The following is a 72089-nucleotide window of genomic DNA, read 5'->3' as shown; positions in this document are numbered from 1 at the left end:
ACGTCGTTGCGGCTGAACGAAAGTTGCTATGCGCTTGAAGCAATGTATAGGTGTGAAATATGTTTTTACAATCCAATTAGATCAAAGCCCACTTAGATATGTCCGTAAATAGTTATATAAATGAATCCCGGATTCGAGCCACTACCAGATTCAATTTTGTGATAATTTGATTGAATTTGTTATGTGAAATACTTACATATGTATATGTATGACCTCCAACACTTACACCAAATTCCACTCAAATAGGTGCATAAATAGATATTGCCCTATATACATTGATCCCCGGATTTGACTTTCTCAGCCCCGAAAAGTCTCAACAAGCATGCGATTTAGATGAAAACCGACCTTTTGATATGAGCCCCTCGCGAACCAATCATTACCTTACATTTGTATACCCTACACCACTACTGTGGTACAGGGTATTATAACTTAGTGCATTTGTTTGTAATACCCAAAAGCAAGAGAGATAGACAAAAGCAAGAGAGATAGACATTGATATGCATACCGATCAAGTCTGAATCACTTTCTGATTCGATTTAGCTTTGTCCGTCTGTCTGTCTGTCCATGTCCATGTTAATTTGTGTACAAACTATGGGACGCAATTTTCATTCGAGTGTCTTTAAATTTGGCAAATACATTTTTGTGGCGTAGAGACGAAGCGTATTGAAATACGCGAAATAATTGACCTATATTGCCAAAATTTTGCACAACGCGTTCCTCGATGTCTAAGAAGTTTGCTCGAAATCTGTTGAGATTTAGATATAGCTCCCATATTTATGTTCATCCGATTTTGAGAAATATTGCAATAAAGTACTCATTTGTCAACTGATTCTCTCAAAATTGAGCAGAAAGGATTTTCTTAATATTAATATTCTTGAATACTAACGACTTAATAACACTTACTATTTGTAACACCGCTACCCTTGTTAACAGGATTAGGGAGGAGGTTTTAGATGTGACTATATGTTCGAAAAATCTAATCGATGAGGTACAGGATTGGAGGGTCTCCACAGAATAATCTTTTTCTGACCATCGCTACATTAGGTTTAGAATTGCACGGGCAGCGCCGAATCCAATAAGCTTCTGTAATAAGTTTAAAACCAGCTGGACAAGGTTCAGAAGTCAACTCAGAAGAAGACTTGGTCAAGATAATTTAGAGGGTCCAAGCATAGAAGACATTGACGACAATATCAACAGGATTACGACTGCAATAGTAGGGTCTTTCGAAGATAGTTGCTCTCTTCGGAAAAAAAATCAGCCCAAGAAAATCCCTGGTTGACGCAGACTTTTTAAAAGAGCACGTCGTTAAAAAAGCGGAAGTTTATTTGAATGTGTATTACACATTGCTCAAGGAATACAATAAGATTATCGGAGCGGCAAAACGTGCTTCCTGGAAGCTTTACTGCGAAAGAAAAAACTCTCTTAAATACCCTTGTCTTAACTTACATGTTATTAGCGAGCATGAGAGTGAGAGCAGAGACAACGGAGGACATGTTGAGGTTTTTGATGAAAACCCATTTTCCACAGGATACAACGGGACTCACGGAGACACGGTATTCTTGGAATAATTATGTTGATCGAGGTTGATCATTACAGTATTTATGGTGAAGGAATCCTTGAGAAGCTTCCAAAAGTTTAAGTCACCCGGACTTGATGAAATATTTCCGGCGTTACTTCAGAAGTAAGCAGACTATCTGGCGCTCCACATTGCCAATATTTTTACAGCATACCTGGGACTTGCATATACTCCGAAAGCCTGGGAGAAGGTAGGTCAAAAATGACCTATTACGGATGCTGACTGAGGAGGGAATTGAATCCGTCTGCTATGCACACGATGTTATAATACTTCTGAGGGGTAAGGATCCGAACTAGCTGTGCAGAAGGGCCGAAAAGGTTTTGCAAATGGCATGTGACTTGGCTGGACCCAGGGGTCTCAATGTTGACCCAAGGAAAACTGAAATCTGCTTGTTCATGGGGAAGACGAAGGTGTTCCACTTTGAAGCACCACGCTTCCTCAATAGAACGATTTCGATATCAGACAAGGTCAAATACATTGGAGTGATCTTGTACAGGAAACTGAATTGGAAGTGTCACATTCAGGAGGTACTATGTAGACGAGTCGTAGACTCGAAATGGGGCCTGAATACGGGGATAATCCACTGGCTCTACAAGAGTGTGACTAGGCCAATTATTACTTACGCCTCAGTAGTTTGGTGGAATGCAATGAAAAAAAATGTGCAACATGAGGACCATACAAAAAGTTCTAGAACATATTGTCTTGGCATAGGCGGAGCGATGAAGACCACACCCACTAGCGCACTGGAGACTGTTCTAGATATCCGACAGATTTAGTGCGAGGCAGCCACTGCGGCTATGAGACTTAAGACGATGTGAGAATGGATTGAGGATGGAAGCAACTCATACAATCGCGGTATAATCAAGGCGACGATTGGAAACCTGGGAAAGAATGGAAGAGGTTTCCGATCGGATACCTGAAACGACACTTGACGTCGAGTGCTAGGCACTGCTGCCAGCGGTACAGTCTTGGATTGACGGAACCCTGGTATCGTCATCTGGAAGAACATGTACATTGGATACATCAAAGCTAGAGGACAGATTAGACATGGGGGTCTGCTTTGAGAACGCAGGGACTGAGATCTTTTTAAGACTGCCTGACCATAATACGGTCCTGCAGGCGGAGTTGCACGCGATCACGGAATTTGTGAGGCGGTGTGGTAACGCGAGAACGTCGAGTATGAACATCTTAACGGATAGTAAACAGGCCATAGGGGCAATAACAACCAGTACGGTCAACCAGATCACGAACAGTCTTGGAATGTAAGATGGAAATTTACGCCTCCTCTGAGTATGGAACGATCCGCATCGTTAGGGTGCCGGATTAAAACGGAGTAACTGGGAATGAGAAAACAGACGATTTGGCATTGAATGCTAGAGAACTGCAGTCAATAACCCAAAGCCTTTCGGGTCGACCCAGTCCATGTTAAGGGCATGGGCAACGAAATGCATGTAACCCTGTGGAACAGCGAAACGGTCAGTAGGACACCTCAAATCCTATGGGGAGATCCAGATCGTGCGAAGACGAGTCTATTACTGAAAGGAAGTGAGAAGGAGGTCAGTATTGCTTTTGGTATCACGACGGGACACATAGGACTCGAGCTTACTTAACTTATGTGAAATTGGTGCGGCAAGTAATAAGGCATATGGGGAAGATGATGTGACGTCGGAGCATTTCCTATGTCATTGCCCTGCTTTCGCGGCTAATAGATACCGGTACTTAGGTGGGGACACAACACAAGATATAAACTAAATTAGGGGCGCGGCATGAAAAACAATTAAGGATTTGATAAGTAGCACGTAATTCCTAACTTAGATTTTCTTTTTCGAGGTTACTTTTTTTTATTATTTAGAGGGCATAACAAGCCGATTACTGGCTTAGGTGTATGTCTATATATCCGCACCCTTTTTTCGACCTAACTGACATAACCTAATTTTACTAGTGAATTTCATAAAAATCGGTTCAGATGTCGATATAGCTGCCATATATATATATATCACCCGATTTTAACTTCTTGAGCCACTGCAAGCGCATTTATTGACCAATCTTGCTAAAATTGTACACGCTTTTCTCGCTGCCCACAACAATATCTAAGTTTGGTCAATATCGGTTCTGATTGAGATGTAGCTCCCATATACAAGGATGGTCTTTTATATTACGGGAATAGATAACAAAAACATATATTAATAATCGAAAATAGCTTTATTATTTTTTAAAATATTCCCCATTAAAATCTATACACTATGAAGCAATTGTCAAAGCACTTTGATTGAGGTATCTCCAAAACATGCATTATGGACGCATCAAACTCTTCTTCAGATGTCAAAAAACGTTGAACTCTTATTTTATTTTTTTACGTACGGGAATAAAAAAAGTCATTCGGTGCCAAGTCACTATAAGGCGGATGACTGATGTTTTGAGCGCTCAAAATTGTAGTTGTTTCGTATTTTTGGAGCATTTCTTTCGACCAATCGACGCGAGCCTTTTTTTGAACGATTGACAAATAGTGGGGGATCAAACGCGAACAAATCTTTTTGACGGTCAAATGTCCATGCAAAATTTAATGTATACTGATCCACTAATGCCTATGGTTGTTTCAATCAGGTTGTATCAGTTTGCGCACAGTATCAATGGTTTTTGGAACAATAACTGAATTTGGACGACATTCACGAAATTCTTGGAGTGAACTACGACCCCGGTTGAATTCAGCATACGATCAATAAACACTGGTCCTTGATGGAGCTTCATTGCCAAAGATTTAATTAAGTTCATCGATGCACAGTTGTTGAGTAAATCCACGTCGAATGTTGTAAAAAACAAGTAAAAAGGCGTTAAGTTCGGCCGGGCCGAACTTTGGATACCCACCACCTCGGATATATTAAACCACCATATGTAAACCACCTTTCGTCAAAATCCGGTGCAAAACTCATACCGTATGCCCCATAGCAGCTATATCAATATATATTCCGATTTGGACCAAATACTAATAAGTAAAAGTCATTGTTCAATTGTATATAACAAAATATTGGTATTTTTAGTAGATATATCCAAAAATAAACCGATCTGAACTATATATGACACGGATGCCGAAAAGCATAACATAAGTCAGTGTGTCAAATTTCAGTGCAATCGGATTAGCGCCTTTTATGGGGCCAAGACTTTAAATCGAGAGATCGGTCTATATGGCAGCTATATACAAATCTTGATCGATCTAGACTAAATTGCAGAAATATATAGAGGGGCTTAACTTAACTCTTTGTCCCAAATTTCGGCACCATCGGACAATAAATGCGCTTTTTATGGCCCCAAAATCTAAAACCGAGAGATCGGTCTATATGGCAGCTATATCCAAATCTGGACCGATCTGAGCCAAATTGACAGAGGATGTTGAAGGGCCTAACACTCACTGTCCCAAATTTCCGCAAAATTGGATAATAAATGTGGCTTTTATGGGCCTTAGACCCTAAATTGGAGGATCGGTCTATATGGCAGCTATATCCAAATCTTAACCGATCTGAGCCATATTGACGAAGGATGTCAAGAGGCCTAAGACAACGTACTGGCCCAAATTTCAGCAAAATCGAATAATAATAAATGTAGCTTTAATGGGCCTAAGACCCTAAATCGGAGGATCGGTCTATATGGCAGCTATATCCAAATCTTAACCGATCTGAGCCATACTGACGGAATATGTCAAAGGGTCTAAGACAACTCACTTTTCCAAATTTCAGCAAAATCGGATAATAAATGTAGCTTTAATGGGCCTAAGACCCTAAATCAGAGGATCGGTCTATACGGCAGCTATATCCAAATCTAGACCGATCTGAGCCATATTGACGGAGGATGTCGAAGGGCCTAACACAACACACTGCCCCAAATTTCAGCAAAATCGAATAATAAATGTAGCTTTTATGGGCCTACGACCTTAAATCATCTGATCGGTCTATATTGCAGCTATATCCAAATCTGAAACGATCTGAGCCATATTGACAGAGGATGTCGAAGGGCCTAAGACAACTCACTTTTCCAAATTTCAGCAAAATCGGATAATAAATGTGGCTTTTATGGGCCTAAGACCCTAAATCGGAGGATAGGTCTATATGGCAACTATATCCAAATCTGAACCGATCTGAGCCATATTAACAGAGGATGTCGAGGGGCCTAACACAACTCACTGGCCCAAATTTCAGCAAAATCGGATTATAAATGTACCTTTTATGGGGCTATGACCCTAAATCGGAGGATCGGTCTATATGGCAGCTATATCCAAATCTTGACCGATCCATATCTTGACTGAGCCATATTGACGGAGGATGTCGAAGGGCCTAACACAAACACTGTCCCAAATTTCAGCAAAATCGTATAATAAATGTGGCTTTTATTGGCCTAAGACCCTAAATCGGCGGATCGGTCTATATGGGGGCTATATCAAGATATAGTCCGATATAGCCCATCTTCGAACTTAACCTGCTTATGGACAAAAAAAAGAATCTATGCAAAGTTTCAGCTCAATATCTCTATTTTTGAAGACTGTAGCGTGATTTCTACAGACAGACGGACAGACGGACGGACATGTCTAGATCGTCTTAGATTTTTACGCTGATCAAGAATATATATACTTTATAGGGTCGGAAATGGATATTTCGATGTGTTGCAAACGGAATGACAAAATGAATATACCCCCATCCGTCGGTGGTGGGTATAATAATAGCACGAAAATGCTTGTGATTTAATTCCATTTTTTGGGCGAGATGAACTTTTCAAGTTACTGTAAACAACACAAATAGCGCTCGTATGTCAAAACGTTCTGAGTACGTATAACCTCAAAAATGTCAAGCTTTACGATGGAGCTGCCAGTTGGCAGAAAATCATATCCAACCAAGTCCTATCAAGCGAAATTTCTTTTGGTTATCGAAAACTTCTTTGTGATGCTTTGTGTCGTTCGGTGTAAATGAAAAGGCAACAGAACTATCCAAAGGTGGTTTTCTTTTTTGTTTTATGCACACAATGCAAGTCATAAATATTAACTGCATTTAGATAAGCAAGTTGTGAGACATCAAAGAACAAAGGAAAGGAAGCTAAATACATTGCAATGTTGACAACAAATGGCATAAACTCTCACACTTATCTCCAAATTCATATGATGCTGATCATCAACCCTATCAAATCTTCCCCTGTGACACCCTTCCTCTGGCTATGACTTCTTATGTGACATATCGAAGTGAGAGGACTCAGCCCTAAAATACTCTTCGTCTAAACAAGACATAAAAGCACTTTAACAGAATCGTCAACTGCATGGCGATTGTTATATACCTACAAGTATTCGAGGAGTGTTCACATTCACCCATGTCCACGCCAATAATACTGAACACCCGTCGATTGATGGAGTGAAGGACGGCGACTAAACAAATTGTATTAACTTGAGGCATATTTGATGTGCCACGGTAATGTGGCACGTCAACGCATTGTATGCAATTTCCGTTTGCATTTAGTATGTGTTATTTGGCCAGAGGCATTACCTTGTCGACTTAAGCAACGTCACAGCAACCATCATCGTCGTCGCCGACATAGCCATTACCACTGCTTCCAGTGAAGTTTCTAGCAAAAGTGTGAGCTATGGAATGACTTGTCTCGACTCATTCTGGCTAACGAAGAATGAGAAAAAAAAAAACAAAACGAATAATGGAATGAATTGGAATTGAATACACTGCTAAGCAAATAAATACTCCCATCCATCTCTATCTACTCATCATTCATTTAAAAAAGAAACCAATTTTTTTTGTCATTTTCATTTTCCACTTTGATAGCCAGCACAATCTGGAATACAATTGCTAGTTTTATAAACAGTGCAAAACAGTAAAAAGGCGTTAAGTTCTTTGGATACCCACCACCTCGGTTTATATATAAACAACCTTTCATCAAATTCCGGTGAAAATTGTATACCTTATGTCCCATAGCAGTTATATCGTTATATGTTCCGATTTGAACCAAATACTAATAAGTACAAGTCATTGTTCAGTTGTGTATAACAAAATATTGGTCTTTTTAGTAGCGATATCTAAAAATAAACCGTTCTGAACTATATACGACATGGATGTCGAAAAGCTTAACATAACTCACTGTGTCAAATTTCAGTTAAATCGGATTATAAATGCGCCGTTTTTGGGGCCAAGACTCTAAATCGTGATATCGGTCTATATGGCAGCTATATGCAAATCTTGATCAATCTAGACCAAATTGCAGAAATATATGGAGGGGCTTAACTTAACACTCTGTTCCAATTTTCGGCAACATCGGACAATAAATGTGCCTTCCGTGGGCCGAAAACATTAAATTGAGAGACCGGTCTACCTGGCAGCTATATCTAAATCTGGACCGGTCTGAGTGAAATTGAAGACGGATGTCGAAGGGCCTAACACAACTCACTGTCCCAAATTTCGGCGACATCGGACAATATATGCGCTTTTTATGGCCCCAAAACCTAAAACCGAGAGATCGGTCTATATGGCAGCTATATCCAAACCTGGATCGATCTGTGCCATATTGCAGAAGTATGTCAAGAGGGTTAACTTAACTTACTGTCCCAAATTTTGGCGATATCGGACAACAAATGCGCTTTTTATGGGCCCAAAACCTTAAATCGAGGGATCTGTCTATATGACAGCTAAAGGGTGATTTTTTTGAGGTTAGGATTTTCATGCATTAGTATTTGACAGATCACGTGGGATTTCAGACATGGTGTCAAAGAGAAAGATGCTCAGTATGCTTTGACATTTCATCATGAATAGACTTACTAACGAGCAACGCTTGCAAATCATTGAATTTTATTACCAAAATCAGTGTTCGGTTCGAAATGTGTTCATTCACCGTAACGTTGCGTCCAACAGCATCTTTGAAAAAATACGGTCCAATGATTCCACCAGCGTACAAACCACACCAAACAGTGCATTTTTCGGGATGCATGGGCAGTTCTTGAACGGCTTCTGGTTGCTCTTCACTCCAAATGCGGCAATTTTGCTTATTTACGTAGCCATTCAACCAGAAATGAGCCTCATCGCTGAACAAAATTTGTCGATAAAAAAGCGGATTTTCTGCCAACTTTTCTAGGGCCCATTCACTGAAAATGATTTGCAAGCGTTGCTCGTTAGTAAGTCTATTCATGATGAAATGTCAAAGCATACTGAGCATCTTTCTCTTTGACACCATGTCTGAAATCCCACGTGATCTGTCAAATACTAATGCATGAAAATCCTAACCTCAAAAAAATCAAATCTGATCCGATCAGGGACAAATTGAAGAAAGATGTCGAAGAGCATAAGGCAACTCACTGTCCCAAATTTCAGCAAAATCGGATAATAAATGTGGATTTTTTGGAGGATCGGTCTATATGGCAGCTATATCGAAATCTGGACCGATCTGGGCCAAATTGACGAAGGATGTCGAAGGGCCTAACACAACTCACTGGCCCAAATTTCAGCAAAATCGGGTAATAAATGTGGTTTTGATGGGCCTAAGACCCTAAATCGGAGGATCGGTCTGTATGGCACCTCTATCCAAATCTGGACCGATCTGGGCCAAATTGACGAAGAATGTCGAAGTGCCTAACACAACTCACTGTCCCAAATTTCAGCAAAATCACATAATAAATATGGCTTTTATGTGCCTAGACCCTAAAACGGCGGATCGGTCTATATGAGGGTCATATCAAGATATAGTCCGATATAGCCCATTTTAAAACTTATGTTTATGGACAAAAAAAGAATCTGTGCAAAGTTTCAGCTCAATATCTCTATATTTAAAGACTGTAGCGTGATTTCAACAGTCAGACGGACGGACATGTCTACATCGTCTTAGATTTTTACGCTGATCAAGAATATATATACTTTGTAGGGTCGGAAATGGATATTCCGATGTGTTGCAAACGGAATGACAAAATGAATATATCCCCATCCTTCGGTGGTGGGTATATAAAAAATGTTCGTGTGTGATCAATAATGCCGCTGCACATCATTAGTAGCAAGTAACTTTGTAGTTGTTGGACTTTAAGGGCTGGAAAATTCTATTTGCATTTTTTAAAGCATTAGCTGCTACATATATTTGGTTACTTTACACCACTGCAGTGGTACAGGGTATTAAAGCATTGTCAATTTGTTTGTAATGCCCAAAAAGAAAGATATATAGTCGAATCTGTAATATATACTATAACCACATTTTATTTGATCTGGTTTATACTCTGAACGCCTGTCAACTTCCACATATCCTACGCACGCTGTCACTTGTTGCATCCATTCTGCATAAGTGCGCCAAGTTTTATTTGACCCGTTTTGAAATGGCAAGCTATACTGATCTCCTTCCTCATAGTAAAAGACTTGTCTACTTACGATCCTAGTCCCCCCAGAGGATTTGCGTCGTCGTTGAAAAGGGACATTAAAAGAAATAACAAGTAAAATCGTGCTTAGTTCGGCCGGGTCGAATCTTATATACCCTCCACCATTGATCGCATTTGTCGAGTTCTATGCGCTGTATATCTTTTTAGACAAACATAGAATAATGAATAAGAACTGTTATGCCATTGCAGCTATATCAAGTTATAGTCCGATTCGGACCATAAATGAATGCTGAACATTGTAGAAGTCATTGTGTAATATTTCCGTTCATTCGGATAAAAATTGCGCCTTGTAGGCGCTCAAGAAGCAAAATCGGGAGATAGGTTTATATGGGAGCTGTATCAAGCTATTGATAGATTTAGACTATATTATATACGTATCTTAAAGGTCATGAGGGAAGCCGTTGTACACAATTTTAGCCAAATCGGATAAGTAATTCGCCCTCTAGAGGTTAAAGAAGTCAAGATCACAGATCGGTTTATATGGCAGCTCTATCAGGTTATGTACCGATTTGCGCCATAATTAGCACAGTTATTGAAAGTCTTAACAAAACACCTCATGCTAAATTTCAGCCAAATCGGGTAAGAATTGCGCGCACTTTTGGCTCAAGAAGTCTAGATCCAAGATCGGTTTATATGACAGCTATACCAGATTATGAACCGATTTGAATCATACAAAGCACAGTTGTTGAAAGTAATACCAAAACACTACGTGCAAAATTTTAGTCAAATCGGACGAGAATTGCGCCCTCTAGAGGCTTAAGAAGTCAAAACCTAAGATCGGTTTATATGACAGCTATATAGAAAGATGGACCGATTTAAACCATACTTAGCGTAGTTGTTGGAAGTGATACCACACCAGTACGTGCAAAATTTCAATAAAATCGGATAAGAATTGCGCACTCTAGAGGCTCAAGAAGTCAAGACCCAAGATCGGTTTATATGGCAGCTATATCAAAACATAGACCAATTTAGCCCATTTCCAATACCAACCAACCTACACTAATAAATAGTGTTAGTGCGAAATTTCAAGCGGATAGCTTTACTCCTTCGAAAGTTAGCGTGCTTTCGACAGACAGACAGATGGACGGACGGACGGACAGACGGGCGGACATGGCTAGATCGACTTAAAATGACATGACGATCAAGAATATATATACTTTATGGGGTCTTAGACGCATATTTCGAGGCGTTACAAACAGAATGACGAAATTAGTATACCCCCATCCTATGGTGGAGGGTATAATTAAGTCTCTAAAGGCTTAAAAATTCAAAGCCGGGGATCTGTTTATATGGGGACCACATATAATTCTGGACCTATCTGGGTGGGATTCGGAGGGTTTAAACGTACTTGACAAACAAAATTTCAGTCAAATTAGACAAATTGGACGTGTAGTGCCTTAACAAGTCAAATCGAAGGACCTTTTTATATGGGAGCTCTATCCCGATGCTCATGGCAGATGTAGATGTACCGTGTCATTTCTTCGAACCGTCACTGTAAAATATTCGTAGAACACATTTGCACATTAATTCGAACCCAGCAAGCTTAATTTTTGTACGTATAAATATGAACATTACTCATATAAGAAAAAACCAGTAAGAAGGGGCAAAAGTCGGGCGGTGCCGACTGTATAATACTTTACACCTACCCTATAAGTACAATAGCTCCCACATTGTACTTATAGGGTAGGTGTAAGGTATTATGAATCCAATTCTGAACCAAATTGGATGGACCTCGGCGGATGTTTCGTTTTAAATTTCGAGCAAATGTGTTCAAACTGTAATAACTACGGTTGTTAAATGACAACATTATTGCAAATTACCCAAAAACTGACGAACATATATATCGGAGCTATATGTTAATCTGAATCGATTTCGAGCAAACTTCTCAGATAATGTGGTAGGCGCCGAGGAAAGCGTTCAATCAAGATATAATCCGATATAGCCCATATTGGAGCTATGGACAAAAAAAAATCTGTGGCTCTAGTGGCATTTATCCAGTACAAAGTTCTGGATAAATTACCAGTGTAGGCTTACGTAGAACATCTGTCGTCAGGACTGCCATGATATGTTTTTTACAAATAAGTATTGTCACCCTCAGAAATCGTCTATAGTGAATGGTAAAATAAAATTAAAAGCTATTATTTATACAATAGCGTGCACAAATCTTAATAAATTTTATTTGACTGCTATACCCACACATGGTTTGCAAATTTTAGCTAAAAATTTTACAAATATTTGAATTTTTTCCTCGTATTGTTTTGACAGTTTGGCAAATGGCGTTACCATTTCATGGTTAACAAACAGACTTGCACTGGACTTGCGTTCTATTTTTGCACTTCATAGCTTATCTTTTCAGTACTAAAATTAAACACCTCAAATGTTCTTTTGTCTATTTTAATATGTAAAATCAAACAATTGGCCACAGAATTGTTTGAAGCATGCTGCTGGGCGTTCGTCGCCCACGCTCTTAACTCGGACTGAGTCGTCGTCAAAAGCTTTGGATTCACAAAGTTTATTGCTGGCAGTCCTCTGGCCCCTAAGGCCAATTCTTCAGCATGTTTGAATACTATGGGCTAAACATAAAGCAAGGCTGCTAAGGATAGTATTAACAAGTAAAAACATGCTAAGTTCGGCCGGGCAGAATCTTGGGAACCCACCACCATGGACTCAGCTAAAAATGTATGCAAAATAAATTTAGTTGCACTGCATAATTCTATTCTATATACCAAAATTCTGTCAAACCATTAAATCAAATAAAAGCTTGTAGGAACCGAACAAAGATTACAGCTTCTAGAAACCGGGCAGCCACATTGGGCAAAAATTGTGGCTTTCAGGGGCTCGAGAAGTCAAATCGAGAGATCGGTTCATATGCGAGCTCAGGGACGTATCCGGGATTTTATTGTGGGGAGGGCCCACACCCCACGTATTGTCAAAATCGAAAATTGTAAAAAATTTTCTGTTACTATGACATTGATAAAGATACCTCAAATTTGTTTTTGTAAATTGTCGTTACTTATGTGTGCAGGAATTGGCCCATCGGCGGTGACATGTGGTTAAAGTCAGAGCTTGTACGGCTTACCAACACACTATCTTCAGGCCGACCCTAATCTTTCAAAGGCTTCAAAATGTGCTTGGTTTTGCGAATATCTTAGTTTTATAGTGATAGCTTGACGAACCAGCTTCAGTATTTTGATAACATTTTTTCTGCTGCGCTTATTCTAACTTGAACTAGTTATATGATTTCAACAAGTTATTGTTTGTATCGTTCAATTGGTTTTAAATGACATTTATTTCCATAAAATGTTACGCAAGTAATTTTAAAAAATTAAGGAACAATAAATGTTAAATATTTCAAAAAATTAAGTTTTGACCAATTTTTACGACGAGCCATCAACTTTTTGCTTAAATGGTGCTGCTTAGTTCTCCTCCCATGTCATTAAAGGTTGTCTCATTTGTTTAACAACAACATCTCGTCATCAAGATGTAATTTCAAAATTAGTATTGTCCTCAACACAACCAAAGAAACTTGTCCTCGTTTGCGTACGTGTGCCACTTAAATGAGAGAAAGTGAAACTCAAACAAAGATAACGTGCAAAAAAATTGGGTAGTTTGCTGAGAATGTAAACACAGAAATAACATTTTAATACCGTCAAAATAGCCGGCTGTTATCCGCTGATCCCTGAGACCATCTTCATTAATCCACCTTTACCGATCGAAAAAAAGAGTTTGAAGGAAAAGATGTTCGATAAAAATTGCATCCGTATTGCCGTATATGGATATAATTTACATCATATCTGTATTAGTCCTAAAGTTTTCCTAATTTATTGGAGATAAAATTAGAGAAGGTGGTAGAACTAGCAGTTTCTTTTTTTCAACTCTTTTCTTTTACTCTATAAATAAAAGAAAGCTTAATTGATGTCAAATGATCTAGCGACAACCGTAAGTGAAATACAAAACTCGTTCTCATAGATAAAAGTCTGCCGGCTAATATTATTTTAACTCATTTCCTTATTTAAGGTGGGTATTAAGTTCCTTTTCCTAAGTAAAGTTTTCATTGTAAAAAGATTTTATTTTAAGAAAATCAATAATTTAAATTTAAAATTTTTTTAAAAAACATTTCACTGTGTCCAACTCTACGGTCAAAGCCTACAGAACTAATAAATTTCTACTAGAATCAGTGCTGCTTGCTATTGACTGATAGATTTCGATCCTACGAGCTCTGTATCAATTGCCTTAGCTACTGTATTGTGTGATTCGATTTCGATCGCTATGAGCTCCGTATCAATTGCCTTAAATACTGTATTGTGAAATTCCAAGAAAAAAAGAAACAGCTAATAAGCAGGATTGTCGAGGTTGGTTAATGTGGTAATTGTATCATAGATGCGTTTTCGCAATTAAATACGATTCAAATACAACATACCAACGCACGACCCTTGAAGCCATCACACCTAATATGGTTGAAAAGTCTTCTTACCAAAGACGAAACGCGTCCCATAGTGGTTGATGTGTGTTGCTATCTTTGGCTTTCCTTTTCCAATTACATCTCCGATCATTGAGCTCGTCTCGAAAGAGAAACAAACAAAGAAATGGTTTCATTTGAAATAATTATTTTAAAATGTAAATCTGGGTGACTCGGTCTTTAAAAACATTTTATTAACCTATTAAATACGAAAAGGTACAAAAATACCCAAGAATGGAGCTGTCTTAGAATAATTACAGCTAGAGCTAGGATAGAGGTATCATAAGGAAATTGGTATTGGTGTAAATTGAATGGTCAAAACTAGTTAAAAACAAGTAAAAGCGTGTTAAGTTCAGCCGGGCCGAATCTTATATACCCTCCACCATTGATCGCATTTGTCGAGTTCTATGCGCGGTATCTCTTTTTAGACAAACATAGAATATTGAATAAGAACTGTTATGCTATTGGAGCTATATCAAGTTATAGTCCGATCCGGACCATAAATGAATGCTGAACATTGTAGAAGTCATTGCGTAATATTTCAGTTCATTCGGATAAGAATTGCGCCTTGTAGGGGCTCAAGAAGCATAATCGGGAGATAGGTTTATATGGGAGCTGTGTCAAGCTTTTGATCGATTCAGACCCTATTAGACACATATGTTGAAGGTCATGAAAAAAGCCGTTGTACAAAATTTCTGCCAAATCGGATGAGAATTGCGCCCTCTAGAGGTTCAAGAACTCAAGATCCCAGATTGGTTTATATGGCAGCTTTATCAGGGTCTATATCGATTTACGCCATACTTAGCACAGTTATTGGAAGTCATAACAAAACACCTCATGCAATATTTCAGCCAAATCGGAAGAGAATTGCGATCTCAATTGGCTCAAAAAATTAAGATCCAAGATCGGTTTATATGACAGCTATACCAAATTATAAACCGATTTGCATCATACTTAGCACAGTTGTTGAAAGTAGTACCAAAACGCTGCGTGCAAAATTTCAGTTAAATCGGACGTGAATTGCGCCCTCTAGAAGCTCAAGAAGTCAAAATCCAAGATCGGTTTATATGGCAGCTATATCAAAATATGGACCGATTTAAACCATACTTATGGTAGTTGTTGTTGGAAGTGATATCAAAACACTACGTGCAAAATTTCAATAAAATCGGATAAGAATTGCGCCCTCTAGAAGCTCAAGAAGTCAAGATCCAAGATCGGTTTATATGTCAGCTATACCAGATTATGAACCCCTTTGAATCATATTTGGCACAGTTGTTGGATATCATAACAAAACACGTCGTGCTAAATTTCAGTCCAATCGGATAAGAATTGCGCACTCTAGAGGCTCAAGAAGTCAAGACACAAGATCAGTTTATGTGGCAGCTATATCAGGTTATAGACCGATATGGCCCGTTTACAATACCAACCGACCTACACTAATAGGAAGTATTTGTGCAAAATTTCAAGCGGCTAGCTTTACTCCTTCGGAAGTTAGCGTGCTTTCGACAGACAGACGGACGGACGGACGGACGGACATGGCTAGATCGACATAAAATGTCGCGACGATCAAGAATATATATACTTTATGGGGTCTGAGACGAATATTCTGAGTAGTTACAAACATAATGACGAAATTAGTATACCCCCCATCCTATGGTGGAGGGTATAACAAGTAAGAGCATGCTAAGTTCGGCCGGACCGAATCTTATATACCCTCCTCCATGGATCACATTTGTTGAGTTCTATGCGCGGTATCTCTTTGTAGGCAAACAAAGAATATTGAATACGAACTGAATATCAAGTTATAGTCCGATTCGGACCATAAATGAATGCTGAATATTGTAGAAGTCATTGTGTAATATTTCAGTTTATTTGGATAGGAATTACGCCAATTACGCTCAAGAAGCCAAATCGAGAGATAGTTTTATATGGGAGCTGTACCAAGCTACTGATCGATTCAGACCATATTAGACACGTATGAAGGTCATGAGAGAAGCCGTTGTACAAAATTTTAGCCAAATCGGATGAGCTCAAGAAGTCAAGTCCCCAGATCTGTTTATATGACAGCTATATCAATTTATAAACCGATTTGAACCATTCTTAATACAGTTTTTTGAAGTCATAACAAAACACGTCATACAACTTTCAGCCAAATCGGATAATAATTGTAGAGGGTTAAGAAGTCAAGACCCCAGATCGGTTTATATGGCAGCTAATCAGGTTATGGACTGATCTGGGGTGCAATTATTATCCGATTTAGCTGACATCTTGTACAATGGCTTTCTCATGACCTTTAACATGCGTGTCGAATATGGCATGAATCGGTTTATAGCCTTATACAGCTCACCTATAAAGCGATCTCCCTATTTTACTTCTTCAGCCCCAAAAATGCGCAATTCTTACTAGGTTTGTCTGACATTTTATACAATGACTTCTACTATGGTCTCCATTATTCAGTTCAATTATGGTCGGAAATGAACCATAACTTGATATTGTTCCAATAACATAGCAATTCCTTTTTTTATGCTTTGTTTGCCTAAAAAGAGATACCGTGGCAAGAGCTCGACAAATGCGATCCATGGTGGAGGGTATATAAGATTCGGCCCGGCCGAACTTAGCATGCTTTCACTTGTTGAAAAAGAAATTCGATATTTTTTTTGTTAAATAAGAAATACGTTGAACATATTTTTAATTGTACGAATTAAATTGTTATTAAATGGTATAAATTGTGTATTGACCAATATTATATTGCGCTTCCTACCACACATATAGGGTGGCTGATGAATATTGCTACAATGATGAATATTGCTACATTTTTTTTTCGGTGTATGGAATACATTTTTCTTTTATTCATGTTAAATTAAATTATTAAATTAATTATTAAATTATTATTAATTAAATTAATTAATTAATTAATTAAATTAATTATTAAATTATTATTATTAAATAGAAAAAAAGTTATTACATTTTTTTTTGGTAGCGGCTTTCATCAGCCACCCTATATGTTATGCGAAAAGAAGACACAAAGTGGCGTGGCTAGACAAAAGTAAAGAAAATAAAAATAGAAAGGAAATAAGAAGTATAGTTTTTATCGCTATATAAGATGTTTTGTTTTGTTATAATATTAAAGTTTAACAAATCTATTGTGAAAAATTTTGCGCTGAAATAGTATAATGCAGAAAAATGCCGTGTGTGAACAATTCGAATGGATGAATGCCAAACCCAACAATTTAGGGACATTGTAGAATGGTATTTATAAATACAAATTATTAATATTATCTTATTTTAATATTTCACTCTTCATATATAGATTATAAGGACTTGAGCGCTAAAAAAATATTGCGATTTATTTCAAATATGTATGTATATAAATCATATTGTTTATAATACTCTTTACAGACAGTGTCGCCGACAACGAAGAGAGGCTAAACAATTAAAAGCGTGCTAAGTTCGGCCGGGCCGAATCTTATATACCCTCCACCATGGATCGCATTTGTCGAGTTCTTTCCCGGCATCTCTTCTTAGGCAAAAAAGGATATAAGAAAAGAGTTGCTCTGCTATTAAAACGATATCAAGATATGGTCCGGTTCGGACCACAATTAAATTGTATGTTGGAGACCTGTGTAAAATTTCAGCCAATTCGTATAAGAATTGCGCCCATTGGGGCTCACGAAGTAAAATAGAGAGAACGATTTATATGGGATCTGTATCGGGCTATGGACCGATTCAGACCATAACAAACACGTTTGTTGATGGTCATGAGAGGATCCATCGTACAAAATTTCAGGCATATCGGATAATAATTGCGACCTCTAGGTGTCAAGAAGTCAAGATCCCACATCGGTTTATATGGCAGCTATATCAGGTTATGAACCGATTTGAACCTTATTTGACACAGTTGTTGAAAGTAAAAATAAAATACGTCATGCAAAATTTCAGCCAAATCGGATAGGAATTGCGCCCTCTAGAAGCTCAAGAAGTCAAATCCCCGGATCTGTTTATATGACAGCTATATCAGGTTATGAACCAATTTGAACCATATTTGGCACAGTTGTAACGAAATACTTCGTGCAAAAATTCATTCAAATCGGATAAGAATTGTGCCCTCTAGAGGCTCAAGAAATCAAGACCCAAGATCGGTTTATATGGCAGCTATATCAGGTTATAAACCGATTTAAACCATACTTGGCACAGTTGTTGGGTATCATAACAAAACACGTCGTGCGAAATTCCATTCCAATCGGATAAGAATTGCGCCCTCTAGAGGCTCAAGAAGACAAGACCCAAGATCGGTTTATATGGCAGCTATATCAGGTTATGGACCGATTTGAACTATACTTGTCTCAGTTTTTGGATATAATAACAAAACACGTCGTGCAAAATTTCATTTCAATCGCACTCTAGAGGCTCAAGAAGTCAAGACCCAAGATCGGTTTATATGGCAGCTATATGAGGTTATGAACCGATTTGAACCATACTTGGCACAGATGTTGAATATCATAGCAAAACACGTCGTGCAAAATTTCATTCCAATCGGATAAGAATTGCGCACTCTAGAGGCTCAAGAAGTCAAGACCCAAGATCGGTTTATATGGCAGCTATATCAAAACATGGACCGATATGGCCCATTTACAATACCAACCGACCTACACTAATAAGAAGTATTTGTGCAAAATTTCAAGCGGCTAGCTATACTCCTTCGGAAGTTAGCGTGCTTTCGACAGACAGACGGACGGACATGGCTAGATCGACATAAAATGTCGCGACGATCAAGAATATATATACTTTATGGGGTCTCAGACGAATATTTCGAGTAGTTACAAACAGAATGACGATATTAGTATACCCCCCCATCTTATGGTGGAGGATATAAAAAAGAATCGACCATATTTTTTAGAAGCCTGGGACCATTAGGAAAAGTTTTTTACTACCAAATTTCTCTGTGTGTGCTGTTTCATCGACAACAACGGAATTAGTGAAACATTCAGAAATATGACATATGTATGCGGCATATATAAAAAAGTGGCTGCAAAGCTTAATTTGAAATATCTGAATGTACAGCGGTCAAAAAAAGTATTCATCATTAGCAAAATTGATAATAAATTCACTTATTTTGGGTAATTGAAGAAAATTTAAAGTAAACAAATAATGCAGTTTTATGCAATAGTTTATTTTTCGTAATATGTTTTAAAATAAATTCAAAAAATAAATTTAATTAGCGCAAAAAATGCAATTTTATATAATAACACCAAAAACAGAACAAAAAAAGTATTCATCATTGATGTGCTATCATCAAAGTCAAATTCAAATATTATTTGGGAATCCCCCTTTTCTGTTTTATTTAGTAAAGGAGGCTTTGCCCTTGACAGCAAATATTTAATTTCATTGAAAATATAGTTTTTGTCAAAATGGGTCGTAAGCAAAACGAGGTTTCTGATGAGGTAAAAGTTTTGATAATAAAACACCACAGGAATGGTTTAACTCAAAAAACTATCAGTGAAATATTAAATAGACCACGATCTACTATACAATCCATCATCAGAAAGTGGACAGAAACGAAAACTGTTGACAATAAACCAAGATCTGGTCGACCAAAAGCACTTTCAGTTGGAGATGTGCGTTGGCTAGTGCGGCAAGTTCAGAAAACTCCGAAGACAAATGCGACCATTCTTCGTAAAAACACTATGGAATATTTAGGGAAGGAAGTTACTACACAAACAATTCGAAATACACTCAAAAGGCATAGTTACAGAGGAAGAACTGCACGTAAGAAGCCCTTTATAAATAAAATAAACCGAGTGAAAAGGCTAAACTTCGCAAAAATGTATGTAAAACAGCCCGAATCATTTTGGAAAACAGTCATTTTTGCAGACGAGAGCAAGTTTAATCTTTTTGGGTGCGATGGAAAGGTCATAGTGTACAGAAAACCAAATACAGAGCTTGAAGAACGAAACACAGTTGCTACTGTAAAACATGGTGGAGGTGGTTTAATGGTTTGGGGGTGTATGGCGGCTTCAGGAGCGGGAAATCTTGAAATTATTAATGGAGTAATGGATCATAAGTATTACATTGACATTTTAAAGAGGAATTTAAAAGATAGTGCTGTAAAACTTGGGCTTGGTAATAACTTTCAATATTATCAAGATAATGACCCCAAACATTCTGCTTTAAATACCAAGATGTGGATGCTGTATAACTGCCCCAAAGTCATTAAAACTCCTCCTCAAAGTCCCGACTTGAACCCAATTGAACATCTTTGGGAACATCTCGAACGCAAATTGAGAACGCGCAATTTTTCGAGCAAGAGTCAAATGCAACAGGTGATAATGGAGGAATGGACTAATATAGACCAAAATATAACCGCTAAATTAGTCCAATCGATGTCAAACCGTTTAAAAGAAGTTATAAGACGCGGTGGTCGAATAACAAAGTATTAATTTTTTTAAATTATGTTATTTATTTTTTTGTTTTTTTGCAATGATGAATACTTTTTTTGTTTAATTTTTTGTGTTCAGCTGTAAAATGGCCCTTTTTGTTCCAATAAATACTATTTTTTTCTTTAAAAACTATGAAATTGTGTACATATATATCACACAAGCACTACTGCATCATTAGTTTATTATGTTTTTATTTCAATTGTCTTTTGTAGACTTATTAAAAAAAAAACATTGAATGATGAATACTTTTTTTGACCGCTATACATAAATTTCGAGCAGCATACCTCCTCAATACCGAAAAACATTAGAGTATGTTACGAGTGCATATCGAATACAAACAAAGCCGGGCCATTCATTCATGATTCGTATCTTTTATATTCTCTAGTAGTCAGCCACTCATTCCTGTTAACCAGCCTCAAAGCCATCAATCCAGCACGTCAAATATCCACCCATCAATCCACTCCAAGCAACAAACAGCCATCTTACTTGCAACACGGTAGGCCAATAACGAACACAACCTGACAACAGTTAGATGCCACAGTCAATATAATGCATGGGACCACCATACACTCCCACAGTTGCATGCATTTGTACAGCAGCGTTACCTTAGACTGGAAGTAGTAATTAAGCAGAGTTCCATTAAGGCCTGCTGTATGACGACAGATAAGCATTAACTATGTTTACGCTGGTCGCTAAGGCGTTCTTTGGCAATTTCTTGAAATCATGGTATTTCGAAGTCAAATAGAGAAATCCGTTTATATTGAAGAAATATGTAGACCTATCACAGCCCATTCATAATCCCAACTGATCTGGATCAATAAGAAGTATTTATGCATAACATAGGCAGACGGATGATACATTTTTAAGTCGAAAACCGTTCTTCCATTTATTTCATGCAGATGACCAATAAACCCAGCAAAAACTAGGTAAACGCATATCAATACCCACTGGAATACCAGTAATCAAAATCGTATTACTCGTTGGAATACCTAAGATTAAACAAGTTAGGACGGGCTAAGATCGGGCGAAGCCAATCTATTGATACCCTACACCACATTAGGTGCAGACTAATTCGTCGAAATTAAAATTTTGCTTAAATTTAAATGTAGAATTTGAGCAGTAATCCGTACGTATTGTAGGAGTCATAGAGGAAATAGTTGTGCAAAATTTTGACAAGATTGTATTTATGATAAATGCTTTTGCAAAGGTCCTAAAAGTGATAATCGAGAGATACATTTATATGGGAGCTATATCTAAATCTGAACAGATTTTTGTGAAATTCTCCAGTGATCTGAAATGCCATAAGAGAAATCCTCGTTCCATTAGGAGCGGTTAATATATGATTATAATATTGCAGTATTAGTCAAAATCGGATGAAAATATTTATGGGAGCTTTATCTTAATCTGAACCGATTTCAACCCAAATCGGTTTGAAAGCTATAAAAGAAGACATTTTGCAAAAGTTAGAATAAATCTGTTTAGAAATATACGGACAAAGGCTCTTAAAGTGAAAATCGGGTGAAACAGATATATGGGAGCTACATCCAAATCTAATCCGATTTCTGTGAAATTCATAAACAACGCTGGGAGTTATAATGGAAACATTTTTGCAAAATATTGTGAGAATCGGTTGACAAATAACCAAATTATTGCAATATTAGTTCTAATCGGATGAACATATATATGAGAGCTATATCTAAATCTGAACAGATTTTTGTGAAATTCTCCAGTGATCTGAAATGCCATAAGAGAAACCCTTGTTCTATTAGGAGCGGTTAACATGAAAATGAAAATGAAAATATTTATGGGAGCTTTATCTTAATCTGAACCGATTTCAACCCAAATCGGTTTGAAAGCTATAAAAGAAGACATTTTGCAAAAGTTAGAATAAATCTGTTTAGAAATATACGGGCAAAGGCTTTTAAAGTGAAAATCGGGTGAAACAGATATATGGGAGCTACATCCAAATCTAATCCGATTTCTGTGAAATTCATAAACAACGCTGGGAGTTATAAGGGAAACATTTTTGCAAAATATTGTGAGAATCGGTTGACAAATAACCAAATTATTGCAATATTAGTTCTAATCGGATGAACATATATATGAGAGCTATATCCAAATCTGAACCGATTTCGATCAAAATCCGAAAGTTTGGTGTTAGTTGAAGAAGAAAGCGTTATGTAAAATTTTGGGAAGATCGGTTTATAAATGCGGTTGCAAAGACTCCGATTTTTCTCCAATTTCAATAGGCTTCGTCTCTGGATCAAAACAGAATTCGAAGACAGACGGACATAACTAAATCGAATCAGGAAGTGATTTTGAGTCGATCGGTATACTTATCAATGGGTCTATCTTTCTTCCTTCTGGTGGGTACAAACAAATTCACAAGTAGTGGTGTAGAATATAACAAGTAAGATCGTGCTAAGTTCGGCAGGGCCGAATCTTATGTACCCTCCACCATGGATTGCATTTGTCGAGTTCCTTGCACGGTATCTCTCTTAATGCAAACAAAGAATAATGGATAAGAATTGTTATGCTATTGGAGCTATATAAAGTTATAGTCCGATTCGTACCATACGTGGATTGAATGTTGAGGACCATAGCAGAAGTCATTGGGTAATATCAGGCTATAGGGCTATCAGGCTATAGATCGATTCAGAGCATATTGGGCACATATGTTGAAGGTCATGGGAGAAGCCTTTGTACAAAATTTCTGCAAAATCGGATGAGAATTGCGCTCTAAGATCGGATTACATGGCAGCTATATTAGGATATGCACCGATTTAAACCATACTTAGCACCGTTGTTGAAACAAAATACTTCATGTAAAATTTCAGCGAAATCGGATAAAAATTGCGCCCGGTTTATATGGCAGAAAAGAACTTTGTTAGAACTTAACGGTTGGTATTGTAAATGGGCCATATCGGTCCATGTTTTGATATAGCTGCCATATAAACCGATCTTGGGTCTTGACTTCTTGAGCCTCTAAAGTGCGCAATTCTTATCCGATTGGAATGAAATTTTGCACGACGTGTTTTGTTATGCTATCCAACAACTGTGCCAAGTATAGTTCAAATCGGTCCATAACCTGATATAGCTGCCATATAAACCGATCTTGGGTCTTGACTTCTTGAGCCTCTAGAGTGCGCAATTCTTATCCGATTGGAATGAAATTTTGCACGACGTGTTTTGTTATGATATCCAACAACTGTGCCAAGTATAGTTCAAATCGGTCCATAACCTGATATAGCTGCCATATAAACCGATCTTGGGTCTTGACTTCTTGAGCCTCTAGAGTGCGCAATTCTTATCCGATTGGAATGAAATTTTGCACGACATGTTTTGTTATGATATCCAACAACTGTGCCAAGTATGGTTCAAATCGGTTTATAACCTGATATAGCTGCCATATAAACCGATCTTGGGTCTTGATTTCTTGAGCCTCTAGAGTGCGCAATTCTTATCCGATTGGAATGAAATTTTGCACGACGTGTTTTGTTATGATATCCAACAACTGTGCCAAGTATGGTTCAAATCGGTTAATAACCTGATATAGCTGCCATATAAACCGATCTTGGGTCTTGAGTTCTTGAGCCTCTAGAGGGCACAATTCTTATCCGATTTGAATGAGTTTTTGCACGAAGTGTTACGTCATGATATCCAACAACTGTGCCATGTATGGTTGAAATCGGTCCATAACCTGATATAGCTGTCATATAAACAGATCTGGGGATTTGACTTCTTGAACCTCTAGAGGTCTCAATTATTTTCCGATTTGCCTGAAATTATGTACTACGGATCCTCTCATGACCATCAACATACGTGTTTATTATGACCTGAATCGGTCTATAGCCTGATACAGCTTCCATATAAATCGATCTCTTTATTTTACTTCTTGAGCCACCAAAGGGCGCAATTCTTATTCGAATTGGCTGACATTTTACACAGGTCTCCAACATGTAATAATATAATAATCGCAGAGCAAATCTTTTCTTATGCAAAGAAAGAATGCAATTACAGAGTCACAAGCTGTGAAAAAATTTGTCAACGCCGACTATATGAAAAATCCGCAATTACTTTTTGGGCAACCAAATATATGCAAAAATGCAAACATTCCATAAGGAATAGGTGCAAACTTTTCACATATCAATGAGTGTTGTCTGATTCAAGTTTAAGTTCAATGATGAGGGGACTCCTTTTTATAACCGAGCCCGAACGATTAATGCGATAACATTTAAAAATTTCACTGAATTCCAATTGAGACGAGTTGATGGGAATTGAAATGGTTTATATTAGAAAATTATTGCATAAACTTTTGCTACATTTGAAGTTTCTATTATTGCTCCCATGGGCCCTTTAAGTTGATATCCTGAAATTTCAGGGATTAGTATATGAACATACGTATATGCATTGTGTGTTAAATTGTTATGGTGTGTATGAGTTGTGCCGACACCCCATGGCACCAAACATATGACACACTACGTGGCACTATTGCCGCACTCTGCACATGAATATGAAGCCAATAAATGTTCGTCTCAAAGGCACAAACTTAGATATTCTTGGTTGCACTTAAACAACACCCATTCCCAGTCAATCAATTGTGATAGATTGTGACTGCACTTTGCACCGTCATTATTCTTATTCATCCCTTTAACCTCCTCGACAATTTCGATTGCCAACCAAGGGCTTTGACAGCAAGTCATTGTTGCATTTCATGACGTGGTTTTGCATTAGAAATCAGATTTAACTCATACTTGTCGGTGCATTCGAATCGTGTTCACACTCTATTCACACATTATGAATTTACTGGCACATCGATAAAATTCTTATAATACATAATTCTCCAGATATGAGAGGAATTTATTTAATGATACACTCTGAGAAATTTCTCAAAATTCTATACAAAATTGAATTTTAAAGAAATTAAAAAATATAATAATTTGTTAAGTTTTACATAACAAAGTTGGAAAAATTTCATGTAGAATTTTCAACCAAACTTAACACCTACATACATGTGTCGTTTATATTTTGCAATAAAATAGCTCAATATATGCTTAAATTGTAATATTAAATATACAATAGGACTCAAATGAAAGGCATTCGGAAGTAGACTACGAGTTTGACATAAAAAATTAGGTCCGTTTTGGGGGCGACCCCCAAGCCCCACTCCACTTCTATTAAAGAATATAACATGGTTTTATTATTAAGAACTGTCGCCACCGCACCAAATATTGGGTTGCCCAAAAAGTAATTGTCGGTAATATAGTAGTAATATAGTCGGCGTTGACAAATTTTTTCAACGGCTTGTGACTCTGTAATTGCATTCTTTCTTCTGTCAGTTATCAGCTGCTACTTTTAGCTTGCTTTAGTAAAAAAGTGCGCGAAATTTTGTTTACATTTGTTTGTTTGGCGTCAATTTTAATATGGGTACCACATGTATTGAAAGAAATTCATTTAACAAACCGAATCAACGCTTGTGATATGCACCTTAAACGCAATGAATTCGATCCGTTTTTAAATCGAATCATAACTGGAGATAAAAAATGGATTGTTTACAACAACGTTAGTCGAAAACGATAATGTTCCAAGCATGGTGAACCAGCTCAAACCACTTCAAAGGCTGATATCCACCAAAAGAAGGTTATGCTGCCTGTTTGGTGGGATTGGAAGGGTGTGGTATATTTTGAGCTGCTTCCAAGGAACCAAACGATTAATTCGGATGTTTACTGTCAACAATTGGACAAATTGAATACAGCCATCAAGGAGAAGCGACCAGAATTGGTCAATCGTAAAGGTGTCATATTCCACCAGGACAACGCTAGACCGCACACATCTTTGATCACTCGCCAAAAACTGAGTGAGCTTGGCTGGGATCTTTTGATGCATCCACCATATAGCCCTGACCTTGCTATACCATTTATTTCGATCTTTGCAGAACTCCTTAAATGGTAAAACTTTCGGCAATGATGAGGCTATTAAATCGCACTTGGTTCAGTTTTTTGCAGATAAAGGCCAGAAGTTCTATTAGCGTGGAATACTAAATTTGCCAGGAAGTTGGCAAAAGGTTATCGAACAAAATGGCAATTATATACTTGATTAAAAATCATTCTAAGTTTTATTAAAAATGCATTTACTTTCTTTTAAAAAATCCGCAATTACTCTTTGGGGAACCCAATGTATAGACGAGCAAATTAGTTCTTCAGCACAGAAAATCGTTTAATATGACAATTTGCTTTAATTTAAAAAAAAAAAAAAAAAACTAAATGATGACTATCTAATAGGTAGTCATATAATCACTTATAGACAACTACCACATGATAATCAATGTTATAGGCGTCATTCGACTCCAAGCGAGGAGCACTAACATTTAAATTAATGCCATCTATTTGCTGTTTACAATTGGATCAACTGTTTGGAGATGCCAACATGAACAGAGAGAGGGCAGAGTGGTTAAATTGTTCATGAAGCATTTATCTTTGTTATGGCAGCCTATCGGTCCTAATAATAAGGAAACATATAACATAATAATTTCGTTGCGGTTGTATCCGGTAGTATTTTTTCACTTTCCCACCCTAAGACGAGGCCTTACAATAAGTGTTTCGGGTAGTCTTAGTACCTATCTATGCCATAGATAAAACCAGTAAGGAAGGGCAAAAGTCGGGCGGTGCCGACTGTATAATACTCTACACCTACCCTATAAGCACAATGTGGAACCTATATCGAATTCTATCGAATTCTGAACCAGGAAATATGTTCAAACTGTAAAAACTACGTTTGACAAAAGACAACATTATGACAAATTACCAAAAATCTGACGAACGTTTGGGGCTATATCTAATTCTGAAGATTAGTCAATAGATGCGCTTGCAGTGGCTCTTAAAGTGAAAATTGGGCGATATATATATATATATATATATATATATATATATATAAATAAATAAATAAATAAATATATATATATATATATATATATATATAAATATATATATATATATATATATATATATATATATATATATATATATATCGCCCGATTTTCACTTTAAGAGCCACTATATATATATATATATATATATATATATATACAAAACAAAACTTTTATCAAAACACTGAAGCTGATTCTCCTAAACTATCACTATTAATAAAAGATATTCGCATAGACAACCACATTTTGAAGGTTTTAAGAGATTAGGATCGGCCTATAAATATTGTGTTGGCAAGCAATACAAAATTCCGCTCTGACCAAATGTCACCGGCAAAGATCCCTGGAGATCGCCTGTCGCGGCAACATCATGCAAATATACTGAAACAGCCCTTCACGACCTAGGCAATTACATTGAGGGTTCTCTCGCTGTCAAGGAATATAAAATGGTAGCATTTCTTGACATTGAATGTGCTTTCAATAATGTAAAACCGACGTCAATCATTAAGGACTTGGAGTTTCTAGACATCAACTCTACCGTAAGACAGTTTATTAATATTGTAAATTACTTACTTACTTGCGGCAGGCTTGAGATCTGTGGATCTAAAAAGATGGGTTAGCAGAGGAACTCCTTAAGGGGATGTACTGTCTCCTCTACTTTGGAATATAGCCATTAACAATATGATATTGTCTCTGGAAGAAAGAATTGTAACAGTGGTCGCGTATGCTGATGACGTGGCAATCGCGGATAAGAGAAAATTTCTCAGCTCCCTAAAGATATACTACGTGCAACAGTGAAGTGGGCTACCGAGAGTGGTCTTGGCCTAAATCCTTGCAAGCCAGAAGTTGTTAACTTCAGCAGGAGATACAAGTTGCCTACAATGGCACCTGTCACCTTGGGAGAAGAGAATGTTCCATTTACAAAAAGTGCAAAATACCTGGGCGTTTTGATAGACAGACTTCAAATCGAACATTTTGGAAAAGGCAAGAAAAGCAACTCTTGCCCTATACACCTGCAAGAGAGCCATTGGTAAAAGTTGGGGGTTCAGACCGCGTGTCATGGATTGGGTATATACTGCAGTTGGGTATACAGTATACGATGTTCTAGGCAGTGTGGATTACAACCTACCTGATCCGCTTTTTGATAAAAAGTGCTGTACCACTATCCCAGATAGAACCGATTGTAACTTCGATGTCCCTGGTAACAGAAGTGACATATACTTCAATATGGATGGTTCCAAACTAAACGACCAAGTGTGCTTTGGGGTGTACTCTTAAGATCTAGAACTGGTCTTATCGAAAACGTTATCCGACCACTGCAGTGTGTATCAAGCGGAGATCCTTGCAATTAAACAAGTGGTGGAATGAAAATTTAATGTTTTGCGTATGTTTAATCGGTTATATACACAAAAAATAAAACGTTTGGAAAATCTTTGCAACAAACAAATCTGTTTTATTTGGGAGGCAGAATTAAAATAGATACTGTCTAACATTTTGGTTGTAAATTTGCTAATTTATGATGTAAAAGCCACTACCTTAAAAATCTTCTTCTGTGGTAAAGGATGGCAAAGAAAGGAGGCCACCGTAGCGCAGAGGTTGAATTGTCCGTTGAATTGTCTGTCTGTGTTCTTTTTCTGCGTTTAAGGGAGGCCACCGTAAAAAAGAGGTTACCATTTTCGCATATAACGACGAACTTAAAAACTTCCCCCAGGGATATGTCGCCCTGCGGCACGCCGTTCGGACACGGCTTTAAAAAGGACGTCCCTTCCCATTGAGCTTGAACTCGAATCGGACAGCACTCATTAAAATGTGAGAAGTTTGCCCCCGTTCCTTAGGGTAATAGTTTGCTTAGTTTATCTTTTGTGTCTCTTTCATTTGGCGGAGAGTTTGATGGCGTGCGTGTACAGAGGCGTATGCTCAAACGTCTCATTTTTGTTTTCTTAATTGAGTTATGGTCGGGCAGTCAGCAATCAGTATTGGTATCACTACTGTGCACAGTTGCCAGATTTTTTTGAGAGAGATACCCAAAACTCCAAACAAAATTTCCCAAAAAATCCCCAATTAAAATGTTTTTCTCCTATATAGAAAAAGATTTACTGATAAAGTTTTTTTAATGAAAAAATTAGTTTTATGCCCACAACCAAAGGATTGATACATTTCAATTTTGTCATTGCAAGTTATATAAATAAAACACTTTGTGCAAAATTGGAGCCGATAACAATTGCGGCTTACAAGGGCTCAAGATATCATGTCGGGAGATAGTTTTATTCGGTTTATATGGGAGATATATCAGGTTAGAAATCGATATGGACCATACTTGATATGATTGTTAGAAAAACACTATGCGCATTTTAACCCAGTCGGATAAATATTGCAGCTTCTAGGGGATCAGAGGTCAAGTTAAAAGACCACAGTATAGGGGATCTATATCGAAATCTGAACAGATATGGCCCACAAATGGTCCAACATTTCAATAAAATAGCTTCTTTTGGAGGCCACCGTACCGCTGAGGTTAGCATGTCCGCCTATGACACTGAACGCATGGGTTCGAATCCTGGCGAGACCATAAACAGTGGTTTCCCCTCCTAATGCTGGCAACATTTGTGAGGTACTATGCCATGTAAAACTTCTTTCCAAAGAGGTATCGCACTGCGGCACGCCGTTCGGACTCGGCTTAAAATTTGAATCGGACAGCACTCATTGATATGTTAGAAGTTTGCCCCTGTTCCTTAGTGGAATGTTCATAGGCAAACTTGTTTATATTTGTAGCTTCTTTCGTTCGACCCTTTAGTGATTTGGACAGACGGTAGGATGGATCCACATATCTAAACCAGCTTAGAATTTCAATACATCAAGAATGTATATATTGTACTTTATGGGGTCGCACATCAATATTATTTCGAGGTGTTACGAACGGAATTAATACATTGGTATACCTTCCATCCTATAGTGGTGGGTATAATAAAATGAGTTTTCTTAGTATTGAGGATGTCGTGACCTTAGCCGAATTAAAATTATTGTTGCCTCCTAGTAGACCAAAGCTTATGACTATTATGTGAGAGGTGTTCTGAAGTAAATCCAATGTATGTGAACTTGTTTTCTATTGAATCAAACCTAATCCAGGCAGGGGGTACGCACGGATACGAATACCAATACGATGGGTCCGTCGACAGCGGATGAGCCAAAAGAAATGGCCAACGGTGGCGCTCGCAGATTTTCAGAAGATTTAACATCAAGCAAATCCGGGCTAGAGTGTCGCTGGTAGCCCCAGCACTAGGTACCGATGCTTTGGGCCAATACACCATCCATATAAAATGCTTACAAAGGCATCAACAAGAAATAATGGAACTGAAAACCCCCGATGACGACCTAGAAAGTCTTAGAACTCTCTCTGAAGAATCGAGACTTTACCAAGTCCAGATTGAGATGTCAAACTACAACCTAAACATCCTCGGAACATCGGTTTATATGGAAGCTATATCTAAATTTGAACCGATATGGCCCTTTTGCAATCTTCAATGACCTACTTCAATAGTAAGTATCTGTGAAAAATTTCAAGCGGCTAGCTTTATGCGTTCGAATACAAGGCAATATTGACGGAGAAGCTGCAAATTAACACCCATACATTGACAGACATAACAGCAGCATGTACGGAGATGGACACCTATCGTAGGCATTCCCGAAAACCATGGATAAGCAACGAAACTATGGAGAAAATAAAACACCGAAAACGTCTACTCAACGCTCTGCTACGGACATAATCAAGTGTAACTAAAATTGCGGCCAGGACGGAATATCGCGCTTCCGCCTCGCTGGTCAAGCGCCTAGTTCGTAGAGATAAGCGAATATATTTTACTATGCTGGGAGAGCAAGCAGAAAATGCGGCTATAATTGGAAACATACGTAGTGTTTTCCGAAACAATAAAACAAATGAGCGGCAATAATATAAGGCCAACGTCGATAGTTAAAGATTAGGTTGGATCGGAATTAACATCACCCGAACAGCAGTTAGACCGATGTCGCGGTTTCTTCAGCTCCGATGGACCAGCAACAGAGGACGCAAGCTCCGACTCTCATAATCCACCTGTGTGCTGAAAACCACTCAGGGATATATCCACTGGTCTCACTCAAAATCGGCAAATCAGCCGGCCCTGACAATATACCTGCTGAACTATTGCGGTATGGGGCACATTCCAAGCGATCACCCCAATAATCAGAGGGGCCTGGGATACAAACGCAGTCCCCTCGGAATGAAAAAAAGGGATCATGGCCACAATCCCAAAGAAGGGCGACCTCACCCAATGTAAAAACTGAAGGGGGATAACATTGTTAAACGCAATAAATAAAGTGATAGAAGTATTCTTCTGCAGCGTATTTCGCCTGCGCCTTGAGGAAGGAATGGTCAGGTTTTCGGCCAAAACATCCTTGTGCTCCCTGCACATAACCATTGAACAGTCTGCAGAAATTAATACACACCTATATCTATTATTCACCAACTTCGTGCGTGCGTATGTCGCAGTTTCGAGAACATAAAGTGGAACACGCTGTTGACTAAGGGCATCCCTGAAAAGATCGTGATACTAATTAAGGAGCTGTATAGGAATGCTGAAGTTTTAGTCCGCTTAAATGGAAAATAGAGCCGACCTTTCGGGATCGATAAAGGAGTGAAGCAGGGTTGTGTCCTATCACCGAAGCTATTTTTATACCCTCCACCATAGAATGGGGGGTACACTAATTTCGTCATTCTGTTTGTAACTCCTCGAAATATTCGTCTGAGACCCCATAAAGTATGTATATTCTTGATCGTCATGTCATTCTAAGTCGATCTATCCATGTCCGTCCGACTATCCGTCCTTCCGTCTGTCTGTCGAAATCACGCTAACTTTCGAAGGAGTAAAGCTAGGCGATTGAAAGTTTGCACAATTACTTCTTATTAGTGTAGGTCGGTTGAGATTGTAAATAGGCCATATTGGTCATTGTTTTGATATGAATTTCATATAAAACAATCTTGGATCTTGACTTCTTCGTGTTTGGTCATGACTTCCAACAACTGTGCCAAATGTGGTTCAAATCGGTCAATTACCTGATAAAGCTGCCATATAAACCGATCTGGGATCTTGATTTCTTGAGCATCTAGAGGCTGCAATTATTATCCGATTTGGCTGACATTTTCTACAACGGCTTTACCCATGGCCTTCAAAACATTTTTTTAATAAGGACTGAATCGGTCTATAGCCTCATACAGCTCCCCTATAATCCGATCTCCCTATATCAGTTCTTGAGCCCCTAAAGGCCGCAATTCTTTTTCGATTTAACTGAAATTTTACACAACGACTTTTACTATGGTCCCAAACATTTAATTCAATTATGGTCCGAGTCGTCTTTGTTTGTCTAAAAAGAGATACCGGGAAAAGAACTCGACAAATGCGATGGTGGAGGGTGTATAAGATTCGGCCCGGCAGAACATAGCACGCGTTTACTTGTAAATTTAATGGAGACGTCGATTACGCGGATGACATATGCCTCTTTGCGCATCGCTTTGGGCATTCAAAGGCGAAATTGGAACGATTGAATGAAAATGCTGCCAAAGTAGGCTTGAGGATTAACATAGCAAAGACCATATTAATTAGGATTGGAACATCAAATCTGACACCACTCATTATAAACGACCATGTCATTGAATACGTTGACAACTTTTTCTACCTTGGCAGTAAAATAACAAAGGACGGAGGATCGGACATACGCGTACGTGTCAACAAGGGTAGAAGCACCTTGCTTAAACTCAACATAGTTTGCAGATGCAGTGACATCTCACATAATATAAAAGTCAGAACCTTCAACAGTAGTGTGAAATCAACTTGAAGCTTGACACAAAATCCAAGTATTTATAAATCGCTGCCTGCGACAAATACTTCGAATTTTCTGGCCAAATCGTTGAAATACGATGAGGAATTGCAACTAAGAACAAACACTTCCCCTGTCGATGTAGAAATCGAAAGGAGAAAATTTACTTGTTTGGGTCATATACTACGCCGACCGCGCGATGGCATAGCGAGAAATATCCTAGACTGGAACCCGCAGGAACAGCGAACCCGCAAGAACACCCGAAAAACAAATGGGTTCGCTGCACGAAAAATTCAAAATAAATTTAGTTGTAGGGCATACTTTTATTCTACATAAGAAACTTCTGTCAAACCAGCAAAAGTTAAAGCTTCTAGGAACCGTACAAGAATGACCGAGAGACCGGTTTACATAACAGCTATATCAGGTTATAGACTGGTTTTGGCCGTATTTGGCACATTCGGACAAAAATTGCGGCTTGTAAGGTCTCAAGAAGTCAATTCGGGAGATCGGTTTATATGGGAGCTATATCAGGTTTTAGACCGATTCTGACCGTACATAACAACATAACAAAACACTAAGTGCAAAATTTCAGCCAAAAAATTGCAACTTCCTGGGGCTCAAGAAATCAAATCGAGGGATCGGTTTATATGGGAGCTATATCTAAATCTAAACCGATATGGCCCATTTCCAATTCCCAACGACTTACATCAATATTCAGTATCTGTGTAAAATTTCAAGTTTTACGAGTACGACTAGTTACGCGTTCGACCTATATTGTGATTTCGACAGACGGACGGACGAACATGGCTAGATCGACTCAGAACTTCGAGACGATCAAGAATATATATATACTTTACGGGGACTTAGACGAATATGTCGAGGTGTTACAAACGGAATGACTAGATTGATATACCACCATCCTATAGTGATGGGTATAAAAATGAATATGTGTTTGCTTGTTTGTTTGTATGTTCGTTACGAATTGTTACGATTGTTTCCCGTTTTATTTTTTTGTTTGTTTCTTCGTTTGTTTGAGGGTTTGTAAATGTGATTGTTCCGTAAAGGCTCAAAAAAGGCTGAACCGATTTTCTTGATATTTCCACAGACTGTGGGAAGTAGTCTGGAAGGAGCAATAGTGTACATAATTTTTTGATATCGGAAAGGGAACCGACCCTCCTCCTTACCCCAAAAGTACCACTCAAAAATAAAAGTTTACCGATCGGGACAAGATGGGACTTAAACGAAAGGTATTCGGGAGTAAAATACAACGATAATAACGAAAGTTGGGTCGAAGTACCTAGGGAGCCGCCCCGACCCCAAAACCCCTTCAAATAGGACGATAATGGCAATATGGGACTCAACTGAAAGTAGATAACGAATAGATCACGATAATGGTATGCAAGCAGCAATAGGCTATATAATTTGTTGATATCGGAAGAGTGCGTATCAAACAACCAGGTGGCCACCCCATCCCCAAAAAGAAATATGGTTTAGTCACCAAGAGGTGTTGCACCAATAGTGTAGTGATGATCATCACAAAATATACTCTAAAGTCATCGCCAGGTTTCGAACCTAGATGCTCAGCGGTACAGATAGTCATGTACACATCTGCGCAAAGTCTATGTATATAGATAGGCAAATATAAAAGTTCTACACTAAAAGATGAATATTTAATATGTTGCCATATAGTCCTTTAAAGACAACTAGCACATGATGATCAATGTTGTAGACGTTAAGCCACTCCATGTGCCCTCTATTGGCTGTTTGCAATTGGATCTAAATGGAAACGCCAACACAAACAAAGAGAGGGCATAGTGGTCAAAATTAATGACACCTATCGGTCCTCTGAATAAATAAAAACAAAATATAGGAATTTGATTACAATTGTTTCCGGTTTTTATACCCTCCACCATAAGATGGGGGGTATACTAATTTCGTCATTCTGTTTGTAACTACTCGAAATATTCGTCTGAGACCCCATAAAGTATATATATTCTTGATCGTCGTGAAATTTTATGTCGATCTAGCCATGTCCGTCCGTCTGTCCGTCCGTCCGTCCGTCCGTCCGTCCGTCTGTCTGTCGAAAGCACGCTAACTTCCGAAGGAGTAAAGCTAGGCGCTTGAAATTTTGCACAAATACTTCTTATTAGTGTAGGTCGGTTGGTATTGTAAATGGGCCATATCGGTCCATGTTTTGATATAGCTGCCATATAAACCGATCTTGGGTCTTGACTTCTTGAGCCTCTAGAGTGCGCAATTCTTATCCGATTGGAATGAAATTTTGCACGACGTGTTTTGCTATGATATTCAACATCTGTGCCAAGTATGGTTCAAATCGGTTCATAACCTCATATAGCTGCCATATAAACCGATCTTGGGTCTTGACTTCTTGAGCCTCTAGAGTGCGATTGAAATGAAATTTTGCACGACGTGTTTTGTTATTATATCCAAAAACTGAGACAAGTATAGTTCAAATCGGTCCATAACCTGATATAGCTGCCATATAAACCGATCTTGGGTCTTGACTTCTTGAGCCGCTAGAGGGCGCAATTCTTATCCGATTTGAATGAATTTTGGCACGTCGTGTTTTGTTATGATATCCAACAACTGTGTCAAGTATGGTTTAAATCGGTCCATAACCTGATATAGCTGTCATATAAACCGATCTTGGGTCTTGACTTCTTGAGCTTCTAGAGGGCACAATTATTATCCGATTTACCTGAAATTTTGTACGACGGATTCTCTCATGACCACTAACATACGTGTTTATTATGGTCTGAATCGGTATATAGCCCGATACAGCTCCCCTATAATCCGATCTCCCTATATCAGTTCTTGAGCCCCTAAAGGCCGCAATTCTTTTTCGATTTAACTGAAATTTTACACAACGACTTTTACTATGGTCCCAAACATTTAATTCAATTATGGTCCGAGTCGTCTTTGTTTGTCTAAAAAGAGATACCGGGAAAAGAACTCGACAAATGCGATGGTGGAGGGTGTATAAGATTCGGCCCGGCAGAACATAGCACGCGTTTACTTGTAAATTTAATGGAGACGTCGCTTACGCGGATGACATATGCCTCCTTGCGCATCGCTATGGGCATATAAAGGCGAAATTGGAACGATTGAATGAAAATGCTGCCAAAGTAGGCCTGAGGATTAACATAGCAAAGACCAAATTAATTAGGATTGGAACATCAAATCTGAAACCAATCATTATAAACGACCATGTCATTGACGGAGGATCGTACATACGCGTACATGTCTAAAGGGCTAGAAGCGCCTTGCTTAAACTCAACATAGTTTGCAGATGCTGTGACATCTCACATAATATAAAAGTCAGAACCTTCAACAGTAGTGTGAAATCAACTTGAAGCTTGACACAAAATCCAAGTATTTATAAATCGCTGCCTGCGACAAATACTTCGAATTTTCTGGTTAAATCGTTGAAATACGATGAGGAATTGCAACTAAGAACAAACACTTCCCCTGTCGATGTAGAAATCGAAAGGAGAAAATTTACTTGTTTGGGTCATATACTACGCCGGCCGCGCGATGGCATAGCGAGAAATATCCTAGACTGGAACCCGCAGGAACAGCGAACCCGCAAGAACACCCGAAAAACAAATGGGTTCCCTGCACGAAAAATTCAAAATAAATTTAGTTGTAGGGCATACTTTTATTCTACATAAGAAACTTCTGTCAAACCAGCAAAAGATAAAGCTTCTGGGAACCGAACAAGAATGACTGAGAGACCGGTTTACATAGCAGCTATATCAGGTTATAGACTGGTTTTGGCCGTATTTGGCACATTCGGACAAAAATTGCGGCTTGTAAGGTCTCAAGAAGTCAAATCGGGAGATCGGTTTATATGGGAGCTATATCAGGTTATAGACCGATTCTGACCGTACATAACAACATAACAAAACACTAAGTGCAAAATTTCAGCCAAAAAATTGCAACTTCCTGGGGTTCAAGAAATCAAATCGAGGGATCGGTTTATATGGGAGCTATATCTAAATCTGAACCGATATGGCCCATTTCCAATTCCCAACGACTTACATCAATATTCAGTATCTGTGTAAAATTTCAAGTTTTACGAGTACGACTAGTTACGCGTTCGACCTATATTGTGATTTCGACAGACGGACGGACGGACGAACATGGCTAGATCGACTCAGAACTTCGAGACGATCAAGAATATATATATACTTTACGGGGACTTAGACGAATATGTCGAGGTGTTACAAACGGAATGACTAGATTGATATACCACCATCCTATAGTGATGGGTATAAAAATGAATATGTGTTTGCTTGTTTGTTTGTATGTTCGTTACGAATTGTTACGATTGTTTCCCGTTTTATTATACCCTCCACCATAAGATGGGGGGTATACTAATTTCGTCATTCTGTTTGTAACTACTCGAAATATTCGTCTGAGACCCCATAAAGTATATATATTCTTGATCGTCGTAAAATTTTATGTCGATCTAGCCATATCCGTCCGTCTGTCCGTCCGTCCGTCCGTCCGTCCGTCCGTCTGTCTGTCGAAAGCACGCTAACTTCCGAAGGAGTAAAGCTAGGCGCTTGAAATTTTGCACAAATACTTTTTATTAGTGTAGGTCGGTTGGTATTGTAAATGGGCCATATCGGTCCATGTTTCGATATAGCTGCCATATAAACCGATCTTGGGTCTTGACTTCTTGAGCCTCTAGAGTGCGCAATTCTTATCCGATTGGGATGAAATTTTGCACGACGTGTTTTGTTATGACATCCAACAACTGTGCCAAGTATGGTTCAAATCGGTCCATAACCTGATATAGCTGCCATATAAACCGATCTTGGGTCTTGACTTCTTGAGCCTCTAGAGTGCGCAATTCTTATCCGATTGGAATGAAATTTTGCACGACGTGTTTTGTTATGACATCCAACAACTGTGTCAAGTATGGTTCAAATCGGTCCATAACCTGATATAGCTGTCATATAAACCGATCTTGGGTCTTGACTTCTTGAGCCTCTAGAGGGCGCAATTCTTATCCAATTTGAATGAATTTTGGCACGTAGTATTTTGTTATGATATCCAACAACTGTGCCAAATATGGTTCAAATCGGTTCATAACCTGATATAGCTGCCATATAAACCGATCTGGGATCTTGACTTCTTGAGCCTCTAGAGGTCGCAATTATTATCCGATTTGCCTGAAATTTTGTACGACGGATGACTGAATCGGTTTATAGCCCATATAAATCGATCTCTCTATTTTACTTCTTGAGCACACAAAGGGTGCAATTCTTATTCGAATTGGCTGACATTTTACACAGGTCTCCAACATATAATTTAATTGTGGTCCAAACCGGACCATATCTTGATATCGCTCTAATAGCAGAGCAAATCTTTTCTTATATCCTTTTTTTGCCTAAGAAGAGATGCCGGGAAAAGAACTCGACATATGCGATCCATGGTGGAGGGTATATAAGATTCGGCCCGGCCGAACTTATCACGCTTTTACTTGTTTTTTTGTTTGTTTCTTCGTTTGTTTGAGGTTTTGTAAATGTGATTGTTCCGTAAAGGCTCAAAAAAGGCTGAACCGATTTTCTTGATATTTCCACAGATTGTGGGAAGTAGTCTGGAAGGAACAATAGTGTACATAATTTTTTGATGTCGGAAAGGGAACCGACCCTCCTCCTTACCCCAAAAGTACCACTCAAAAATAAAAGTTGACCGATCGGGACAAGATGGGACTTAAACGAAAGGTATTCGGGAGTAAAATACAACGATAATAACGAAAGTTGGGTCGAAGTACCTAGGGAGCCGCCCCGACCCCAAAACCCCTTCAAATAGGCATATTGGACGATAATGACAATGTGGGACTCAACTGAAAGTAGATAACGAATAGATCACGATAATGGTATGGAAGCAGCAATAGGCTATATAATTTGTTGATATCGGAAGAGTGCGTATCAAACAACCAGGTGGCCACCCCATCCCCAAAAAGAAATATGGTTTAGTCACCAAGAGGTGTTGCACCAATAGTGTGGTGATGATCATCACAAAATATACTCTAAGGTCATCGCCAGGTTTCGAACCTAGATGCTCACCGGTACACATAGTCATGTACACATCTGCGCAAAGTGTATGTATATAGATAGGCAAATATAAAAGTAAAATATGAATATTTAATATGTTGCCATATAGTCCTTTAAAGACAACTAGCACATGATGATCAATGTTGTAGACGTTAAGCCACTCCATGTGTCCTCTATTGGCTGTTTGCAATTGGATCTAAATGGAAACGCCAACACAAACAAAGAGAGGGCATAGTGGTCAAAATTAATGACACCTATCGGTCCTCTGAATAAATAAAAACAAAATATAGGAATTTGATTACAATTGTTTCCGGTTTTATTTTTTTGATTTTTCAACCCAGGGATGAGTCTTACCAAAAATTGTTTAAAGTAAGTTAATATCCTTTCTTTGCCATAGATAGAACCAAAAGTTCAGCCGTGATGAATTTTATATACCCTCCACCATGGATAGCATTTGTCGAGTTCTTTGCATGGTATCTCTTTTTAGTCAAACAAAAAATAATGAATAACAACTTTTATGCTATTGGAGCTATATCAAGTTATAGTCCGATTCAGACCATAAATGGGTTGAATGCTGAACATTGTAGAAGTTATTGCGCAACATTTCAGTCCATTCGGATAAGAATAGAGTCTTGTAGGGGCTCAAGAACCAACACCGGGAGATATGGGAGTTGTATCAAGCTATAGACCGATTCAGACCAAATTGGAGAAGTACGTTGGAAGGTCATGGGAGAAGCCGTTGTACAAAATTTCTGCCAAATCGGATGAGAATTGCGCCCTCTAAAGGCTCAAGAAGTCAAGATCCCAGATCGGTTTATATAGCAGCTATATCAGGTTTTGAACCAATTTGAACCATACTAAGCACAGTTGTTGGAAGTGATACCATAACGTAAAAATTGCATTCAAATCGGATAAGAATTGTGCCCTCTAAAAGCTGAAGAAATTAAGACCAAATATCGGTTTATATGGCAGCTATATCAGATTATGTTTCGATTTGCTCCATACTGAGCACAGTTGTTGGAAGTCATTACAAAACACCTCATGCAAAATTTCAGTCAAATCGGTTAAGAATTGCATCCTCTAGGAGCTCAAGAAATCAAGACCCAAGATCGGTTTATATGGCAGCTATATCAAAACATGGACCGATATGGCCCATTTACAATCCCTACTGACCAACACTAATAAAAAGTATATGTGCAAAATTTCAAGCGCCTAGCTTTACTCCTCAAAGTTAGCGTGCTTTCGACAGACAGACGGACGGACATGGCTAGATCGACTTAAAATGTCATGACGATCAAGAATATATATACTCTATGGGGTCTTAGACGCACATTTCGCGGAGTTACAAACGGAATGATGAAATTAGTATACCCCCATTCTATGGTGTAGGGTTGGGGGTATACTAACCTAGTCATTCCGTTTGTAACGCCTCGAAATAGTGATCTGCGACCCCAGTGTATATATTCTGAATCATCTCGACATTCTGATTCGATCTAGCCATGTCTGTCCGTCTGTCGAAATCACAATAGGGTAGAACGCGTAAAGCCATCTTCTTGAAATTTTGTACAGTTACTTAGTATTGATATAGGCCGTTGGGGATTTCAAATGGACCATATCGGTTCAGATTTAGATATGGCTCCTATATAAACCAATATCCCGATTTGACTTCTTGAGCCCCTGTAAGCCGCAATTTTCATCCTATTTGGCTGAAACTTTTTGTGGTGTTCTGTTTTGACTTGCCACAATTGTGTCTAGTACAGTCCAAATCGATTTTTAACCTGATATGGCTTACATATAAACCGATCTCTGGATTTGATTTTTTGAGCTCCTGGAAGCCACAAATGTGCCAAGTACGGTCCAAATCGGTTTATAACTTGGTATGTCTGCCATATAAACAGATCTCCCTATTTGACTTATTGAGTTTCTTCAAGCAGCATTTTTTTTCCGATTTGGCAGAAATTCAGCATGTGGTGTTCCATATAAACGGATCTCCCGATTTGACTTATTAAACCCTTACTAGCCGCAATTTTTGTCCGATTTCGCTGAAATTTTGCATGTGGTGTTCTGTGAAGTATGGTATTTAGCATAAAGTTATGTCCTACAACTAAGTTTAGTTTGAATAAATTTTTAGCAGATTCCATGGTGGTGGGTTCCAAAGATTCGGCCAGGCCGAACTTAGCACGCTTTTACTTGTTTGATATCATCTAATGCTGGGGACATTTGTGAGTTACTATGCCATGTAAAAACTTCTCCCCAAAGAGGTAACGCACTGCGGTACGCCGTTCGGACGCGGTGGTAAAAAGGAGGCCCCTTATGATTGATTTTAAAACTTGAATCGGACAGCACTCATGGATATGTGAGAAGTTTGCCCCTGTTCTTTAATGGAATGTTCATGTGCAAATTTGCAATTTGTTGGGTGGGATCTTCTTCTTTACCCTAACTTTCAAAAACACCAGATGTAGGAGAAGGGTAGGCCGATGTAAGCGAAATTTTGTTTATTGTACATGCTTACAGTAACCTAAAACTAAAAAATTGGTATCAAAATATGGTGCATAGTGTAGCCGCCCACCCCCAAAACCTGGCAAACGGATTTGCGGACCAATCTCTACAATATCGGTATCAAATTAAAGCTATTGGAGAGTAGAAAACGAATCTGATATCCAATTGCGGGACTTAGCTTGTCGAGGGTCACCCCACCCCACAAAAAACCCCTCAAATCAGACGTACTTACCGACCATGGCAATATGGATCTTGAATGAAAAGTCTTTGGGTGTACTGGGGGTCCACCACTCCCCCAAACAGAACTTTTACTGACCCTTGCAGTGTGGAGTTTAAATAAGAGGCATTTGAGTGTAGAAAAATCTACAGGAAAATTGGAATACATTTGTAACTGATATTAGGCAGAAATTTCCAAATGACATCCCTGAATCTGACATATTTATCGATCATAGCAATATCTTACTCAAAGAAAAGGTATTTGGGAGAAGAACACGAATCTAATTTTAAAATGTGGGACCAAGTGTTTGGGGAGATACCCCAGCCTCCAAAACACCCCTAAACCTGACATATATATCGACCATACCAATATCTCACTCAAAGAAAAGGTATTAGGGAGTATAACACGAATCTGATATCAAAATCATACAGGTGTTTGGGGGCCGCCCCTCTACCCAAAGAGGATAAATTAATCGACCAAAGCAATATGGGGCTTCAATGAAAGTTTAGTGGGAGTAGAGCACAAATCTGATATCAACATTCGGGAAAGTGTCTATGGGAAAAAGTGTCATCCTACCTCCATAACACACCCAAGTAAGACATATTTGCTGACTATTGCAATATGGGGCTTCAATAAATGGTATCTTAGAGTAGAACACGAATCTGATGTATACATTCAGGTCCAAGTCACTCAGTCGTCGCCTCTTCCCCCAACGTTACATTATTGCCGACTATGGAAATATGGGGCTCAAATGAAAGATATTTGGAAGTAGAGAACGAATACCCACCCCATAACAAGCACAATTTGGGGCTCAAAGATAGTGGAGCACGATGTTGATAGTTCTTAGGATCCACCCTCCAAACGAGATATTTTTGATGACTATTGCAAAAAAGGGCTCAAATAAAAGGTATTTGTGATTAGAAACGAATTTGATATCCAATTTTGAGGCCAAGTGTTTAGCCCCCTTAAAACAATGTCAATTTGGTGTTCAACTTACTTAATTGAAACTAGAGTACGATGCTGATATTTTTTCTGGGTTAAGTGTTTGGGAAACTACCCCACCCCCCCAAACCCCCCTTAATCGGACTTATTTACCGACCATGGCGATATGGGGCTCAAATGAAAGGTATAGGAGAGTAGGGCACGTAATTGATAAACATTTTTGGAACCAAGTTTCTGGGGCTCCACCCCTTCCGAAAAACAAACAGGAACTATTTACTGGCCATGGCAATATGGGGCTCAAAATAAGGTATTTGGGAGTAGAATATGAATATGATATCCAAATGATGGACCAAATATTTGGGGCTCCACCCCTTCCGAAAAACAAACAGGAACTATTTACTGGCCATGGCAATATGGGGCTCAAAATAAGGTATTTGGGAGTAGAATATGAATATGATATCCAAATGATGGACCAAATATTTGGGAACCGCCCTGCCCAAAACACCCCCCAAAGAAGAAAAGTTTACCAACCATGGCAATATGGTGCTCAAATGAAGGGTATTTAAGATTAGAAAACGATTTCGATACTCAATTTTGAGGCCAAGTGTTTGGGGGTCCAATACCCAATACACTCCTAAATCGGACATACATATTTATCGACCAAGGCAATTTGGCGCTCAAATGAATGGTTTGAGGGAGTAAATTGCAAATTTTGCCCATGAACATTCCACTAAGGAACAGGGGCAAACTTCTCACATATCAATGAGTGCAGTTTGATTTAAGTTTTAAGCTCAATGATAAGGGGCTTCCTTTTTATAGCCGAGTCCGAAAGTCGTGCCGCAAGGCGAATCTTCTTTGGAAGTGGTATAGTACCTCACAAATGTTGTCAGCATTTGTTCAGCATAGGAGGGGAAAACCACCGCTGAAATTTTTTCTCGCCAGGATTCGAACCGGCGTTCAGTGTCATCATAGGCGGACATGCTAACTGCTGAGCTCCGGTTTTTGGAAGTAGAGCACGAAATTGATACCACATTCGTGACGACATTTCGGGGATCCACACCTACCCCTAAACCCACCACCCAGAGGCCCTTCTCCCTCACAAAATCTCCATGATTATAAAGTCTTTAAGAATGGAGTACATTTAACATCCAAACATAAATTACCCTAAATCCTCGGAGCGAATTCATAGGTCAAAAAATCATATGGGATTCACATTAAGGTATATTTTATTATACTGTAAGTCAAACGACATATATATACCATTTCCGTAGCATGGTATTTCAATAAAAGCTCTTGTCGAAAATAAATATTCAAAGGATAATTTTTTTCCATATATTGTAAAAGAAGACATAGCGGAGCGGGCCCTGTTCAGCTAGTTTATTCTATTTGTCGATATTTTGCATTTTCAAGATATGACATATCCAAAATACGATTTTCATATATAAAATATCACAACATTATGTATTTCCAAAACAGAAAGGACTCTAATTTGAATTAAGACACGAAACTTGGCACGAAGAATTTTCTTATGACTCTCGATATTACTGGTAAATTTCATAGAAATCGGTTCAGATTTGGATATAGCTCCCATATATATGTTCGTCCGATTTCCAGTAATACAGCAGCAAAATGGTAATTTGTTGACCGATTCTCTTGAAATTTGTTGGGAAGGATTTTCTTCTGACTCTCAATATTACTGGTGAATTTGATAAAAATCAGTTCAGATTTGGATAAAGCTCGCATATATATTTTCGTCCGATTTGGAGTAATATAGCAATAAAATGGTCATTTGCCAACCGATTCTCTCGAAACATAGCGGGAAGGAAACATAGCGGAAGATATATATATATATATATATATATATATATATATATATATATATATATATATATATATATATATATATATATATATATATATATATATATATATATATATATATATATATATATATATATATATATATATATATATATATATATATATATATATATATAGATATAGATATAGATATATATATATATATATATATATATCGCCCGATTTTCACTCCTAGACCAACGCAAGCGCATTATGACCAATCTTTGTACAACGGTTTCCTCGACGAATTCTACGATATCCATAAAGTTTGGTCGGTTCAGATTTAGTCAGATTTTGGGTAATTTGATGTCTTTTGTCAACCGTAGTTATTACATTTTGAACATATTTGCTTTGCTCGAAACTTGATACAGGAATTTTATAATCTATCTGGATACAACAAATTTGTTTCAGAATTATCCCACAAATCATACAATTTTTTTTCCTCTTTGGTTGCAATCAATGTAAAACTGCTGGTGTTTGTTGTTTACACTAAAAGCCAAATATAAGCTTATTCAGGCCTGAATTAAACATGCCAAGCTTTATGAAATGCTCTCAAAATTAGCGACATGGAGATAGTTGTTGTTTTTGTGTTTGGCGCACATACATGTGGCCTTTTTTTATGAGGCTACACTCTGAAGTGCTGTGTTGCATTGCCCCTAAGTGCCAGTTTTGATGCGCAATATCGCATGCACCTAGGCTTTGGGTGTTTGCGGAGTTGATTTTCTTTATTTCTTCTATGTCAAACAAGTCAGTAGGCGATAAGTTCGGCCGGGTCGAACTTTGGATACCCACCACCTCGACTATATATATAAACCACCTTTCATCAAAATTCGGTGAACATTTCATACCATATGTCCCACATCAGTTATATCAAAATATGTTCCGATTTGGACCAAATACTAATAAGTACAGTAGCTATATCTAAAAATAAACCGATCTTAACTATATACGAAACGGATGACGAAAAGCCTAACATAAGTCACTGTGCCAAATTTCAGTGAAATCGGATTATAAATGCGTCTTTTATGGGGCCAAGACTTTAAATCGAGATATCGGTCTACATGGCAGTTATATCCAAATCTGGACCGATTTGGCCAAGTTCAAGAAAATAAGAGCCTAACACAACGCACTGTCCCAAATTTCGGCGAAATCGGACAATAAATGCCCCTTTTATGGCCCCAAAACCTAAACCTAGATAGCGGTCTATATGCCAGCTATATCCAAATCTGGACCGATCAGTGCGATATTGCAGAAATATGTCAAGGGGCTTAACTTAACATACTGTTAAGTTAATAATAAATGAGCTTTTTATGGGCCCAAAACCTTAAATAGAGAAATCGGTCTATATTGCAGCTATATCGAAATCTGGACCGATCTGGGCCAAATTGACGAAGAAAGTCAAAGGGCTTAACACAACTCACGGTCCCAAATTTCAGCAAAATCGGATAATAAATGTGCCTTTTATGGGCCTTACACCATAAATTGGAGGATCGGTCTATATGGCAGCTATATCCAAATCTGGATCAATCTGGGCCAAATTGACGAAGGATGTCGATGGGCCTAACACAATTCACTGTCCCGAATTTCATCAAATTCGGATAATAAATGTGGCTTTTGTGGGCCTATAACCCTAAGTCGGAGAATCGGTCTATATAGCAGCTATATCCAAATCTGAACCGATCTGGGCCAAATTAACGAAGAAAGTCAAAGAGCCTAACACAACTCACTGTCCCAAATTTCAGCAAAATCGGATAATAAATGCTCCTTTTATGGGCCTAAGACCCCAAATCGTAGATCGGTCTATGTGGGGGCCATATCAAGATATAGTCCGATATAGTCCATCTTCGAACTTAACCTGCTTATGGACAAAAAAAGAATCTTTGCAAAATTTCAGCTCAATATCTCTATTTTAAAAGACTGTAACGTGATTTCAACAGACAGACGGACGGACATGGCTAGATCGTCTTAGATTTTTACGCTGATCAAGAATATATTTTGTGTATAGGGTCGGAAATGGATATTTCGATGTGTTGCAAACGGAATGACAAAATAAATATACCCCCATCCTTCGGTGGTGGGTATAAAAAGTCATGTGGTAATGGCTTAAAAACATACCACGTCATGTTGAGAGTAGCAGATTAAGTGCGATTTCTTGGTGTGGCATTGTGCGATGAAGCAGTTGAATGAGCCTAATCTGAATTTCAATCTTTGATTCGTTATAAGCAATTACAAATTCGAAATGTCTGTTATTAGATGCTATAAAGGAAATTGATATTTAACGATACGAGTTTCTGAGTGCATAGCAGATGCCTGGCCAACCAATACATCAACGAACGTTGAGAGATAGTTGCCATATATTTACGATAAGATTGCAATGTTTTATGATAGGAAAACGTTGCGACACACTCACGAAAGAGAGTCTAATCTGATTAAATCGTATAGCTGCCACCGTTGAACGATTGATGTTATTTTAAATATGTACTATCCATATATTAACATCCGCGAGGCAATTAAGTTTAAAAGGATGGCGATTTTCCAATTACCGTCCTCATAAAAACAGAGTCTGACACTGTTTTACACAATTTTGAAATAAGGAAAACATGTTCATGATCAAATGCCGGCCACTTTTGCAATACCCCCAAAAACATTTAAATCAGTTCAGAAAATATGAGACTCATATGAAAGTCATTTGGCGAACATGAAATTACGAATTTGATATTCAATGAATAGGGGCAATAATACAGAGAAATTTTGGCTCCAGTATTTGGGTCCATTTTTATGCAGAATGGCACTTTAATGAAAACTTGTGAAGAATAGGTTGTAGGTTAGGCCTGTTTTGCGCTCTAAATATTTTAATACCGTGCTACTTACAGAATCCTTAATTGTTCTCCATACCACTCCCGCAAGTTGGTTCATGTCTGGTATTGTATCCCCACCCAAGTGTCGCTGCCTATTAGCTGCGAAAGCCGGGCAATGGGAAATGCTCCAATGTCTCATCATATTCTCATATGCTTTCGCTTGTCGCACGTATTCTGCATAAGTGAGCACGTAGTAAGGAGGTCCACCTATACGAATTATGAGCTGCGAGTATAGAGGGGACATCTTAAAGCGGCGCTTTGCGTAGCGGAATGTATTGATAGCGTCAAAAAGTTCGTTGGAAGTATTCACACTACCTGGGGCGCAAAGTTCGACCTTGTGAGAAATAAGGACATCCCACAGCTCACAAAGGCGACGGCCTTCATCAAGGATGTGGGCTAAAGGCATAGCGTACTACGGGGCTATGGCCGTATATTTCAAGATTGGAAAGACTATGATAGGTGAATATCCTCATATTGAGCCATCTGGCAGTAGAGTGGCAGGACGCACAATATCGGCTAACGGACAGGGGGCCAATGACGAGACAATCTCCGACTCTCTCAAAAGTGGGAATAGTAGGATAAGTAAAGATCCTAAAACGAAAACATCAGGCAGTGCAGGGGCGAGAGATCCAACGCAGCCTTTCGAACAGGGACCCGACGACGGAACCATCAATGGCTTTCTCGAGATTACGAAGATTAGGACGGCTAAAGAGCCTAATGCTGAAACATCAGGCAGTGCAGTGACAGAAAACTCAATGCCGCCTAAGGGTTGGTATTCTATTCTGCTTTCGGAATAGTAGCGGAAATTCTTAATTGGCCTTTGAGCGGAATTCGACAGCATTCATAGGATTTGTTCCTTACCAAAACACGTTTTCTTTATCTGAACTCAACTTAATTATGTTTTTCACAAATTAATTAAGAAAAACAAACCATTGAAATCAATAAAACCTACATAAATGATGCCGGAAATGGTTTCAAGTGTTGCCGCTTTGATTTGCTTTTGCCATTTCTCTCATTAAAAGCAGAGTACTACTTTTACTACCATTTACTCAAGATTGGGAAGACTAGGAAAGGCAAATATCCTAATATTAGAACATCAGGTAGTACAGCGACTGCGAAATCAATGCTGCCTAAAGAACAGGGAGCAGACGATGAGACCATCACCCACTCCCAAGAAGCCCACCTAATGGAGGACCAATGATTGAGGTCATCCAGATTAAACTCCACCGGAGCGAGACAGCTACTCACGGTGCGTTGGAGAAAATCGGTAAGGGCAAGATTCATTTTACCTTAATTCAGTAGCCATGGCCGACCCGGAACAAAGTTTCTGGATTGAACCATATCATCTACAAATTATTCCGTCCCAACACCGGTACTCGGCAGAGGATCTGCGTTATTTGTCATATTAATTTAAATTATATTGTATATCTTCCCCAGAGTTGTCAACGTAGGACGCAACAGTGATGAGACAAGGAGACGGTGGAGCAAACCTGGCATCACTTTATCTGCCTATCGATTCCCCGACACCGCCACCTGGCGCACAACCCTCCTAAAGACGCCCTCCACCAAACGGCTGTATACACCAATCATGACAATATGGGGTTAAATTAAGGGCATAAGGTTGGGTACTGCGAATCTGATACCTTTATTCTGCTCATATATCTAGCGGATCACCTCAATCCAAAACAGTTGATCAAAATGATCTTACAGGACACTGCGTGATTTAAGTCATTTGGAGACATAATCGTAATGTCAATGAATTGTAAATGAAGGCCCAGCCAGAGTGCCGGGTTCAGCTAGTCTATTATGTAACAAGTAAAAAGGCGTTAAGTTCGGCCGGGCCGAACTTTGGATACCCACCACCTCGGGCATGTATATATACCACCTTTTGTCAAAATCCGGTGAAAAATGCATACCTTATGTCCCATAGCAGCTATATCGAAGTATGTTTCGATTTGGATCAAATACTTATTAGTACAAGTCATTGTTCAATTGTGTATAACAAAATATTGGTCTTTAAAGTAGCGTTATCTAAAAAAACCAATCTGAACCATATACGACACGGATGTTGAAAAGCCTAACATAAGTAACTGTGTCAAATTTCAGTGAAATCGGATCCTTTTATGGGGCCAAGACTTTAAATCGAGATTTCGGTCTACATGGCAGCTATATCCAAATCAGGACCGATTTGGGCCAAGTTGCAGAGAAATGTCGAAGAGCCTAACACAACTCACTGTCCCAAATTTCGGCGAAATCGGACAATAAATGCGCCTTTTATGGCCCTAAACCCCTAAATCGAGAGATCGGTCTATATGGCAGCTATCTTCAAATCTGGACCGATCTGGGCCAAATTGAAGAAGCATGTCGAGTGGCCTACACAACTCACTGTCCCAAATTTTGGCAAAAACGGGCAATAAATTTGCCTTTTATGAGCTCAAGACCATAAATCAACAGTATAGACCTCAGATAAAATAAGAGAGTGTAAGAGGCGCAGCGGAGCGAGCCGTGTCCAGCTGGTCTATTATTTAAAAATTGTTGCGCTCGGAGATGTGTCCACCGATTTAAGCGAAATTTGGCATGCCACCTAATGGTACACCAAAAACACTAAATTGGTATAAAATTTTGGGGTCAACTAAATTGGGGGACGCCCCATCTCGAAACCCATCGGAACGGACATACTTTTCGACTGGGACAATATGGGTATCAAATGAAAGGCATTTAAGAGTAGAGTACGAACTTAGCATAAAAATGTCACTCTTAGTTTAGGGGGGTCCCCCTCCTTCAAAAACACCATCCAACAGGACACCTTTACCGCTTTGGGCAATATGGGTATCAAATGAAAGGTATTTAAAAGTAGAGTGCGAATCTGACATACATATTTATTCCTTGGTTTCTGAGGGATTTCATTATCCTATAAAACCCCCCAGCAGGACATATTTACCGATTGGGACAATATGGATATCAAATGTTAGGCATTTAAAAGTGGAGTTAAAACTGATTTAAAAATTTATTCTTTATTCTTTCCAAATGAAAGGACGTGTCAGAGGGCATCCGCCCTCCCCCTATCCTACCCATAAAAAAGGAATTAAACATAGTAGATGAAGGTCGATCAGAACAGAATAGGACAGCAATAAAAGGTCTTTGGTAGGAGAGTACACTTTTAACCCACAAATTGGGATAGACACAGAAGGACCTGCGGATTTTTAAAAATGTGGTATTTCAAGTGGTAGCTTTGAATATGAATTTTAATGTAGATAACCAAAACAAAAAAAATTAATTTGTGTGAATCTGAACCAGACCCGACGCCGCCTTCAAAATACTTGACATTATGAGGCTCGAACAAAATCGTTCACAAGCACGATGATGATATCCTTTCAGGGTTCGCCCCCTAAACTAACTTCAAACCGGCCATGTTTGCGTACTATAGCAATAAGGGGCTCAAATAATAGGTATTTGATAGTAGAAAACGAATTTGATATCCAATTTTGAGGCCAACTGTTTGGGGGTAGTCTTACCCCAACAAACTCCCCGTAAGCCAATTGAATTACGGCTGAAAAAAAAAAAACATTTAGTGCACGATACTGATATTTTTCAGGGTTAAGTGCGTGGGTGGGCGCCCCACCCTACATACGCCTCAAACTGGACATATTTGTGTATTATGGCAAAGAGGGGCTCAAATCTGATATCCCTTTCATGGCCAAGTGTTTCAGGGACGACTCATCTCATAAACTTCCCCTGAACCCCACATATATACCGATTATAGCAATATGTAGCTTGAATGTGGCTTTTGGGAGTAGAGTATGAATCAAATCCACCACTAAAACCAAGAGAATGAAGTATATCTAACATCCAAACTTTAATGGGCAAACCCTCCTCTTACCCTATTTACAAAAATCCTAGATCTCGGAGATGGATGGGACAATTTACGCGAAATTTAGTTTGTTTATAAGAACTCAAGATCAGAAATTTGTATACTTATTTAATTTGGGATATCTAGGACGGCCGCCCCAACTCCAAAGACAAATGGAAATTTAAACCAACATTTACAATATTAGGCTCAAATGAAAAGTACTTGAGACTTGAGCACGAATCTGATACATGGGTGTCCACATAACCCGCAAAAACACCTCAACACCGGGTATATTTAACGATCATAGCAATTTAAGGCTTAAATGAGAGAAATTTGGTAGTATATTACCAATATGATATCCACATTGGGGCGAATAGAAATAGAGTACCGGCACCCCCAAACAGGACTTTTTTCCTTACAGTGCCAGTATAGGGTTCAGTTAAAATAAGAGAGTGGAAAACGCCAAAGCGGAGCGGGCCCTGTCCAGCTGGTTGGTCATAAAGTCAGAGCTAAATTTTCTATTGCTTGCCAACATATGATTAATAGGATGATGCTAATTGTTGAAATCCTTCAAAATTTCCTTGTCTTTGCGAACATCGTAATTTAATAGTTTCAGCAAATTAACTTCAATATTTGATGAATTTTTTTCTTTTGCGTACGTTTTCTCTCTCACTAGTTTTATGGTATAAATATTACACAAAAAAAGTTTTACCAATTTTTACCGATTTTTTTTGTTATTCTATAGATTCTATCCTTACAGACTAATTAACTTAATATTTACTATCTACATAGAATGATTAATTATTTAAGTATATTATTATCTTCTTTTTAATCAATCTTTACTTTCTGACATGCTGACAGGCTGAAGGTTACCAGTACCGACTTTTACAGAAGCTGTGAGGACATCGAAGAATAAGAGACTATAGAGCACCTTCTGTGTGTGTGTCCCGCACTGGCAGTCAGAAGGTACTCATTTGTTTGAGAACCTGTCTGATTAAGCGGATGTGAACATTCGCAAGTTGTTGGGTTTTTTAAAGCGATCTGTATGGTTCAACGGTAGGAACTGGAAGGCATCTTCTTTCTTCTGTTCCTGTGGTATCACAATGGACGAAAACGTCTAAACCTAACCTAACCTACTTTCTAATAAATCTATAAATTCACTGAGCTTATTAAATTGTAAACATAAACGACGGTGGGGGTCATAGTTTGAGCGACAGTAATCCACATGCAGTAGTTGAAAGTTTCTAGTAGGCCTACTAGGAATATTGAACGATAATCGATTAGTAAGAAAAACTGAGCTGTTATTTCCGCGAAGTAAATATCTTATATATAAAAATCAATTGTTTGTTGGTTTGTTTTTATACCCTCACCATAGGGTGGGGGGTATACTAATTTCGTCATTCTGTTTGTAACTACTCGAAATATTCGTCTGAGACCCCATAAAGTATATATATTCTTGATCGTCGTGACATTTTATGTCGATCTAGCCATGTCCGTCCATCTGTCCGTCCGTCCATCCGTCCGTCTGTCTGTCGAAAGCACGCTAACTTCCGAAGGAGTAAAGCTAGCCGCTTGAAATTTTGCACAAATACTTCTTATTAGTGTAGGTCGGTTGGTATTGTAAATGGGCCATATCGGTCCATGTTTTGATAGAGCTGCCATATAAACCGATCTTGGGTCTTGACTTCTTGAGCCTCTAGAGTGCGCAATTGGAATGAAATTTTGCACAACGTGTTTTGTTATGATATCCAACAACTGTGGCAAGTATGGTTCAAATCGGTTCATAACCTGATATAGCTGCCATATAAACCGATCTTGGGTCTTGACTTCTTGAGCCTCTAGAGTGCGCAATTCTTATGCGATTGGAATCAAATTTCGCACGACGTGTTTTGTTATGATATTCAATAACTGTGCCAAATATGGTTCAAATCGGTCCATAACCTGATATAGCTGCCATATAAACCGATCTTGGGTCTTGACTTCTTGAGCCTTTAGAGGGCGCAATTCTTATCCGATTTGAATGAGTTTTTGCACGACGTGTTTTCTTATGATATCCAACAACTGTGCCAAGTATGGTTCAAATCGGTTCATAACCTGATATAGCTGCCATATAAACCGATCTGGGATCTTGACTTCTTGAGCCTCTAGAGGTCACAATTATTATCCGATTTGCCTGAAATTTTGTACGACGGATTCTCTCATGGCCATCAACATACGTGTTTATTATGGTCTGAATCGGTCTATAGCCCGATACAGCTCCCATATAAATCGATCTCTCTATTTTACTTCTTGAGCCCCCAAAAGGCGCAATTTTTATTCGAATTGACTGACATTTTGCACAGGTCTCCAATATATAATTTAATTGTGGTCTAAACCGGATCATATCTTGATATCGCTCTAATAGCAGAGCAAATCTTTTCTTACATAATTTTTTGCCTAAGAAGATATGCCTGGAAAAGAACTCGACAAATCCGCTCCATGGTGGAGGGTATATAAGATTCGGCCCGGCCGAACTTAGCACGCTTTTAGTTGTTTTTGTTTTTTTTTTATTTATTTGTGTTCCTTATAGACTCAGAAACGGCTAAACCGATTTTCTTGAAATTTTCACAGATGGTGCATAATCATCCCTTGGTGAAAATAGGGTACTACATTTTTTGATATCTGAAGGGGGGGGCGGACCCTCCCCCTTACCCTAATTTTCAGAAACGCCAGATCTCGGAGATGGGTGGTGCGATTTAAGCGAAATTTTGTGTGCCCTCATATAGTACCCTAGAAATAAAAATTTTGTATCCAATTTTCGGATGGGTTACCTAGGTTGGCCGCCACACCCTAAAACCTACCAAACATATATTTAGACCAATCACGACAATATGAGACTCAAATAAAAGGTATTTAGGATAAGAAAATGTATCTGATATCCATTTGTCGAACTAAGTGCTAGGCGGACCACCCAAACCCCCAAAACACCCCTAAATCGGACATATTTACCGACCATGGCAATATGGGACCCAAATGAAAGGCATTTGCGAGGAGAATACGTATCTGATATCCAAATGTGGGACCACGTTTCTGGGGGTCCACCTCTTTCCCAAAACACCATCCAAAAACGATTTATTTACTGACCATGTGAATATGGGGCTTAAATAAAAGGTATTTGAGTGTAGAATTAGAATCTGATATCCAAATATGAGACCAAGTGTTTGAGGGGCCGCCTCTCCCCAAAAACCTCCCCCCCAAGTGGACACATTTACGACCATAACCACCTGGGCCTCAAATGAAAGGTCTTTGGGAGTAAAGCATAAATCTGATATCAATATTCGGGAAAAGTGTATATGGGGCCACTCCACCCCCACAACACCACCCAACCCCCAAAACACCACTAAATCGGACATATTTACCGATCATGGCAATATGGGACTAAGGTATTTGCGAGTACGAATCTGATATCCAAATGTGGGACCAAGTTTCTGGGGGGTGGACCCCTTCCCCAAAACACCCCCGAAACAGGACTTATTTACTGACCATGGGAATATGGGGCTTAAATAAAAGGTATTTAAATGTAGAATACGAGTCAGATATCCAAATATGGGACCAAGCCTCTCATCAAAAACATCCCCCAAGGGGGACAAATTTGCGACCATAGCAATATGGGGCTCAAATGAAAGGTCTTTGGGAGTAAAGCTCGAATTTGATATCAATATTCGGGAAAAGTGTCTATGGGGCCACCCCACCCCAACAACACCACCCAAATAGTAAGCATTTGCTGACTTTTGCAATATGAGGCTCAACTAAGAGGGTTTTTAAAGTGGAACACGAATCCGATATATATTTTCAAGGCCAACTCACTGAGTGTCCCCCCATCCCCAAAACACCCCCCAAGCCGGCCATGTTTGCCGACTATGGAAATATGGAGCTCCAATTAAAGGTATGTTGGAGTAGACCACGTATTTGATATCAACATTAGGGGCCAACTGTCTAGCGGACGTCCCACCACCATAACAACCTCAAATAGGACGTATTTGCTCACCAAGATAATTTGAGTCGTAAAGAGAGTGGAACTAAATATTTATAGTTTTTTGGGCCAATACCCCAAACCGGACATATTTGCTGACTTTTGCAATAAGGAGTTTAAATGAGGTTAGAAAACGAATTTGATATCCAATGGCAATGGCAATATGGGGTTCAAATAAATGATATACAGTTATATGAGAATAGAGCACGTTGCTGATATATTTTCCGGGATTAGTGTTTGGGGGACCACCCCAATCCCCAAATTACCCCTAAATCGGGAATATTTAACGACCATATCAATGTGAAGCTTAAATGAAAGGTATTGGGGGATAGAGCAAGAATTAATACCCATTTTAGGGACCAATTTTCTGTGAGTCTACCCCTTTCCCACAAACAGCAATTTTTTAGTGACCATCACAATATGGGGCTCAAATAAAGGTATTTGGGAGTAGAATACGAGTTGAATTTCCATTTGAGGACCATGTATTTCGGGCATCACCCCTTTCCCAAAACACCCCCAAAGGGAAAGAATTTTTCGACCTTGTCAATATGTGGCTCAAATGAAAGGTATTTGAGATTAGAAAACGAATTTGTTAACATATTTTGGGGCCATGTGTTTGGGGGACGCCTCATCCTGTAAACTCCTCTTAAGCCAATGACAATTCGGGGTTTAAATAAATTGTATTTTAGAGAAGAGCACAATGCTGCCAAGTATCTGGGGGACCACCTCTCCCTCGAAAACACCACTAAATCAGACATCATGAGAATACCGGGCTGAAATGAAGTATTTTAAAAAGGAGTACACCTTACATCCAAACTTAAGTTCGTAGACCAATAAAGCTCATGTGGGATTCAGATAAAGGCACTTATATTGTTAAACTGTTAGTCAAGTTAGCATGGTATTTCACTAAAAGATCTTTAATTGTCGAAAATAAAGATTCCAAGGAAACTTTTGTTCCATATAAAGTAAAAGAAGGCGCAGCGGAGCGTGCCCGGGTTAGCTAGTTCTATATAAAAATTTTATGCTACTTTAATTGGCTATGACCGAATATTTGTTCCACTAACCGAACGTACAATAGAATAGTATTCCAAGCGCCTCGATCTAATGCGCTCATTCTAAAATTTCCGACACTAGGTTTCGAGATGTCTCCCACCTCTTGATCTTCCCATCGGGCTTTTGGTGTTCCCGGTTTGCGTGTATCACCGTGTTTGCCTTCAAAAGACTTTTTTGCTGGAGCTTCTTCATCCATTCTGACAACGTGACCTAGCCAACGCATCCGTTGTATTTTGATGCGTGTAACTATGCTATCGTCGTCATACAACTCATACAGCTCGTGGTTCATACGTCGCCTATATTCTCCATTATTGCTAACTGCTCCACATATTTTACGAAGAATCTTTTTCTCAAATACTCCAAGCGAAGTTAGGTCGTCTTTGGAGAGTTTTTCGCTAAAATTTAGTCTCTAAAAAAATTCATTAAATTTTAGTCTTCAAAAAAGAAATTATTGAATTTTTTCTTATTTTTATACCCTCCACCGTAGGATGCGGGGTATACTAATTTCGTCATTCTGTTTGTAACTACTCGTAATATTCGTCTGAGACCCCATAAAGTATATATATTCTTGACATCGCGACATTTTATCTCGATCTGGCAAAGTCCGTCCGTCCATCTGTCTGTCGAAAGCACGCTAACTCCCGAAGGAGTAAAGCTAGCCCCTTGAAATTTTGCACAAATACTTCTTATTAGTTAAGGCCGTTTGGTATTGTAAATGGGCCATTTCGGTTTATGTTTTGATATAGCTGCCATATTAACCGATCTTGGGTCCGTGATTATTATGGTCTATAGCCCGATACAGCTCCCATATAAATCTCTCTATTTTACTTCTTGAGGCCCCAAAGGGTGCAATTCTTATTCGAATTGGCTGACATTTTACACAGGTCTCCAACATATAATTTAATGGTGGTCCAAACCGGACCATATCTTGATATCGCTCTAATAGCAGAGCAAATATTTTTTTATGTCCTTCTTTGCATAAGAAGAGATGCCGGGAAAAGAACTCGACAAATGCGATCCATGGCGTACTAAGGCCCTGCCGAACTTAATACGCTTTTACTTGTTTTTTTTAAATTTTTAAAATTTTGTTTTTTGAAAAATTTAGAAAACAAATTAATTACAATATTTTGTCTCCAAAAAAAAATAAGAGATTTTATCTTCAACAAGTATTTTCGAGAGGGTCTGGCCCGTGCTGAAGTTTTGTCATCAGAGAACTGTATGCTGAAATTTTGTCTTAAGAAAAATTTAGTAAGAAATTGTTTAGCAAAAATTTCATTAAAATTTGAATTTTTTTTTGGGGTGCGCAAGGCCCCTCCCTGATGGCAGCTGTATCAAAACATGGGCGATTTGGCCGATTTACAATAGCAACTGACCTACACCAATAAGAAGTATTTGTGCAAAATTTCAAGCGCCTAGCTTTACTCCTACGAAAGTTAGCGTGCTTTCGATAGACAGAGGGACGAACAAACGGACACATATAGCTAGATCGACTTTAAAAATCATGATAATGGTTTATATTTTTTCCTAGAGTTATACGGAGGGCAATACCATACCCATGATATGTAGATATATAAATATATATCATTAGGCTTTATTTTAATATTTATGTATATATGCCATTAAAACTGAAATAACTCTGTAATTATAAAGGCCCTTTGGCTTAATGATTATGAATAAATTTCAATTGAATGTCGAAATTAGTATACCCCTATTCTATGGTGGAGGGTATAAAAATTATATACAGACCAGAGAGAGTAAATGAGAATTACATCAATAGTAAAATATTCATGTAGAATAAGGAGGCCTCAATACGACATTTTCGATCAGCGTTAGTAAAAGATACCAAATTTAAGAAAGGGCAATTAGGTAGAAGGTTTGCGAATAATTTTTTTTCCGTCGGTCAAAAGAATAAGAGAACTGGAAAGTGATGTCCACTCAATTCAACGTCATACAAATGACAGTGACATTATGTGTCCATCCATCATGAGACACAAATGACACTTGAGTTCAAGAAGCAAACCTTAACACATCATTAGCATTATCCCACAGTGTACTCGCTCCTACTGCCCCCGCTAGGAAAAAAACTTTTCAAATGTTAATTTTCCTTGCTGAAGACAAAAAGGAAAACGGCCCTGAAATAATTATGACATAATAAATGATACTTGGGACTTTTTCTTCACACATACAATTTGTCGGGTAATTCAACAGTCATTAGTCACTTTAATATTTCCTTTTCTCTCCGTTCGCATTTTCTGTGTCATTTCGGTTTGAGACCGTTTATTATGGACTTGGATAATGGTTTGTGCGCTCATTTTTTTCTTTTACTTTTTTCTTTTTTTTTGTTCTTTGGTCGTCGCATTGCTGTTTTTTGGCGAAGGAGAAATGTTACATTTGTTTTTGACAAACATTAATCATATGACACGATGACAGCTGTCAACACGTAGCTGCCATGAAAAATGCACACAACACAAAGGCGAGAGTGTGAGAGAAGTGCGGGACATATAAAAACTAAAAAATGACAGCAACAGCGAACTCAGAAACAGGAATAAAAAAAACAATGATGGAGCTTAAAGTAATGTTGATAACGATGATAAAAAATCGACCAAAGAAACTAAAGCGAAATGTTCAGATAAATCTTAAGTCATGTAAGTCGCTAAGAGCCTGTAAAAGAAGAGGGAGCAGGTGCTTTGAATTTCTTTAACAAATAAAATCCACTTAATCTTGGAAAATATAGCAAAAAAAAAAAAATAATAAAAAATTTGTTAGAAAAGTTTACAATAAATGCCTGCCAGGGTTATTCCAAAATCGAAACCCGACGAGTGGGCAAGCATTTGAAAGGTACTTGAGAATAAAATAAAGCTATAAACATGTAACAAGTAAAAAGTAAAAACGTGCAAAGTTCGGCAGGGCCGAATCTTGGGAACCCACCACCAGGGAATCTGTTCACAAATTACCCAAAATGAAAATAGTTGAAAGGCATAGTTTTAGCTTAGGTACCAAATTTCTGCCAAATCAAGGAAAATTTATATCTCTTTGGGACCGTAGAGGACTAATCGAGAGATCGGTTTATTTAGACTCATTACAAAATGCTTAGTGTAGCCAAATTGTACAACAATTTTTTTTTTGTGGCGAGTACTTATCTTGCTTTATGCCGGACTCCGTTATCAACGTTACCGGCTAAAAACCCAACCTGTGTCGCTCCTGGGGATTAATTACACCTCGGAACCCTTTTCGCATTACTGATCTATCCATATCATCGTCATTGGGTTTGCGTCCAGACATCCACACTAATACTGTACGGCGCTGAGTCCAGGTCTATCTTCTTCCTGCGCAGTACTTGTTCGCTGTATCTCATCATTGCGCAACAATTGAGATTTCCAGGTGCTCAAGGTGTCAAATCGGGAGCAATTTATAGGAGAGTTGTATCATGTCTTACACCGATTTAGACCATACTTGGCACGACCGCTGGAAGTCGTATCAGAACACTACGTGTAAAATTGAAGCCTAATCGAAAAATTGCAGCTTATAGGGGCTCAAGATATCAAATCGAGGGATTTTGTTTATATGGGAGCTATATCAGGTTACACACCAATTTGAACCATACTTGCAGCGATCGTTGAAAACACTACATGCCGAGTTTCATCCCAGTCAAATAATAACTTCAGTTTCTAGGGGCTCAGTCGCAGAACCATTTTATAAGGGAACTATTTGCAAATCTGATCAACAACGACTCACATCTATTTGAAGTGTATGGACAGGGGGACGGACATTATCGACATAGAATGTCAACACGACCATTGTGTCTTGGAACAATATTTCGAGTTGCGTTAAACAGAAAAACGATCTTAATAAAAAAACAAGTAAAAGCGTGCTAAGTTCGGCCGGGCCGAATCTTATATAACCTTCGCCATGGATCGCATTTGTCGAGTTCTTTTCCCGGCATCTCTTCTTAGGCAAAAAAAGGATATAATAAAAGATTTGCTCTGCTATTAGAGCGATATCAAGATATGGTCCGGTTTGGACCACAATTAAATTATATGTTGGAGACCTGTGTAAAATGTCAGCCAATTCGAATAAGAATTGCGCCCTTTGGGGGCTCAAGAACTAAAATAGAGAGATCGATTTATATGGGAGCTGTATCGGGCTATAGACCGATTCAGACCATAATAAACACGTATGTTGAAAGTCATGAGAGAATCCGTCGTACAAAATTTCATGCAAATCGGATAATAATTGCGACCTCTTGAGACTCAAGAGGTCAAGATCCCAGATCGGTTTATATGACAGCTATATCAGGTTAAGGACCGATTTGAACCATTCATGGCACAGTTGTTGGATATCATGACAAAACACTTTGTGCGAAATTTCATTCCAATCGGATAAGAATTGCGCACTCTAGAGGCTCAAGAAGTCAAGACCCAAGATCGGTTTATATGACAGCTATATCAGGTTAAGGACCGATTTGAACCATTCATGGCACAGTTGTTGGATATCATGACAAAACACTTCGTGCGAAATTTCATTCCAATCGGATAAGAATTGCGCACTCTAGAGGCTCAAGAAGTCAAGACCCAAGATCGGTTTATATGGTAGCTATATCAGGTTATAAACCAATTTGAACCATACTTGGCGCAGTTGTTGGATATTATAATAAAACACGTCGTGCCAAAATTCATTTAAATCGGATAAGAATTGCGCCCTCTAGAGGATCAAGAAGTCAAGACCCAAGATCGGTTTATATGGTAGCTATATCAGGTTATGAACCGATTTGAACCATACTTGGAGCAGTTGTTGGATATCATAACAAAACATGTAGTGCAAAATTTAATTCCAATCGAATAAGAATTGCGCACTCTAGAGGATCAAGAAGTCAAGACCCAAGATCGGTTTATATGGCATCTATATCAAAACATGGACCGATATGGCCCATTTACAGTACCAACCGACCTACACTAATAAGAAGTATTTGTGCCAAATTTCAATAGGCTAGCTTAACTCCTTCGGAAGTGAGCGTGTTTTCGTCAGACAGACGGACGGACATGGCTAGATCGACATAAAATGTCGCGACGATCAAGAATATATATACTTTATGGGGTCTCAGACGAATATTTCTAGTAGTTACAAACAGGATGACGAAATTAGTATACCTCCCAATTTATGGTGGAGGGTATAATAGACATAAATTTGATCGATTAAACATTCGCTGAAATTTAAAACAGTGTGTTATTTTAAGCCTCCCGACATCTGATCTAAATATGGTTCAGATCTGACTATATTTAGATATAGCTGCCACATAAACCGATCTCCCGATAAAGGGTCTGCACCCCTCAAAAGGTTAATTTATTATATTTATTATCCGATTTCGCTGAAATTTGAAACAGTGGATAATTTTAAGCTTACCGACATCTGATCTAAATATGGTTTAGATCTGACTATATTTAGATATAGCTGACATATAGACCGATCTCCCGATAAAGGATCTGAATGCCATAAAAGCTTTATTTATTACCCGATTTCGCTAATTTTAAAACAGTGGGTTATTTTAAGCCTCCTAATCCGACCCTAATATGGTACAGATCGGACTATATTTAGATATAGCTGTCATGTAGACCGATCTGCCGATAAAGGGTCTGAAGCCCATAAAACCTTTATTTTTTTAACCGATTTCTCTAAAATTTGAAGCAGTGAGTTAATTTTAGCCTCCTGACACTCGACCTCAATATGGTTAAGATCGGACTATATTTAGATATAGCTACCATATAGACCGATCTGCCGATATGGGGTCTGAAGCCAATAAAAGCTTTATTTATTACCCGATTTTGTTGAAATTTGAAACAGTTGGTAAGTTAAGACCTACCAAAATACGACGTCAATATGATTCTGATCAGACTATATTTAGATATAGCTGCCATATAGACCGATCTGCCGAGAAGGGGACTGAGCCAATAAAAGCCTTATTTATTAATTCGCTGAAATTTGAAACAGTGAATTTTTCTGAGTCTCACGATATCCGACTTTAATATAGTTCAGATCGGTTTATAATTGGATATATCTGCCAAAAAGACCAATATTTTGTGCTACAAAATTGAATGACGTATATATTTGACCATTCAATGTCCGTGCCGAAGTTGGGTGCTTAAGTCATCCAATTTTCACAGGATTGAGACGAAATAGGGTTTATATATATACCCGAGGTGGTGGGTATCTAAAGTTCGGCCCGGCCGAACTTAATCCCTTTTTACTTGTTTTCGATATAGAAATTCAATATTTTTTTCAAATCACGTGGTAAATAAGGGTGTCAAATCGGGAGTTCAATTTATAGGAGAGTTGTATCATGTCTTACACCGATTTAGACCATACTTGGCACGACCGCTGGAAGTCGTATCAGAACACTACGTGTAAAATTGAAGCCTAATCGAAAAATTGCAGCTTATAGGGGCTCAAGATATCAAATCGAGGGATTTTGTTTATATGGGAGCTATATCAGTTTACACACCAATTTGAACCATACTTGCAGCGATCGTTGAAAACACTACATGCCGAGTTTCATCCCAGTCAAATAATAACTTCAGTTTCTAGGGGCTCAGTCGCAGAGCCATTTTATAAGGGAACTATTTGCAAATCTGATCAACAACGACTTACATCTATTTGAAGTGTATGGACAGGGGGACGGACATTATCGACATAGAATGTCAACACGACCATTGTGTCTTGGAACAATATTTCGAGTTGTGTTAAACAGAAAAACGATCTTAATAAAAAAACAAGTAAAAGCGTGCTAAGTTCGGCCGGGCCGAATCTTATATAACCTCCACCATGGATCGCATTTGTCGAGTTCTTTTCCCGGCATCTCTTCTTAGGCAAAACAAGTAAAAGCGTGCTAAGTTCGGCCGGGCCGAATCTTATATACCCTCCACCATGGATCGCATTTGTCGAGTTCTTTTCCCGGCATCTCTTCTCAGGCAAAAAAGGATATAAGAAAAGATTTGCTCTGCTATTAGAGCGATATCAAGATATGGTCCGGTTTGGACCACAATTAAATTATATGTTGGAGACCTGTGTAAAATGTCAGCCAATTCGAATAAGAATTGCGCCCTTTGTGAGCTCAAGAAGTAAAATAGAGAGATCGATTTATATGGGAGCTGTATCGGGCTATATACCGATTCAGACCATAATAAACACGTTTGTTAATGGTCATGAGAGAATCCGTCGTACAAAATTACAGGCAAATCGGATAATAATTGCGACCTCTAGAGGCTCAAGAAGTCAAGATCCCAGATCGGTTTATATGACAGCTATATCAGGTTATGAACCGATTTGAACCTTATTTGGCACAGTTGTTGGATATCATAACAAAATACTACGTGCCAAAATTCATTCAAATCGCATAAGAATTGCGCCCTCTAGAGGCTGAAGAAGTCAAGATCCCAGATCGGTTTATATGGCAGCTATATCAGGTTATGGACCGATTTGAACCATACTTGGCACAGTTGTTGGATATAATAAAAAAACACGTCGTGCACATTTTCAGCAAAATCGGATAAGAATTGCGCACTCTAGAGGCTCAAGAAGTCAAGACCCAAGATCGGTTTATATGGCAGCTATATCAGGTTATAGACCGATTTCAACCATACTTGGCACAGTTGTTGGATATCATAAGAAAACACGTCGTGCAAAATTGCATCCCAATCGGATAAGAATTGCGCACGCTAGAGGCTCAAGAAGTCAAGACCCAAGATCGGTTTATATGGCATCTATATCAAAACATGGACCGATATGGCCCATTTACAATACCAACCGACTTTCACTAATAAGAAGTATTTGTGCCAAATTTCAGGCGGCTAGCTTAACTCCTTCGGAAGTTAGCGTGTTTTCGTCAGACAGACGGACGGACATGGCTAGATCGACATAAAATGTCGCGACGATCAAGAATATATATACTTTATGGGGTCTCAGACGAATATTTCTAGTAGTTACAAACAGGATGACGAAATTAGTATACCTCCCAATTTATGGTGGAGGGTATAATAGACATAAATTTGATCGATTAAACATTCGCTGAAATTTAAAACAGTGTGTTATTTTAAGCCTCCCGACATCTGATCTAAATATGGTTCAGATCTGACTATATTTAGATATAGCTGCCACATAAACCGATCTCCCGATAAAGGGTCTGTACCCCTCAAAAGGTTAATTTATTATATTTATTATCCGATTTCGCTGAAATTTGAAACAGTGGATAATTTTAAGCTTACCGACATCTGATCTAAATATGGTTTAGATCTGACTATATTTAGATATAGCTGACATATAGACCGATCTCCCGATAAAGGATCTGAATGCCATAAAAGCTTTATTTATTACCCGATTTCGCTAATTTTAAAACAGTGAGTTATTTTAAGCCTCCTAATCCGACCCTAATATGGTACAGATCGGACTATATTTAGATATAGCTGTCATGTAGACCGATCTGCCGATAAAGGGTCTGAAGCCCATAAAACCTTTATTTTTTTAACCGATTTCTCTAAAATTTGAAGCAGTGAGTTAATTTTAGCCTCCTGACACTCGACCTCAATATGGTTAAGATCGGACTATATTTAGATATAGCTACCATATAGACCGATCTGCCGATATGGGGTCTGAAGCCAATAAAAGCTTTATTTATTACCCGATTTTGTTGAAATTTGAAACAGTTGGTAAGTTAAGACCTACCAAAATACGACGTCAATATGATTCTGATCAGACTATATTTAGATATAGCTGCCATATAGACCGATCTGCCGAGAAGGGGACTGAGCCAATAAAAGCCTTATTTATTACCTGATTTCGCTGAAATTTGAAACAGTGAATTTTTCTGAGTCTCACGATATCCGACTTTAATATAGTTCAGATCGGTTTATAATTGGATATATCTGCCAAAAAGACCAATATTTTGTGCTACAAAATTGAATGACGTATATATTTGACCATTCAATGTCCGTGCCGAAGTTGGGTGCTTAAGTCATCCAATTTTCACAGGATTGAGACGAAATAGGGTTTATATATATACCCGAGGTGGTGGGTATCTAAAGTTCGGCCCGGCCGAACTTAATCCCTTTTTACTTGTTTTCGATATAGAAATTCAATATTTTTTTCAAATCACGTGGTAAGTAAGGGATACGTTGAACACATTTTTAATTGTGAATTGAATTGGTATTTAATAGTATAAATTGTGTATTGACCAAGATTATATTTTGTTCTCTTTCAAACATATCTAATACGAATAAAGTGCGAATGAGTCAAATATATGTCTAGCTTCTATCACATATAGCCACAAAGTGACGTGGCTAGATAAAAAACAAATCCAAGAAAATTAGAAGTGTGGTTTTCACCGCTTCATAAAATTTGTTTTTTTTGATAGTTTTAAAGTTAAACAAATTTATTGTGAACATTTTTGTGCTGAAATAGTATAACGCAGAAAATGCCGTATGTGAACAAATCGAATGAATAAATGCCAAACCCAACTTTTTTGAGGACATTGTAGAATCTAAACGTGGTATTTATAAATACATATTTTTAATATTATCTTATTTTAATATTTTACTATTTATATATAGATTATCTAGATAGATCTAGATTTGGTGGTAGTCCACGCAAAATGCTGAGATTGGTATTTATTACGATTTATTCTAAATATGTATGTATGTAAATTATGTTGTTTAAAATACTCTTTACAGACGGTGTAGCCAACAACCAAGAGAGGCTCAAAATGGAATCGACAATTTTTCTTTTGTTTTTTAAAAGCCTGGGACCATTAAGAAAAAAACTTAATTATTTTTATTTAAAAGGAATGACAAATTTCAAATGGATAGTTTATTGCGTTAATTACCACTTTAAATGGATTTTTGAGCTTATCATAAATCCAAATTGCAAAATTGTTAATCAATAATAGAAATTCTTTTATAGGTTCGATTTCTTAATTGAACATAGTTTTTCATTTTTTCTGTGTATACAGTACAGTCGAGCCAAAGTGAACAATCGATCGAGTGAGCACCTCTTTAGTATGAACACAAACACATTTTTATACCCTCCACCATAGGATGGGGGGTATACTAATTTCGTCATTCTGTTTGTAACTACTCGAAATATAAAGTATATATATTCTTGATCGTCGTGAAATTTTATGTCCATCTAGCCCTGTCCGTCCGTCTGTCTGTCGAATGCACGCCAACTTCCGAAGGAGTAAAGCTAGCCGCTTGAAATTTTGCATAAATACTTCTTATTAATGTAGGTCGGTTGGTATTGTAAATGTGCCATATCAGTCCATGTTTTGATATACATGTCATATAAACCGATCTTGGGTCTTGACTTCATGAGCCTCTAGAGTGCGCAATTCTTACACGATTGGGATGAAATTTTGCACGGCGTGTTTTGTTATGATATCCAACAACTGTGCCGGGTATGGTTTAAATCGGTCCATAACCTGATATAGCTACCATATAAACCGATCTTGGGTCTTGACTTCTTGAGCCTCTAGAGTGCGCAATTCTTATCCGATTGGAATGAAATTTTGCACGACGTGTTTTGTTATGATATCCAACAACTCTGTTAAGTTTGGTTTAAATCGGTTTATAAATTGCAATAGCTGTCATATAAACAGATCTTGGGACTTGGCTTCTTGAGCTTCTAGAGGGCGACTTGGCTGAAAATTTGCAAGACGTTTTTTATTGTTACTTTCAACAACTATGTCAAATAAGGTTCAAATCGGTTCATAACCTGATATAGCTGTCATATAAACCGATCTGAGATCTTGACTTCTTGAGCATCTAGAGGTCGCAATTATTATCCGATTTGCCTGAAATTTTGTACGACGGATTCTCTCATGACAACACAACATACGTGTTTATTAAGGTCTGAATCGGTCTATAGCCCGATACAGCTCTCATATAAATCGATCTCTCTATTTTACTTCTTGAGCCCCTAAAGGGCGCAATTCTTATTCGAATTGGCTGACATTTTACACAGGTCTCCAACATATAATTTAATTGTGGTCCAAACCGGACCATATTTTGATATCGCTCTAATAGCAGAGTAAATCTTTTCTTATATCCTTTTTGCCTAAGAAGAGATGCCGGGAAAAGAACTCGACAAAAGCGCTCCATGGTGGAGGGTATATAAGATTCGGCCCGGCCGAGCTTAGCACGCTTTTACTTGTTTATATTATTAACTCCAAAGAGTTAATTTTCGAAACCTGTGTAAAGTTTGTGTATTATTTATCAATTGCTACTTGGTTCCGTTATTTTTTTTGTGGTACATATATATGTATCTTTAATATTGAATTAAATTTTGTGTAAGTAAATTAAAAATAGAGTTGAATGGCAAAATCAACAATAAATGGCATTAAAAAATCTAAATGAAATGAAAATTTCAATGTCACATTGCAAGATAGATTAAAAGAAAACTTTAAAAAATCTGAATATCATGTCGAAATGGCTCTTAAAAACTTTTTTTTTTAGCAATGACTCAAAAATATGCAAGAAAGTGGAGATAAGTTATGAAAATATGTTATGAGAGCCAAAATATTACATGTTTAACTTTACGACACTTGTCGTAGTCATTATGCGAGCTCTGGCTGGCTTCAAATTTCAAAGCCTGGTAAGAAACTAAACTTTCAAGGATTTGTGGGACGAAACTTTCGCCTGATAAAGTTAGCAGTATACCCATCTAAAACCAAATTAGAGTGCTTCTTTCAAGAGTTAGGATCGAATTTTTAGCGCTAAAGTTAGCGCCGAACTGAAAACTGCGCCACTTGTCTTCATAAAGTAAAGTCATCTATCATTGGACCCTTGTAATGTCCACTTGCCTACACAGCACAGTCCTTTTATAAACGGGGCAAACTTTTATGGGAAAGCCATAACTGAACCTCAGTGCACCATGTACCATAGGAATAAGTTTTTTTTGCGATCACTTAGGTTGTTTATGATAGTTACCAGGTATTTTCATTGGTTTGTTTCCTTTTACCTTCGATACCAATTTTTATACCCACCACAGAAGAATGCGGGTATATTCATTTTGTCATTCCGTTTGCAACACATCGACATATCCATTTCCGACCCTATAAAGTATATATATTCTTGATCAGCGTAAAAATCTAAGACGATATAGACATGTCCGTCCGCCTGTCTGTTGAAATCACGCTACAGTCTTTACAAATAGAGATATTGAGCTGAAACTTTGCACAGATTCTTTTTTTTGTCCATAAGCAGGTTAAGTTCGAAGATGGGCTATATCGGACTATATCTTGATATAGCCCCCATATAGACCGATCCGCCGATTTAGGGTCTTAGGCCAATAAAAACCACATTTATTATCCGATTATGCTGATATTTGGGACAGTGAGTTGTGTCGATATTCTTCGTTAATTTGGCTCAGATCGGTCCAGATTTGGATGTAGCTGCCATATAGACCGATCCTCCTATTTTGGGTCTTAGGCCCATTAGAGCCACATTTATTATCCGATTTTGATGAAATTTTGGACAGTGAGTTGTGTTGGGCCCACCGACATACTTCGTCAATTTGGCCCAGATCGGTCCACATTTGGATATAGCTGCCATATAGGCCGATCCTCCGATTTAGGGTCTAAGGCCCATAAAATCCACATTTATTATCGGATTTTGCTGATATTTGGGACAGTGATTTGTGTTAGGCCCTTCGACATTCTTTGCCAATTTGGCCTATATCGGTCCAGATTTGGATATAGCTGCCATATAGACCGATCCTCCGATTTAGGATTTTAGGCCTATAAAAGGCGCATTTATTGTCCGATGTCGCCGAAATTTGGGACAGTGATTTAAGTTAGGCCCCTTGACATACTTCTGCATTATCGCACAAATCGGTCAAGATTTGGATATAGCTGCCATATAGACCGATCTCTCTGGTTTAGGTTTCGGGGCCATAAAAAACGCATTTATTGTCCGATGTCGCCGCAATTTGGAACAGTGAGATGTGTCAGGCCCTTCGACACCCTTCTTCCATTTCACTGAGATCGGTCCAGATTTGGATAAAGCTGCCATATAGACTGATCTCTCGATTTAATGTTTTGGGCCCATAAAAGGCGCATTTATTTTACGATGTTGCAGAAATTTGGGACAGAGAGTTAAGTTAAGCCCCTCCACATATTTGTGCAATTTGGTCTAGACCGATCCTGGGTAGAATTCTGCAGCTCCGTGGAGGATACATCTGAGGCCTATAGGCTAAGGAAGATTCTGTCCTCGAGACCTATTTCTTGACATGGAAGGTGCTTTCAATAATGTAAAACCGATGTCAATCATGAAGGTGTTGGAGTTTCTAGTCATCAACTCTACCATAAGAAAGTTAATTATTTGGGATCTGTGGATCTAAAAATATGGGTCAGCAGAGGAACTCCTCAAGGAGTTGTACTGTCTCCTCTACTTTGGAATATAGCCATTAACAAAAAATGATTGTCTCTGGAAGAAAAAGGCGTAAAAAGCACACTAAGAGATATACTTCAGGAAGCTCTACTTGCAACAGCAAAGTGGTCTGAGTATAAATCCGTGCATGACGGAAGTAGTTCTTTTCAGCAGGAGATACAAGTTACCTACTGTGGAACCTGTCTCCTTGGCTGGAGAGAATGGAGAGAATTTACAGAAAGCGCAAAATACCTGGGTTTTTTGCTGGACAGGAAATTGAACTTCAAATCCAACATTTTGGAAAGGCCACTCTTGCCTCATACACCTACAAGAGAGCCAATGGCAAAAGTTGGGGATTTAGACCGCGTGTCATACATTGGGCATTATGCTATATGGTGTTGCGGTCTGGTGGACGGCGCTTCAAAAATCCACCGACTGATCAATACTTAACCCTATCCAAAGGATGGCTTGTTTGGGCATCACAACCGCACTGAGGACGACACCATGTGATGCACTTAATTTAATGCTACATCGTATGCCTCTGGACATTGTGGCTACCCAAATTGCAGCGACCACTGCCGTAAGGTTATGGGAGCTTTCTCATTGGTCATATGGCGGCTACGGACACTATGTTATCTTTGATACAATATCCGATGTTCGAGGCAGTGCGGATTACACCCTACCTGAGCCGCTTTTTGATAAAAATTACTGTACCACTATTCCTGATAGAACCGATTGGAACTATTGGGTTTGCCCAAAAATTAATTGCGGAGATTTTAAAAGAAAGTAAATGCATTTTTAATAAAACTTAGAATGAACTTTAATCAAATATACTTTTTTTACACCTTTTTTCTAAAGCAAGCTAAAAGTAACAGCTGATAACTGACAGAAGAAAGAATGCAATTACAGAGTCACAAGCTGTGAAAAAATTTGTCAACGCCGACTATATGAAAAATCCGCAATTACTTTTTGGGCAACCCAATACGATATCCCTGGTAATAGAAGTTGCATAGACTTCTGTACGGATGGTTCCAAACTAAACGACCAGGTGTGCTTTGGGGTGTAATCTAAAGATCTAGAACTGGTCATATCTAAAATATTGCTCGACCACTGCAGTGTGTATCAAGCTGAGATCCTTGCAATTAAGGAAGTGGTGGAATGGCTAGGATGTAATGTCATTACGACGGTTGGCATAAATATCTTCTCAGACAGCCAGGTAGCCATTAAATCCCTGGAGAACGTATTTCTGAACACAAATTTACCTGTTCTGGGTGCCGGGCCACAGAGATGTCCCAGGGAATTCTTAAGCTTGCGAGACTAGGAACTACTTTACACACTCCAGGGACACTGGAATCTGTGGGTATGCCTCAAGCGACATGTAAGCTAAGTTTTCAGGACCAGGCTCGAAGGGCAACGAATGATAGAAGGTCACAAAGAGGGGGCTGTGAGCATTCCAAAACTATGTGGCCTCATCTAGACTAGAAGAGGTCTACTGCTTTGCTGTCAGTATCATTGTGTCCGTCATGACAGGTCACCGTCTATTCGGAAAACATGCTGACAGACTGAAGATTGCCAGCAACGACTTTTGCAGAAGCTGTAGGCACATCGAGGAAGAAGAGACTATAGAACACCTTCTGTGTGTGTGTGCAAGTTATTGAACTTTTTAAAGCGAT

This window comes from Stomoxys calcitrans, chromosome 3, assembly GCF_963082655.1.
Source record: "Stomoxys calcitrans chromosome 3, idStoCalc2.1, whole genome shotgun sequence".
Classification (NCBI taxonomy): domain Eukaryota; kingdom Metazoa; phylum Arthropoda; class Insecta; order Diptera; family Muscidae; genus Stomoxys; species Stomoxys calcitrans.
The sequence above is the reverse complement of the archived record's forward strand: the minus strand, read 5'-3'. Positions refer to the sequence as shown.